The sequence below is a fragment of the Oncorhynchus mykiss genome, chromosome 10 (assembly GCF_057628025.1).
Source record: "Oncorhynchus mykiss isolate SJ-2025 chromosome 10, ASM5762802v1, whole genome shotgun sequence".
Lineage (NCBI taxonomy): Eukaryota > Metazoa > Chordata > Actinopteri > Salmoniformes > Salmonidae > Oncorhynchus > Oncorhynchus mykiss.
The window spans coordinates 36,947,039-37,013,887 of record NC_143031.1 but is presented as its reverse complement, the minus strand read 5'-3'; the positions used below and the strand labels follow the sequence as shown (position 1 = coordinate 37,013,887).

The 66,849-nt window shown below is 42.0% G+C and overlaps 4 protein-coding genes and 1 long non-coding RNA gene across 10 annotated transcripts; 3 read left to right on the top strand and 2 right to left on the bottom strand.

Moving 5' to 3' along the window:
• The first annotated feature begins 24,501 nt into the window (after positions 1-24,501).
• nfkbib (nuclear factor of kappa light polypeptide gene enhancer in B-cells inhibitor, beta) lies at positions 24,502-28,220 on the top strand. The gene is made up of 6 exons (XM_021618304.3): positions 24,502-25,450; positions 25,540-25,657; positions 25,897-26,098; positions 26,239-26,327; positions 26,502-26,732; positions 26,921-28,220. The coding sequence occupies exons 1-6, from the start codon at positions 24,957-24,959 to the stop codon at positions 26,960-26,962; spliced, it is 1,176 nt and encodes a 391-aa protein (XP_021473979.2). The 5' UTR covers positions 24,502-24,956; the 3' UTR covers positions 26,963-28,220.
• A 153-nt stretch (positions 28,221-28,373) lies between these two features.
• LOC110533788 (uncharacterized) lies at positions 28,374-31,233 on the bottom strand. The gene is made up of 3 exons (XR_002475041.3): positions 31,087-31,233; positions 30,166-30,708; positions 28,374-30,058 (listed from the first exon to the last, which is right to left on the bottom strand). It is a non-coding gene; the product is annotated as an uncharacterized LOC110533788 (long non-coding RNA).
• LOC110533786 (uncharacterized) lies at positions 30,900-37,617 on the top strand. 5 transcript variants are annotated; one of them, XM_090186525.1, is made up of 3 exons: positions 30,900-31,064; positions 31,576-32,255; positions 32,534-37,617. In XM_090186525.1, exons 2-3 carry the CDS (start codon positions 31,591-31,593, stop codon positions 33,315-33,317), a joined length of 1,449 nt encoding a protein of 482 aa, XP_090042651.1. In that variant the 5' UTR covers positions 30,900-31,064; positions 31,576-31,590; the 3' UTR covers positions 33,318-37,617. The 5 variants fall into 5 exon arrangements, with proteins under 5 accessions (XP_090042651.1, XP_090042652.1, XP_021473976.1 ...); XM_090186526.1 differs by having other exon boundaries at positions 30,946-31,064; positions 31,741-32,255; positions 32,435-37,617; XM_021618301.3 differs by having other exon boundaries at positions 30,950-31,064; positions 32,435-37,617.
• On the bottom strand, positions 37,283-42,121 carry LOC110533785 (E3 ubiquitin-protein ligase TRIM16). The gene is made up of 7 exons (XM_021618298.3): positions 41,441-42,121; positions 41,210-41,305; positions 39,101-39,334; positions 38,743-38,899; positions 38,586-38,642; positions 38,422-38,475; positions 37,283-38,335 (listed from the first exon to the last, which is right to left on the bottom strand). Exons 1-7 carry the CDS (start codon positions 41,999-42,001, stop codon positions 37,785-37,787), a joined length of 1,710 nt encoding a protein of 569 aa, XP_021473973.1. The 5' UTR covers positions 42,002-42,121; the 3' UTR covers positions 37,283-37,784.
• Positions 42,122-42,123: 2 nt separating this feature from the next.
• On the top strand, positions 42,124-49,643 carry tppp2 (tubulin polymerization-promoting protein family member 2). Of its 2 annotated transcripts, none has more exons than XM_021618296.3 (4): positions 42,124-45,252; positions 47,684-47,880; positions 47,997-48,150; positions 48,323-49,643. In XM_021618296.3, the coding sequence occupies exons 2-4, from the start codon at positions 47,690-47,692 to the stop codon at positions 48,512-48,514; spliced, it is 537 nt and encodes a 178-aa protein (XP_021473971.1). In that variant the 5' UTR covers positions 42,124-45,252; positions 47,684-47,689; the 3' UTR covers positions 48,515-49,643. The 2 variants fall into 2 exon arrangements, with proteins under 2 accessions (XP_021473971.1, XP_021473972.1); XM_021618297.3 differs by having other exon boundaries at positions 45,115-45,252; positions 47,689-47,880.
• The last annotated feature ends 17,206 nt before the right edge of the window (positions 49,644-66,849 follow it).

Here is a 66,849-nt window from a genome sequence, read left to right as displayed (position 1 = left end):
AAACAGTGACAGTGCTGAGTAAAAACAGTGACAGTGCTGAATAAAAACAGTGACAGTGCTGAATAAAAACAGTGACAGTGCTGAATAAAAATGTAAACATGAACTCACTCATAAAAACAGCAGCTCGTTGCTGTATTCTTTGACAGTCTCTCTTTGGTCACGGTTTTAAAAGTTATGAATCTCACCTAGACTAGTATCAAACTTTGCTGTGGGTTTGTGGAAGCTGTAAATTGAGTTTACAGTGAGTTGAGCTATCCAATTGGCCAGCGCAGTAGGAGCATTTGATTTAGCTTTCCTGGTCCGCCAGGTAGGCGGAGTTTATCACTTCAGACAAATGAAATGGTTCAAAATGGGAACACTTTGCCTGCAGGGCTACTGAATCAACTGCACCTACCGCCAACAGTGCAAGACGAATAGAAAAAAGAGACATCGAAGTGCAAGGCTTTATCGTTGGCTTTTCTACAGAAATGTTTGGTGACCGACTAGGAATGCCTTGAAGATTGACCAGTGGATCTCGGTTGACCGGTTGGTGTGCGCTGCTCTATAGAGTGGAAAATGTCTCCACTGCACTCCCTCTGCTTTGCAGTCTATCTCATGTAATACACAGTGACAGCTTAACATTCCAGCTGTTTTTAGCTGCACAAAGATTCAAAACCTGCTTTACATCAATTATTAAAGAAACAAAAATGATCACATCTCTCTCAGAGGCTATGTTACACTATTGTGTAGAGTCTGAGTTTCTACTCATGAATCCTTGATATTTCACCGGTTCAGTCTGGATATGAAAGTTAAGCTCCTGACCTGAATGGTCTGAGCATTTCACTGTTAGTCTACACCTGTTGTTTACGAAGCATGTGACAATTCAAATGTTATATGATTTGATTCAGGATAAGAGACTCAAACATTATGCAGTCAGTTCTTCTATTGAGTGTATTGTACTGTAACACAACAGAGTGGGTTTAACCCAGACATGACTCCCTCGTCTCACACCCACTCCAGCTGACACACATGTGCCTACATGCACGCACACACAAACGCGCATCCACATGCACGCACACATACTGAGTCCTAGTACACTTGCCTGGCTTCGACGACTCCTCAACATCACGATTATCATTAATTTGGGTAGGAGAGAGGAAGTAGACAGAAACGAATACAACTAATGAGAATTTCACCCAAAATACAAAGCCTCTTACCGTCAAAACAATATCAATATCTATGTATAATCTATGGAAATCTTAACCCTACCTCTGATATGACATTACGATGGGAAATCAGAGCAACAGTGATCATAGATCTAATGGCGTTGGTGTTAAGAGTGGTCCAGAGAGAGTGGGTGGGGTGTGGAACCTTTTAGTGAGATTAAACCTTCACGACTTATTTATTCACATCAAGGCTGTGTTATGAACCCATTGACATGTGGCCAGGAGGAAAATAGGAGTGTGTGCAGGTGCTGAAAACCAACATATCATTATCATGTCAACGACACCCGCTGACAAGCAAGCACAACCTCAGCACACACAAGTCACAAGTCATCCAACTCCTAATCAAAAGAGTCGGTTGTCACAGAAGAGTTGAGATTGATTTTGTTAGCAGGCTGGTTGCCAGGCCGGTTGCTGTGGTGATGGAGAGAGGACAGTAACGATGTTAAGCACCACAGAGATTACTGTATCAGTATCAGTACTCAGAATGCAGCACTGCCTCCTCATTCCCCTCTTCATAAAACTATAGTCGACCATCAAATAAATCATTGTGTTGCCCTTTAAAGGGACTTTTATCCACACTACTAGAGTTGGGCGATATTTGGGGAGACCTATTCCACAATAGGCTATTTCAAGTAACGCAGATATCCAATATTATCGTTTTGCACTGTTAATTCTCTAGAGTCTAAGATGTTGGGAAGCAAGGTTTGGAAGTATCTGTCCTATATCTAGGATAGCAGCGGAGAGTCAGTTACAGTAGGAGCACATATAGTACCAGTCAAAAGTTTGGACACTCCTACTCGTTCAAGGGTTTTTCTTTATTTTGACCATGTTCTACATTGCAGAATAATAGCGAAGACATCAAAACTATTAAATAACACATATGGAATTATGTAGTAACCTAAAGAGTGTTAAACAAATCAAAATATATTTTATATTTGAGATTCTTAAAAGTAGCTAACCTTTGCCTTGATGACAGCTTTGCACACTCTTGGTATTCTCTCAATCAGCTTCATGAGGTAAGTTACCTTGAATGGATTTTAATTAACAGGTGTACCTTGTTAAAAGTTCATTTGTGGAATTTCTTTCATTCTTAATGCCTTTGAGCCAATCAGTTGTGTTGTGACAAGGTAGGGGTGGTATACAGAGCATATCCCTATTTGGTAAAAGACCAAGTCCATATTATGGCAAGATCAGCTCAAATAAGCAAAGAGAAACGACAGTCCATCACTACTTTAAAACATGAAGGTCAATCAATATGGAAAATGTCAAGAACTTTGAAAGTTTCTTCAAGTGCAGTCGCAAAAACCATCAAGCGCTATGATGAAACTGGCGGTCATGAGGACCGCCACAGCAAAGGAAGACCCAGAGTTCCCTCTGCTGCAGAGGATATGTTCATTAGAGCTGAGCTAACTGCACCTCAGGTTGCAGCCCAAATAACACAGAGTTCAAGTAACAGACACATCTCAACATCAACTGTTCAGAGGAGACTGCGTGAATCAAGCCTTCATGGTCGAATTGCTGCAAAGAAAACACTACTGAAAGACACCAATAAGAAGAAGAGACTTGCTGGGGTCAAGAAAAACAAGCAATGGACATTAGACAGGTGGAAATGTCCTTCGGTCTGACGAGTCCAAATTTGAGATTTTTTTGATCCAACCGCCGTGTCTTTGTGAGACGCGGAGTACGTGAACGGATGATCTCTGCATGTGTGGTTCCCACTGTGAAGCAAAGAGGAGGAGGTGTGATGGTGTGGGAGTGCTTTGCTGGTGACACTGTCAGTGATTTATTTTGAATTCAAGGCATACTTAACCAGCATGGCTACCACAGCATTCTGCAGTGATACGCCATCCCATCTGGTTCGTGCTTAGTGGGACAATCATTTGTCTTTCAACAGGACAATGACCCAACACACCTCCAGGCTGTGTAAGGGCTATTTGACAAAGAAGGAGAGTGATGGAGTGCTGCATCAGATGACCTGGCCTCCACAATCACCCGACCTCAACCCAATTGAAATGGTTTGGGATAAGTTGGACCGCAGAGTGAAGGAAAAGCAGCCAACAAGTGCTCAGCATATTTGGGAACTCCTTCAAGACTGTTGGAAAAGCATTCCTCGTGAAGCTGTTTTAAAGAATGTCAAGAGTGTGCAAAGCTGTCATCAAGACATGGCTACTTTGAAAAATCTCAAATCTCAAATATATTTAGATTTGTTTGACACTTTTTTGGTTACTACATGGTTCCATGTGTGTTATTTCATAGTTTTGATGTCTTCACTATTATTCTACAATGTAGAAAATAGTAAAAAAAATAAGAAAACCCTTTGATTGAGTAGGTGTGTCCAAACTTTCGACTGCTATTGTATATATATATATATATATATATATATATATATTCATTGCACATATTTAACCCCTTTTTTTGGGAAGGCACAAAACTACCTTCATACTTCATACTTTTTTAAAAACCGGTACCGGTTACCTTCAGATGAGTCCCACGAGAGACTCTCACCTTTCCATAGAGCGGTCATAGTAGTTTGTAGGTCAAACAGTTCAGATGCTACATAAGTTTTCCAGAGAAGCCTGATTTTTGGTCTCATGGTCTGACTAACACCTCTCTAGCTCTGTCACCTTTCAGATGCGGAAGTGTGGCACTGGTGATGTGGTGGATTGAGACGCATCCAATGCAAAGAAAATACAGATCTCTATATTAAACTGACTTAATGGGGAGTTTTTGTTATTTAACTTAGATTGATGCACCAGTAATTATTTATAAATAATTTCACACTGTGTGTCACGACTTCCGCCGAAGTCGCCCCCTCTCCTTGTTCGGGCGGTGTTCGGAGGTCGACGTCACCGACCTTCTAGCCATCACTGATCCATTTTTCATTTTCCAATGGTTTTGTCTTGTCTTCCATCACACCTGGTTCCATCCCATCAATGACATGTTGTGTATTTAACCCTCTCTTTCTTTTGATTGTTTGTTGTATGTATTGGTGCTAGTTATCATTCTGGTGTGCGATGGGTTTTGTACCCACTTTCATTATTTTTGTACATGTTGGTTTTCTGAGTTTGTGAGCACTTATTAAACAACTCTGTTTATACCAAGTTCGTTCTCCTGCGCCTAACTTCCCTGCCACCAGCACGCACCCATTACACTGGGCTGTTTTTTTGGTTTATTTATGACATTAAAGTCATTATACTCTTATGGCAAAAAATAAGCCCTAGTTAATTAATTTTGACATATTGATACAGCCGAACAGATAAAACTGCACAGTTTTGATTTGTAAAGTTAAAGTCAAGTATTGTCTTGCACATCACAATATCTTCCACATATCGCTGATTCTCGATATTATAATATATCGGCCCAACCCTAATTGCTACCACTCAAAACATGCCTCTAGCTTTCTCCCTATTTAGATACAATGCTGTCTCGGAGCTCTATGGACAATTCCTTCGACCTCATGGCTTGGTTTTTGCTCTGACATGCACTCTCAACTGTGGGACTTTATATAGACAGGTGTGTGCCTTTCCAAATCATGTCCAATCAATTGAATTAACCACAGGTGGACTAAAATCAAGTTGTAGAAACATCTCAAACATCTCAAACATCACAAGGATGATCAATTTCGAGTCTCATAGCAAAGGGTCTGAATACTTATGTAGATAAGGTATTTCTGTTTTAAATTTTTTATAAATTTGCAAACATTTCTAGAAAACAGTTTTTGCTTTGTCGTTATGGGGTATTGTGTGTAGATTGATTAGGATTTGTTTTATTTAAACCATTTTAGAATAAGACTGTAACTTAACAAAATGTGGAAATAGTCAAGGAGTCTGAATACATTCCGAATGCACTGTACATACCAGGGTTAGACAGTGTCTTCATAAATCTTCACCAAGTCTTCTGCACTAGTAACCAAATGGACTGAATGAACAATTGGAACAGTTGGTTCCCATGTTGTTTACGTGTTCCCTTTTTGTTCTAATTCATGAATATCTATATTGAACCAAGGTCTATGACATCCTCTCTGCCTGTCACTGGTTTATATCACTCTAGCTAATTCCCTGAACCAGTGGAATACAGCTGTATGAATGACTGCCTATGGTAAGGGATGAGCCTCCACAATGTACAGATGCTGATTGCATTCAAAACAGGACAGCGCCAAAACACACACACACACACACACACACACACACACACACACACACACACACACACACACACACACACACACACACACAAATACATACATAACAAACACATAACAGTGTACCTTAGACATCCATATTACTACTAGCTTATTCATGCATTGAAGCATGTAAGTCAATTATTTCTCCCAGTGTGCAGCCAGTCACAGGAGCGAGCGGTTTGGGCTCTGTGTGTTTATGCAACTGAAATGAAGGGAGGTAAATCAAATGAGGGAAATGACAGGGAAGCCACCTCAGCCAGGGAGATGAAAACTTTGATTCAAAAATGTTCATGAGGTAGCTTTTGACTTTCATCAATCAGAAGATCAATAAAGGGAGAGCAGATGACAATTGTGTAATGTATTTTCTGTGACTGTAATCTAGGAATACTTCACAGTCTATGGAATAACTAATTAAATCACTTTCACCCATTGTTATCCCTTCTGGGTAAGGGTGCTATCGTGTTACAAAGAGACAGGCTTTGGGGTCTCGATTTTCCAGTTCAAGTTTAAGTGTCAGGACAATCTAATCATATTTTTACACTCATGAAATTACAGTACAAAATTAACATGAGTGTCTGGGGTATTGGCAGGAAATGGGATACCTAGTCAGTTGCACACCGTAACGCATTCAACCGAAATGTCTCTGAATCAGAGAGGTGCGGTGGGCTGCCATAATCCATGTCCATGTCATTGGCACCCGGGGAGCAGTTGTTGTGAGGGTAAACTGCCTTGCTCAAGGGCAGAACAGCTGATTTTTTCACCTTGCCGCCTCACAGATTCAAACAAGCAACCTTCGGTCCCAAGCCAACACTCTTGGCACTAGTGATCCCTTGAGGGGAGGAGCAGAAGTAAAGTGGGAGGAGGCAAGAACAAACACATCAGAAGAGGAGAGGAAACAAAGCAGCAGAGCAGACGGTCTGTTTAACTGCTCATGTTGCCTCCACATGAGAAGCAGCAGCTCAGCCCAGAGAGAGTAGGCTATAGGTCAGTCTGTGTCTTACATTACATTACTACAGGTCAGTCTGTGTCTTACACTACATTACTACAGGTCAATCTGTGTCTTACACTATATTACTACAGGTCAGTCTGTGTCTTACACTACATTACTACAGGTCAGTCTGTGTCTTACACTACATTACTACAGGTCAGTCTGTGTCTTACACTACATTACTACAGGTCAGTCTGTGTCTTACACTACATTACCACAGGTCAGTCTGTGTCATACACTCATTACATTACTTGCTACAGGTCAGTCGGTGTCTTACACTACATTACTACAGGTCAGTCTGTGTCTTACACTACATTAACACAGGTCAGTCTGTGTCATACACTCATTACATTACTTTCTACAGGTCAGCCATAGAGTCCGTAATGTTGCACACTATAGATCTACAATCAAATGGCATTTGGCATCAGTGGAGGGTCCTCAGAGAAGGAAGGGGAGGAAAATCCTCCTCAGTGAATTTCATTTTATTTTTAAATAGTGAAACGTTAAAAATGTATCCTTTTGGGGGAAGCTATACTAAATATATTCCCATGTCACCAAATAATTGATTAAAATACATTGTTTTGCAATTAAGGTCTACAATAGCGTGAAAAGCACTCTGTAGGATAACATCATGATGTAGCCGGAGGACAGCTAGTTTCCATCCTCCTCTGCGTACATTGACTTCAAAACAAAACTTAGGTGGCTCATAGTTCTCACCACAGTCCATAGACTTACAGAGTAATTCTGACTTCCGGAGGACATCCTCCAACCTATCAGAGCTCTTGTAGCATGAACTGACATGTTGTCCACCCAATCAAAGCATCAGAGAATGAATATAGTACTGAAAGCATAAGCTACATCTAGCTAGCACTGTGGTGCATAAAGTATGGTGAGTAGTTGGCTCAAAGAGCAAGACAATAGTTGAACAGTTTTGAACATATTCATTTCTTTAAAAATGAAGGATGAGCAAGAGAGAGAAAAAGAGAGAGAAAGAGAGAGCTAGCTAGTATATATATATCTTTACTTTCACTTTCACTTAGATAGTGAATGCAGCTACTCAAACACCCGGCTCAAACAGAGAGGGATGCTAGGTTAGCTAGCTGGCTATGGTATCCAACACTAGAATTCTTCCAAGTCAAGGTAAGCTTTTATTTATTTTTATTTATTGCCACCGGGACCCGCTGGTGTAACTGCTAAACTGCTTGCTGACTTTACAGTGTACTGCATGATTGTAGTGGGTTTGTAACATGTTAGTTCTAGGAGCTATGCTGACTATGACGTTAGCTATTATGGTGACAACGATGTAGGTTGGGTGTAGCCGTTAGTGGTTATAATATGAAGGTTTGGCTTGGAAAGGTTTTTTCTGGTCACAGACAGCTGATTTTTTGTGCACTAAAGTCCACATGCGAAGGGGAAAGGTGAGAGGAGGAAAGCACGTAGTTGCGAGAAGGAATTATGTGATCATCCTGTTTGTGCATGGCTGCTATGAAAGTGAACTGTGTTTGCATGTGTACAAGACCTTGGGACTAAACACCTCCCTCTGCAACTCCATCTGCTACGCTGATCCTCAACATGGGGGCCACTCAGGGGTGCATGCTTAGTCCCTCCTGTATTCCCTGTTCACCCACGACTGCGTGGCCAAGCACTACTCCAACAGCATCATTAAGTTTGCTGACGACACAACGTGGTAGGCCTGATCACCGACAACAATGAGACAGCCTATAAGGAGGAGGTCAGAGACCTGGCAGTGTAGTGCCAGGACAAGAACCTCTCCCTCAAAGTGAGCAAGACAAAGGAGCTGTTCATGGACTACAGGAAAAGGAGGGCTGAACATGCCCCCATTAACATCCTCAGGGTTGTAAGTGGAGCGGATCGAGAGCTTCAAGTTCCTTGATGTCCACATCACCAACAAACTATCATGGTCCAAACACTCCAAGCGAGTCTTGAAAAGGGCACGACAATGCTTATTCCCTCTCAGGAGAAAATATTTGGCATGGGTCCCCAGATCCTCAAAAGGTTCTACAGCTGCACCATCAAGAGCATCCTGACCGGTTGCATCACCGCCTGGTATGGCAACTGCTCGGCATCCGACCATAAGGCACTATAGAGGGTAATGTGTACGGCCCAGTACATCACTAGGGCCAAGCTTCCTGCCATCGAGGACCTCTATACTAGGCGGTGTCAGAGGAAGGGCCCAATTTTTTTTAAAGACTTCAGCCACCCAAGTCATAAACTGTTCTTTCTGCTACCGCACGGCAACTGGTACCCGAGTACCAAGTCTAGATCCAAAAGGCTCCTTTAACAGCTTCTACCGAAAGCCATAAGACTGCAAATAGTTAAATGGCTACCCGGACTATTTGCATTGACCGTTCCCCCCTTTTTTTTTTACGTTGCTGCTACTCGCTGTTTATTATCTACGCATAGTCACTTTACCCCTACCTACATGTACATATTGCCTCAATTACCTCGACTAACCTGCACATTGAATTGGTACCGGTACCCCCTGTATATAGCCTCGTTATTGTTATTTTATCTTGTTACTTTTATTCTTTAGTTTATTTTGGAAATATTTTATTAACTCTTATTTTTCTTAAAACTGCATTGTTTGGTTAAGGGCTTGTAAGTAAGGATTTCACGGTATGTGATAAATAATATTGAATTTGATATTCATTCCTCTGTTTGTGTTGAAAAATAATCTTAAACGGAAGCAAACGGGGATAAACATACCTGAATTTGTCCAACAGAAACTCTTGTTCACAACTGTTGGACTAATGATTACAACCATTGGGCTCCCGAGTGGCGTAGCAGTCCAAGGCACTGGATCTCAGTGCTTGAGGCCTCACAACAGACACCCTGGTTCGAATCCAGGCTGTATCACAACTGGCTGTGATTGGGAGTTCCATAGGGCAGCGTACAATTGGCCCAGCGGTGTCCGGTGTAGGCTGTCATTGTAAATAAGAGTTAAATAAAGGTTTCACTGTTACTTTTTTAAACAGCTAGATGCAGGAAAGAGTGTTCACGGCGGTATTGAATGTGTCACTGTCACCAAATTTTCTCTCGAACCTGTGCACCTACTTTGTAAACTTTCATTCATAGGCTAGGTTGTAGCAACCTCGTGATGGGTATAGGGAAAATTCAAGTATCATGTAGTAGCCTAAACCTATTGATGTTACATTGAACTGGGTGAATGGAATATGAATGACAGTCATCTAATGTGCTGTGATAGAAATAAGGCCATAATCATTAAAAAAATGATCATCCTCCCTCATAGGGCTGTGGCGGGCACGAAATTTCTTCAGCCGGTGATTGTCAAGCAAATAACTGTCGGTCTTACGGTAATTTACCGTTAATTAACATAAACACATTTAGCATCTCCTGGCTTCCACATATAGCCTACAAGCCACTGATGCAGACCTTTGGAACATCTACATTTTAAAAAGTCTAATAAATACGTGTAATATAGCCTAAACTTACACAATAAATCCCTTATTTATTTTAGACGGGTCTAAAGAAGCATGATATGAAAAAAATGTAGTCTATTTCAGAAGAACAGAATAACATACTCTGCTACACTAGTTCATTTAGCAGACAAGATTTGCTTAGAATTCCGTGACATTATTTTATAGTATGAAGAATACAAATGAACAAAGCTGAATAAAATAGAAAGGATATTTTCTCTAAAAGATTTGAGGGAGGGAGCACATGGGGCTATTCTTTGTTGAGCGGTTAACAAAGGAATAGGTACTCCTATATGCTTAATTTAGAGTTGTTAATGTAACTAAAAAAATCAGCTTGAAAGGCATGAGCAGGGGAAAAAATAATAAAATTTAAGGGTTTAAGGGCTTGTAAGTAAGCATTCCACTGTAAGGTCTACACCTGTTGTATTTGGTGCATGTGACAAATGAAATTTGATTTGATTTGTTTGAGTCAATGCCATTCCATGGGTTATTTCAGGAGGCATGTCTTATTAGGGGCGTGGCTTTCACATTGTTATTTTTAATCACTGGTAGAGTAAATGCCTTTCCTGTACATCACGATAAGTTGGTGCATTGCCATTTCAATTTTCATAAAAAAATCAACACATTACATATTTTAATGTAACATTAATAACATAATTATTTACATATTGTAACAAAGTGGTAACTATCCCAACATTGGGATTTGCATAGGCTTTTAAGGAACTCTTACATATTTGTAAACTTCATTAAAGCTACTAAACTGTCAGTGTTCCACCTTAACATATACTGGCTGTATTTCTGTATTCTGAAAGTTATATATCTTGAAAACTTGATTGCTGACAAACAAAACATTTTGGGACTATCAACAATGAACTAATGAAACAAATAACAAAATATACTTTTTGGATGGAATTTTCCTTTAACAATATAACAGAACAGATGAACCAGAATGACATTTACTCTCATGGTTAGCCAAAAATAACAATCTGAAAGCCACGCCCCTACTTAGCCACACTCCCAGTCTTCTGTTCTGAACTGCTGGGTCATATCTCAGTAACTCAGCATTAATAACCCAGCCTCAACAACCAAACCATTCTCTTTTTAAAGAAAACAACCCAACTGCTGTAAGTGATCCAACGCCTGCAACCCAGCAGCTGGGTCATCAAAACAACCCAGCATGTTTTGGGGTGTATCCAACTATAAGGATATTGGGAAGCCATTTTACGTGACTTGTACATGGAATATGAAATCTGATTTACAGTGAACGGAATACATAAAACAAAAACACACACCATCTTGCCTTGCAAAGTCTCCATTATGAAACAGGCTGGCGCACGGCATGCTGTCTGATAGAATATGCATGGGCAGGCGATGGAGAAATAAAACTGAGGAACCATATGTTGGCTTCAGCTCAGATGATTTCCACTGGGGTGGATTACTTAGTGGAGACCTTTATTAGCTCCAAGAGGCCATAGGAGGGCACACACACCACCACCACCACCACCACCACCACCACCACCATTGTCCACAATCAACAGAAATGAATACTGACTCACTGTTCACTGCTCCATACAGTCTTTCCTGCTGCACTGATACAGATTACAATGTTTCAAAGTCTTCATTAGGTTTAGTGCTGACCGCAGATACCTGTGTACATGGAATACATACAGTACATGCAATGTAGCCCACATTTCATCAGTGCTTTGTACAAGAGTACAGGTGTGATGGCATTGACTGATTGCAGAATTCCATTCCTGTTAGGAAATTAAATGTATGCCATAACTTCTTAAAGAAAATAAGCATTGTATGTTTTCACACAACTGAGTGCACCATACCATGTACATCACACCATGACTTACCATTTTTTTTATAGACCGTTTACGAGGACTAATAAGTCACAAATAACAGACAATACAATATTCAAAACCAAACATACCAAGACAAAACAACTAAAGATACTCACAGGTTGTTTAATTACCAGGGTTGGGGTAAACACAAGACAGGACAGGAAGGAACAGGACAAGACAGGACCGGACCGGACTAAACAAGACTGGTGGATAAGCTGCTGGTTAGCATAGGGCTGTGAACTAGGTAGGAGGTGCCATACTTGACGTTGTCTGGGGTTTCTGAGGGCAATGTTGGGTTAAAGTCCTTCAGTTTGTTAGCTGAAGGTAGATCTCTCCAAGGAGGCCAGGTTCAGACAGTAGGTTAAGCCAGTGTATGGTTGAAACATTCAATCTGCTTTTCCAGTTTACCCTAATCACTTTTTTTTTTACAGATTGGGAAATATAAGGCACGTCTTAAGTGGTTTTAGATAGGAATCTTCTATTTCAATCCAGGAAGGTGAGTTTGCACTCGGATAATTGAGACATTTGGCTATGGTGGTAATTTGAAAGGTCAAATAATATTTTAGAAATCTGGTGCTCCTAATCAACCTCTGAGTTCACCGTGTTGCAATTTAGAAAGTTTAATCCTGGCCTTTTCCTGTCTCGAATAAAAATCTTGAGATAGAATGGTTAATGGTATCAAACCATTTCTGTGGTTCCAATGCTAATTTAACCATGATCATCTTATCTAATCATCGGTTTTAGGGTGTGGTCCTAATAAAGTGATATTTTATAACATCCCCCACCCCCACCCCCACCCCCACGGTGTCCGTATTCTATTATCCCATTAAGTGGACATCCTTATGTCAGAGAGAATGTAGAAAGAGTGATGGTCATGGTTGTCATTCATATTTTAGAGTAGACCATGAAGTGTTATTATTAGCCAAGATGTGTGACATTTTAAATTAGTAACGTTTGATATCTGAAATGGTACTTCTTCACAAGAGGATCAGTCAGCTTTCGCTCAACTTGGAGGATAATTGGACTATAAAGTCAGCCAAAGATTGCATACGAAACATTAAAATCTAGTGAGAGAATGAGAGAGAGGGAGATTGAGAGAAAAATAAAATGAAAGACAGAAAAGAAAACTGTATTGTCAGGTTTAGAAGGAAGGAGGGTTGGATGGAGATGGCCAGGGCAAAGGAGAAGCTGGTGGAGACACAAGGCTGGTGTTTGAGGGGCAAGAGAGAGAGTGAGAGAAGAAGGCAGGGAGGGGGGGGGGGAGTGAAAGAGGCAGAGAGAGAGGAAGAGAAGAAGGCAGGGAGAGGGAGAGAGAGAGGGAGTGTTGCAGTGAATGGCAGAGAGTGCCAGGGGTGTGCTTTGACATTCATCACAGTGATGGTCTGGAGAAGAAGGGTTAATCTTTGTCACATTGCCCCGACATCTCTGACATCACTACATGACTTCACGTCACAGGGAATCCAGGACAAACATGGAGGAGCTGCACATGCTAACTGCACATCTGTATACCACCATCCGTGTGTTCATTAGTGGCTTCAATGACACAAAACATACAGTTAGACAGGTCAGTGCCCCTTAATACAGCCATTGATGGTCAGCTCATAAAATGAAGACATCCGGCTTTAAAAATGCATTGATTGCTACACCCCCCCCCCCCCCCCCCCCCCCCCCCCACACACACCCCACCCCACACAGACACACATCATTCTCTTGCCATTCTAACACAAACACTCATACATACTATACACCCCCCCAACACACACACACACACACACACACCTTCTTCCTTAATGAGTCTAGTTTTAATGACTCTAGTTAATTAGGTGAACATAATCTTCTGGTGAAAGCCCAATACAGCCTTTACAGCGAATAAATAAATTGCCCGTGTATTTAATACTGACTGGCTATGTGCAGCCTACACAGAACAGTCTCCCTTATTACTTTGTGCTTAGAGATTGACTACTAGCTTGATGATCAGAGCAGTCATGGCTCGTTTCTGCTGATTCTTCGTTTTTCAAAACTGCTTGGGTCTGCATTCTATTATCGAATGATACACTGGTACCCTTATGTATTAAAGATGTGAACACCATTTTCCTGTCACCATATGCCAACAGCTATACAGAGCTTGGATTAACCGTTGAATTCCTGGACTGCCTCCTATTCCTATTATGACATGTGGAAGACATCTATCTCAGTGCCTTGACAATATTGTAGAGTCCATGGATTATATTTCTACACCCTTGACCCAGGTCTACTCTCTGATCCGTGTGTCTAGCAGATGCAGAGAGCTGCACACCCCCCCAGACAGTCCATCTCCCAGGGCTATGATTTAGAGCCAGAGGAAAGAGCCATTGGCAGGTTTAAAACACTCTGTTACCAGGCCAGCTCCCCAAGTAAACAGATAACACAGCTTGGCAGCTATTCAATAAGACTCCTACAACACTACAGCTGTAATTCTCATAGACACCCCCCCCCCCCCCCCCCCCCAAAAAAAATATTCTGTTTTACAGGCACCGTCCTGATTCCCCAAATAATCTGTTGTCTCCCTTCCTCCGTGCTTGATTTAAGGAACATCTGGAGAGTTGTTTTTTTGCAGGTACCGTTGTCACGTTGGTATGAAGAGATTCAGGAGACAGGCGCAGGAATGTGTAATATATATTTTTTTATTATACCCAAAATTACGGCGTACCGTGTAAAAGCATGGGGACGAAGACCGAACAAACACTACACAAAACACAGGGTTGAAACCCTCGCGAATACATACACACACGCACAATGATTAACACACAGGACGAGACCCGTAATCATCTGCGCAATCCACAATGGCACGACAGCCAAAACACACAGCACAGGTACTCAAACGCACATAGTAACAATAATCGACAAGACCTTGGAAACCAAAGGGCACATATATACAAATACTAATCAGTGGGAATAGTGGACAGGTGTGCGTGATGAAAGTTCCGGAGGGATCCGTGACAACCGCCATAATTCCCTAAATAACCTGCTGTCTCCCATCCTCCATGCCTGATTTAAGGAACATCTGGAGAGTTATTTTCATGTCTTCTAGTGCCTAAATGAATCAAAACACAGAAGGCCTGAGCAGCGGAGAGTCAGTTACAGTAGGAGCACATATAGTACCAGTCAAAAGTTTGGACACACCAATTCATTCAAGGGTTTTTCTTTATTTTTACTATTTTCTACATTGTAGAATAATGGTGAAGACATCAAAACTATGAAACAACACATATGGAATCATGTAGTAACCAAAAATGTTTTTAAACAAATCAAAATATATTTGAGATTTTTCAAAGTAGCTAACCTTTGCCTTGATGACAGCTTTGCACACTCTTGGCATTCTCTCAACCAGCTTCATGAGGTAGTTACCTGGAATGAATTTCAATTAACAGATGTGCCTTCTTAAAAGTTCATTTGTGAAATTTCTTTCCTTCTTAATGCATTTGAGCCAATCATATTTGGTAAAAGTCCAAGTCCATATTATGGCAAGAACAGCTCAATTAAGCAAAGAGAAACGACAGTCCATCATTACTTTAAGACACAAAGGTCAGTCAATGCGGAAAATGTCAAGAACTTTGAAGGTGCTGTCGCAAAAGCCACCAAGCATTATGATGAAACTTGGTCTCATGAGGACCGCCACAGGAAAGGAAGACCCAGAGTTCCCTCTGCTGCAGAGGATAAGTTCATTAGAGTTACTAGCCTCAGAAATTGCAGCCCAAATAAATGCTTCACCGAGTTCAAGTAACAGACACATCTCAACATCAACTGTTCAGAAGAGACTGTGTGAATCAGGCCTTCATGGTCGAATTGCTGCAAAGAAACCACTACTACAAGACACCAATAATAAGAAGAGACTTGCTTGGGCCAAGAAACATGAGCAATGGACATTAGATCGGTGGAAATCTGTCCTTTGGTCTGATTAGTCAAAATTTCAGATTTTTGGTTTCAACCGCCGTGTCTTTGTGAGACGCAGAGTAGGTGAACGAATGATCTCCGCATTGTGTGGTTCCCACCGTGAAGCACGGAGGAGGAGTTGTGATGGTTTGGGGGTGCTTTGCTGATGACACTGTCTGTGATTTATTTAGAATTCAAGGCACACTTAACTAGCTAACTACCACAGCATTATGTAGCAATACGCCATCCCATCTGGTTTGCACTTTTTAAAATGTATTTATTTGACCTTTATTTAACCAGATAGGCTAGTTGAGAACAAGTTCTCAATTGCAACTGCGACCTGGCCAAGATAAAGCAAAGTAGTTCGACACATACAACAACACAGAGTTACACATGGAATAAACAAACATACGATCAATAATACAGTAGAAAATCTATATACAGCATGTGCAAATGAGGTAGGATAAGAGAGGTAAGGCAATAAATAGGCCATGGTGGCGAAGTAATTACAATATAGCAATTAAACACACTGGAATGGTAGGATGTGCAGAAGATGAATGTGCAAGTAGAGATACCAGGGTGCAAAGGAGCAAGATAAATAAATTAATAAATACAGCATGGGGATGAGGTAGATTGTATGGGCTATTTACAGATGAACTATGCACAGGTGTAGTGATCTGTGAGCTGCTCTGACAGCATAGTGTGACTATCATTTGTTTTCAACAGGACAACGACCCAACACACCTCCAGGCTGTGTAAGGGCTATTTGACCAAGATGGAGAGCGATGGAGTGCTGCATCAGCTGACCTGGCGTCCACAATCCCCTGACCTCAACCTAATTGAGATGGTTTGGGATGAGTTGGACCGCAGAGGAAAAGCCACCATTAAGTGCTCAGCATATGTGGGAACTCCTTTAAGACATTCCAGGTGAAGCTGTTTGAGAGAATGCCAAGAGTGTGCAAAGCTGTCATCAAGGCAATGGGTGGCTACTTTGAAGAATCTCAAATATAAAATATATTTTAATTTGTGTAAGACTTTTTTGGTTACTACATGATTCCATATGTGTTATTTCATAGCTCATAGTTTTTATCTTCACTATTATTCTACAATGTAGAAGGAAAAACCCTTGAATGAGTAGATGTGTCCAAAGTCTGTTCGTACATCTGTTAAGATAGGCAGAAAGCTTACTTAACCTCACAATTTCTCCTCTAAGATCATCCAATGACTGTATATGAGATCACCACTCTGACCTGGGAAAGGGAATTTGAGTTGGGATGGAGAAGGGGTGAATGGACGAGGGGATTCCTGTGCTGCTGCCAGCATTGAAGAATGTCCACAGAAGAGCGCAGGTCAGCACTTTTCAGAGAGCTGCTGCAGACCCGGCACCAGAATAAAGTGACTTAGGGGGGCAGTTGAAATCGATGAAGGGACACAATTTTGGGGAGGGGTTCTTGCATTGGAATTATATTGAATTCTGCGTATATACCACAATAAACATAAAGTTCAAATGCTGAGACTCTGAGACCATTGAATGGTTGCTTTTGAAGTGACAGGTTGACACGAAATCTGTAGCCTATCTCTGCTGCGCTGCATCAACACATTGGACAGCGTCCTACACACTAAAGCACATGGAAACTATGTGTTTGATGCAATTGATACCATTCCACCCATTCAGCTTCAGCCATTACCACAAGCCCGTCCTCACCAAATAAGGTGACACCAACCTCCTGTGCAAACAGCCTATCTGAATGCAGCCGTACACACAACTGTCTTACCAAAATAACGCAAACTAAATGCTGAAAGTAGTAGCCTAGTTAGTCATGCATGCAAACAAAAACACTGAACAACAGTTTGGCTTAGAATACCGACACAACTGCGAATGTGAACAAATGAATGTGAACAGAACAAAACAGTGGCACCAAGTAGGCCTAGTAAACACAATATCAGATGGATAAAGGCATGACACAATCTATATTTACGCTAGTTACATTAACAGTAACCAAACAGTTGGAGATGGAAATAACCAAAACATATCCTACAACCTCCTACAGTGAGATGCAGCCATGCACAGGCCTGCTTCAAACATGGACAATCAAGCCGCTCATGGCTTCAGTAACTTCTGTGGATCAAATTCGACCCACGTAATAATTTAAGCAACGCCAGCCTACCATGAACACGTTTCTAATACGTACAGTTCCATTTACAACAACTCAAACCAATAGGCTACCAAGAAAACAATAGTAGAATGTATCTATTTCAATGATGAAACATACCCATATGTAGCTTTACCCAGGGGCGTCATTTTGGTTCTTACATTGGAATTATATTGAATTCTATTTATATCATTCTATACCACAATAAACATAAACGTTTAAATGCAGAGACCATTGAGTGCTTTTGACAAAGAAGTGACAGGTTGGTTCGAAATCTCCGCTGCACTCTATCAGCACCATGGACAGCGCCCTACACACTACGCTTCCACCAAATCGGTTTTGCTTAGATCCAGCGGTGGTTTCCCCTTTTTAACATCTAGAAAGTAATGGCTCTCTGGGTCAAGGGCACACAGGGCCTCCACCAGTTGGCTGTTGTGTTCTCTAAATCGTTCTGACATTTCAACAATGACAGCATCCAAGAACAGTCTTTTACACTCAGTTTCTTCTCCTCTGTCCTCCTGGCCTACTGTACTGTCCACCACATACTATAACTTCACAATACTGTCACAACTTTTCACATCCACTGACACCAGTAACCAGGTGTCCCCTTCTCCTTTGGCTTTGTTTGGGTACTTTGGCGAAGCCAATTCATGTTATCCATTGTTAGGTCCGAGCTAGCTAAATAGGCTAATAAAGCTAATGTTTTTTACAGCTAGCTAAGAAACTAACTAAACACTGTAGTGGTGAGGCGTGACGCATGTTGAGTGAAGCTGCTACAATGGTAAACTTGACTCCACCCTTATAAATCAATATCAAATATTAAAGACAGAGGCGTATCACGTTATTAATTTAGCATGCAACAGATGATACCTTTTTTTGTAAAAAATGTATGGAAACCCAAAGGAGTCAAACCTAAGCTTTCCATAGCCCCCCTACACACACCAGGCAGACTCTGCTAACCTGTCACTCTGCTTTTTTTAATATAGGGACATAAAACTAGAGGGGACACAAGTTTCCTTTTGCCACCTTGTGGATCCGGGCCCGAGCTGCTGTAGTGTAGAGTGGTGATCTCTCCACCTCCTCTGCCTCCTCCCACCCTCTTCCTCCCCCATCAGCCCAACATCCTGAGCCTCCCCTAGGAGTGCCTCCTCTCCCCTCCTCACATAGTGTACAGAGCAGGACCCCCAGACTGAGCTCAGCTCCCATGCGAATCATCCATATGTTCATCTGCAGCAGCAGATCTTTGGCACAGCCACATGCTACTCTGCTATGCTGAACTAAACCCCACCATCTCCATCATCCCTACACAGTACATACTTTTCCATGGGCCACCAGCTTGCCGAAATGGATGTACTTGGCCAGGTGTTTTACTAACCCCTCCCCTCCCATCTCTAACTCCATACCACCACACAAGCACATCCACCTTCCAAATCAATACATGGGATGGAGGCTGACCATGTTTTCTCTCTCTCTCTATTTCACTTCCGATGGATGGTGATACTGGAGGAGAGAGTGCGGTAAGGTATTATAATTAAGTGCCTCCCTCTCACACACGCATGCAAGCACGTGCACACACACACACACACACACACATACACACCTCACCTTCAAACAACCCTCTTAATTCTCTGACACTTAGTTATTCCTGTTCAGTTTCTTTGAATATCCTTTTCACGCAAAAGCACGACATGTCGTGTAGCCTCTTTCATCGCTCCATTTCCTTTTGACTTTTTTCAGAAATGTATTTTACTTCTCTGAAATGTTTTAGCCTCTCTTTGGAACGTCTCATACCATTATTTCATGCAGCGAATTAGTTGCTAATGAATCCTATAAAATAGAGCTTTGTTTGTCCTTGATAACCTTTGTTAATGATCATTTTGCTTACAGATGACAAAGAGGAAAACAAAAGATGGTTTTCGTATAGGTCTCTGGCGCCACCCCGTGTATCCTCATAAAATGCATATTTGACTTCAAGTGCTATTTTCTACTGCAAATTATCTTTGTTCGTTTAGTGATTATTACAGTTAATGTCATCAAACAAATTGATGGTGATATCAAGGATCAATACCATTTTGATAATTGTGCTCTTCAAAAGACAGACACCTAATGCAACATAAAGCAGGCTTTCTGAGCAAACCCAGCAATTGTTATGTAAAGTAAGTCATGTATTGATTGAGATGAATGATGCCCAAATTTGTATTAATAATGTATTATCTGCAGTGGAGAGGGGCAAAAGCTTTAATTTCCTCTGCGTGCACATCACTGATGATATGAAATGGTCCCTTCATACTGACAGCACATTGAAGAACGCAAAACAGAGCCTCTTCAACCTCAGGAGGCTGAAGAAATGTGTCCTGGCCCTTCACAAACTTCTACAGATGCACCATCAAGAGCATCCTGTCAGGCTGTATTACCTCATGTTACAGCAAGTGCACCGCCCGCAACCCGAGGGATCTCCAGAGAGTAGTGCGGTCAGCCCAACGCATCATCGGAGGCACATTGCCTGCCCTCTACAGCACCCGGTGTCACAGGAAGGCCAAGAAGATCATCAAGGACTTCAGCCACCAGAGCCACGGCCTGTTCACCCTACTACCGTCTAGAAGGTGGACCGAGAGCCTGATAAACAGCTTCTATCTCCAGACCATCAGTAGTGGTGCGTGGGTCAAATCCCTGGGGAAGCCAAGCCCTTTCATTCATGGGCAATGTTAGCTAGTTAACATTAGCCTTCTACATCTAGCTACATATTGAACTTCCATCCTCTCAGGCCAGGGGCACAACAATGTATGAATTAATGGTTGGATCAGAATCGCTGTTATAATCATTGGCCAGTACGGAGAATTAAGTAAAACCAGAAGTACAAATCCCTATCTCCATCCATGGCTAATTTAGGAAAGGCCCAACACAACGAGATGCAACAATTCAAGAGTTTTCTGTCAATGACATATGCTCTCAATGGGATTTGATAGGAGTGACGCCAAATCCAAACTGTCTCCCCTTGATTCTTTTTTTGGGTGCGCCAGAACCATTCACAGTTGAGCTCGCTTGGTTTAGCTCAACGCTGATTGGCACATTTGTTATACTTTTTCTGTCAACGGAGTTCAGATCGCTTCAGATAGATGGCATACACGTAGATAGACAGATGCTTTCTCCTGTGAGATACAGTGCCTTGCGAAAGTATTCGGCCCCCTTGAACTTTGCGACCTTTTGCCACATTTCAGGCTTCAAACATAAAGATATAAAACTGTATTTTTTTGTGAAGAATCAACAACAAGTGGGGCACAATCATGAAGTGGAACGACATTTATTGGATATTTCAAACTTTTTTAACAAATCAAAAACTGAAAAAGTGGGCGTGCAAAATTATTCAGCCCCCTTAAGTTAATACTTTGTAGCGCCACCTTTTGCTGCGATTACAGCTGTAAGTCGCTTGGGGTATGTCTCTATCAGTTTTGCACATCGAGAGACTGAATTTTTTTCCCCATTCCTCCTTGCAAAACAGCTCGAGCTCAGTGAGGTTGGATGGAGAGCATTTGTGAACAGCAGTTTTCAGTTCTTTCCACAGATTCTCGATTGGATTCAGGTCTGGACTTTGACTTGGCCATTCTAACACCTGGATATGTTTATTTTTGAACCATTCCATTGTAGATTTTGCTTTATGTTTTGGATCATTGTCTTGTTGGAAGACAAATCTCCGTCCCAGTCTCAGGTCTTTTGCAGACTCCATCAGGTTTTCTTCCAGAATGGTCCTGTATTTGGCTCCATCCATCTTCCCATCAATTTTAACCATCTTCCCTGTCCCTGCTGAAGAAAAGCAAGCCCAAACCATGATGCTGCCACCACCATGTTTGACAGTGGGGATGGTGTGTTCAGCTGTGTTGCTTTTACGCCAAACATAACGTTTTGCATTGTTGCCAAAAAGTTCAATTTTGGTTTCATCTGACCAGAGCACCTTCTTCCACATGTTTGGTGTGTCTCCCAGGTGGCTTGTGGCAAACTTTAAACAACACTTTTTATGGATATCTTTAAGAAATGGCTTTCTTCTTGCCACTCTTCCACAAAGGCCAGATTTGTGCAATATACGACTGATTGTTGTCCTATGGACAGAGTCTCCCACCTCAGCTATAGATCTCTGCAGTTCATCCAGCCTCTTGGCTGCATCTCTGATCAGTCTTCTCCTTGTATGAGCTGAAAGTTTAGAGGGACGGCCAGGTCTTGGTAGATTTGCAGTGGTCTGATACTCCTTCCATTTCAATATTATCGCTTGCACAGTGCTCCTTGGGATGTTTAAAGCTTGGGAAATCTTTTTGTATCCAAATCCGGCTTTAAACTTCTTCACAACAGTATCTCGGACCTGCCTGGTGTGTTCCTTGTTCTTCATGATGCTCTCTGCGCTTTTAACGGACCTCTGAGACTATCACAGTGCAGGTGCATTTATACGGAGACTTGATTACACACAGGTGGATTGTATTTATCATCATTAGTCATTTAGGTCAACATTGGATCATTCAGAGATCCTCACTGAACTTCTGGAGAGAGTTTGCTGCACTGAAAGTAAAGGGGCTGAATAATTTTGCACGCCCAATTTTTCAGTTTTTGATTTGTTAAAAAAGTTTGAAATATCCAATAAATGTCGTTCCACTTCATGATTGTGTCCCACTTGTTGTTGATTCTTCACAAAAAAATACAGTTTTATATCTTTATGTTTGAAGCCTGAAATGTGGCAAAAGGTCGCAAAGTTCAAGGGGGCCGAATACTTTCGCAAGGCACTGTACATTCAGCCTCTTGCGAATTGAAGGAAAATTATGAAACACAGAGACCAAAGACATATTATTTAGTTTTTTAATTGAGACATTTTTGGTGGAAGTCTGGCTTCTCTTGGAATGTAGGAGAATATAATACAATATATCTGGTAAAAGATAATACAAAGAAAAAAAACAACCGTTCTTTTGTATTATTTTTGTACCGCCATCTTTGAAATGCAAGTGAAAGGCCACAATGTATTGTTTCAGCCCAGGTAAAATATACATTTTGGCCACTAGATGGCAGCAGTGTATGTGCAAAGTTTTAGAGTGATCCAATGAACCATTGCATTTCTGTTTTTTGTTTTTTTAAATCAACACTGCCCAAATATGCCTAACTTGTTTATTAATAACTTTTTATGTAAAAAATTGTGCACTCTCCTCAAACAATAGCATGGTATTATTTCACTGTAATTGCTACTGTAAATTGGACAGTGCAGTTAGATCAACAAGAATTTAAGCTTTCTGCCAATATCAGACATGTGTATATCCTGGGAAATGTTATTGTTACTTACAACCTCATGCTAATCGCATTAGCCTGCGTTAGCTCAACCGTCCCATGGAAGGGACACCGATTCCGAAGAAGTTTTAAATAGTACCCGCAAAACACCTGTCTCAACGTCAACAGTGAAGAGACGACTCCGGGATGCTGGCCTTCTAGGCAGAGTTCCTCTGTCCAGTGTCTGTGTTCTTTTGCCCATCTTAATCTTTTCTTTTTATTGGCCATTCCGAGATATGGCTTTTTCTTTGCAACTCTGCCTAGAAAGCCAGCATCCCGGAGTCACCTCTTCACTGTTGACGTTGAGACTGGTGTTTTGCTGGTAATATTTAATGAAGCTGCCAGCTGAGGACTTGTGAGGCGTCTGTTTCTCAAACTAGACACTCTAATGTACTTGTCCTCTTGCTCAGTTGTGCACCAGGGCCTCCCACTCCTCGTTCTATTCTGGTTAGAGACAGTTTGCGCTGTTCTGTGAAGGGAGTAGTACACAGCGTTGTACGAGATCTTTAGTTTCTTGGCAATTTCTCGCATGGAATAGCCTTCATTTCTCAGAACAAGAATAGACTGACGAGTTTCAGAAGAAAGTTATTTGTTTCTGGCTATTTTGAGCCTGTAATTGAACCCACAAATGCTGATGCTCCAGATACTCAACTAGTCTGAAGAATGCCAGTTTTATTGCTTCTTTAGTCAGAACAACGGTTTTCAGCTGTGCTAACATAATTGCAAAAGGGTTTTCTAATTATCAATTAGCCTTTTAAAATTATAAGCTTGGATTAGATAACACAACGTGCCATTGGAACACAGGAGTGATGGTTGCTGATAATGGGCCTCTGTACGCATATGTAGATATTCCATAAAAAATCTGCCATTTCCAGCTACAATAGTCAATGGGGCGGCAGGGTAGCCTAGTGGTTAGAGCGTTGGCCTAGTAACCGAAAGGTGGCAAGTTCATATCCCCGAGCTGACATGGTACAAATCTGTCATTCTGCCCCTGAACAGGCAGTTAACCCACTGTCATTGAAAATAAGAATTTGTTCTTAACTGACTTGCCTAGTTAAATAAAGGTAAATAAGTTGACAACATTAACAAAAAGTATTTTTTTTTATATAACACAGTATTTCTGATCAATTTGATGTTATTTTAATGGACAAAAAATGTGTTTTTCTTTCAAAAACGAGGACATTTCTAAGTGATATTTATATTCCAGACTCTGGTCCAGAAGCAAAGTGACATAGCTCACTAATATATCTACTGCTGTTCATATAATTCTTAGTGTGCGTTGTGTTTTTTAAATGTTTATTATTATTTGTGTACTTGTTTGACATTTTACTGTATTGTTAGGAGCTAGGAACATAAGCATGTCGCCGCACCCGCTGTAACATCTGCTAAACTGTGAACGCGACCAATAAACGTTGATTTGATCTCACTATAACAGCAGTACAGTCAAATATGTTTTTCTCATTGTTCTGTCCGTGGTACCGTAATAAAGGACCTATCCGATATGCAATTTCACGCATGCGCACAGGACCTACTCCTTCTAACAGACTTGGCTGGAGAGGCTTGGGAATTCCCCAGGACATCTCCTTTCGCGAGACGACTTGACCTGTAAACAATTTAGCACGGTAACGTTAATATTTATTTTACTCCGTGAAAAACCATCAAAGATGAACTTTGATGATATCAGTTAGAGCTTAGATGCAGCGCCCTGTACTGTTTTCGTAGACTTGGTCCTCTAGCACCTTTAGCGTGCTAGCTAGCTAACTAACTGCTTGGACATCAGTTACCAGCTTGAAAGCACAGCTAGCCTGCTACATTGCTTTCGCAAACTGGTTACTAGAATCAATCGATTTTAACCAGCTGTTGCAAAATAGTCTTATAAAAAACGAATAGCTAGCTAGCAACAGTATTCGTGATGGCTGGTATTCAGCCCAGGTGCGATTTTGGAAAGCAGCATGCACGGCCTATGCTTGGCTTCGGGCTTGACAAACACGAAACTCTGGGTACTTCTGCACCGGATGATTGGTGCGACAGTGGGCTAGAATGTCTGAGTGGAACAGCGCTGAGCCTGGATGACTCCTTCAGCAATGAGACATCCAAAACCTGGGGGCCCAGGTCCCCTCCTCACACGGCCTCCTACCCCTCACTGGATGACACTGACAAGCACCCTATGGACTTTAGTTCACTGGGTGGTGGAGAGAGGTTGGACTCGGCTATAGGGGACTCAATTACAGATGAGACGGTGGGGAGTATATCACAGGGGCTGGGGACCATGCACCTGAATGAACCAGTTATCAGTTACACAGTCGACGACCGTGGGAGGCAAGCAGCACCGAGCCTGGAGGAGGAAAGACAAAGGAGAGACGAGATGCTCAACACACTGAACTTTGTGTCTGAGGATGGAGACACGTGAGTAGGCTCTCGTTACTATTCACATGATGAACAGCAGTTTGTTGGCTATTTGTCATTGTTATCTCAAACATCTCCTTTGTTCATAGGGCTCTTCACTTGGCTCTTATCCACGAACACTGGGCCTTCGTACAATACTTACTGGGGGTGATCGCTCTGGACAGGAGCTGGGTGCCTTACCTGGACATCCAGAACCACTTGGGACAGGTAAGCACAGGGACACACTGCTCTTCTGAGCTGAGATCAGCCACACCAGCATAGGGAGGTTTCCCAATGGGGGGGTTTATTAACATGTAATTAACATGTCCACTTTCATTTTATTGGTCTCCTCACTCTTCATTTGGCCCTCTCAAATCTCCTACTTTGGGGACTTTTTGTCTCTATTGTGTTTTCCTCTATTTTCAATGTCCACTTCTTTTCTTCCTCCTCCTTACTTCCTCTGTCAGACTGCCCTCCACCTGGCTGTCATAGTGGACCAGTCCCAGTGTGTGCGGGGGCTGCTGTGGGGCGGTGCGAGTGCTGAGCTCCAGGAGAGAGGAGGGAACACACCACTGCACTTGGCTGTCAGGGAGCTGAGGCAGGACTGTGTACGAGAGATCACCTCCAACTGCCAGAACACCGACTATCTATACGTCACCAACTACTCGGGTACACAGATCGCCCAGACGACGTGTAGCCTGTCGTTGTACCGTTAGAAACTTTACATACCGTAACTTTATCATCCCTGTTTTACCTTTTAGGTTTCTCTATTTGTAATGTCACCTTCCCTCTCTCTGTCCCTCCTTTAGGGGTGAGTGCACTGCATTTGGCAGTACAGAGGGGCAAGGAGGACATAATCAGCATGCTGATTGAGGCAGGAGCTGATGTTAACCAGAGGGTGAGTAGACTGATATAGACAGGGTGGGTCCTCCATGCCTGCTGGGTTCCAACATGCCTCAGCACTTCATTCAATAAAGTCATTAAAGGTCCCCTCACCTGCTGAGCAAGATAATTACACTTAAAGGTTATGATGATCCACTCACTGCCTCTCTCTCCCTTTCTGCACACCCAGGACCCAGGCTCAGGCCGTTCCCCTCTCCATTGGGCCGTGGAGTCCCAGAGCCCCAGGGTGGTGCAGTTGCTGCTGCAGAGGGGAGCCAATGTAGACCAGCCCTCCTATGCAGGCCACACAGCCCTCTACTGCTCCCTGCACAGGCCCAACAAGGAGGTACAGGCCCTGCTCAAGGCTGGAGGGGCCTCTGACGCACAGGCCCAGGACGAAGAGGAGAGGGAGAGTGAAGAGGTGAGGGTGGTCTGGGGGAGTTAGTTGGCACTGCAGATATGAACTTCTTTATTTGTCTGTCATAGATCTATTGACATTTCAGAAGTCACAGTGTCCATCATGGCTGTAAGTGTTACTATTGGGTTTATATGACTCCATGACACTGGAGTCATATTAACTCTGCTGTTCTCTGCGTTTGCCTCCTGTAGGAGTTTGATGACGTTGTTATCAATGGACAACGAGTGCACTAACCATGAACATGGAACCTGAGCCACATGGAGTCATGGCGCTGCTGTTGGGCTAAGCGATTGATGTGCATCATGTGCATTTGTGTGTGTGTGGTTCGTGTATGTATGTGTGCCTGTAAATTGTATATAGCAAGGCTGCAGAGTAGGTAAAGTTCTCAACCCAGTCCGGACTTAAGTCATTCGATTTAATTGATCAGTTCCTGTGTCAATTTAGTTCCTTTACATTGTGCAGGGGGTAAGCTAATGTTAGTTGGGTCACATGGTTTTAGTGTTTGTCTGGAGCTTGCCAAGACTAGTGTTGCCTACCTTACGCATGGGAGAATGATCCAAACAAAAGCTGTGTTCTGTCAAACTATTTGCCAGTTTCACCACTACAGATTCCAACTTTAAAGCTGGAGTCCTTCATGTTGAAACTGCCACACCCGTTTGCGATATGACAACAAAGAAGTTACTGCAAACAATGAACTGTGTTTTTCTCTCGAACATGATTGGACGCGAGATAGAACAGCAGTGTATATAGTGCATTTATTTTTACCATGAGACCCAACGCTCCTCGGCTCTGCTTCGTCAACAAAACAAAAACAGCCGTGGCGCAGTTTCCCCTACTGCGGATTCTATCTTTAAGGCTATAGATGAGAGATGTGGGTTTGGGACTAAAGCAGTTAGAAGGATCTGATATGTTACCATTATTAACAAGGCAGGGTTAGGGGAAGATGTGAATGTATATAAGGTAGAGAGAGGTTTATGCATGCCAAGGTAAGTAGTTAACAAGGGATGGGAGGAGAAAAGAGAGGGGCAAACTCAACACATTGCTAAATCATCTTTGCCTCAAGTTGAAATAAATGATCGTTTAACGGCATTTGGGAACCTTTGCAAGTCTATATGAGTTGAGATTTTTTGACCTATCACATGGGTAGAGGGTAATGTGATGTGACAATTTCAATAATGAATCAGTTCCTGACTATGAGTGCTCTAACCAGGGCCTGACGACTATCCCTGGAATACCCTGGAGTGATGTCATTCAGTTCATTTGATGTATAGTTCACAAATTAAAGACAGAGCTACAAAAAGCAGACACGGAGACCCGCCAGAACAAGGGTTTAATCTGGTGTATATTCGCTTTCTGTATTTTTGACTTATTTTTGTATTCTTTTGAAAAAGGATTGACTGGTGATTTGACAGGCTAGGATGCCTCTGTATTTGCTCGTCAGCAGGAGCATGATGTCTACATGATTATTGTAATAAAAATGTATAGAGTATTGTTTATTTTCCCTGAACACTCATCAGTATGGATTCTGTATCAAAGTTGTAGCCAAGCTTTACTTCCATGCACAGCTTCGATACAGATACAGTTACAGCATCCGGGAGCCGAGGCTCCATAATTATACTGAATAAAAATATTAATGCCAAATGCAACAATTTCAAAGATTTTACTGAGTTACAGTTCATATAAGGAAATAAGTCAATTGAAATAAGTCTCTTATGGTAGAGAAATTAACATAAAATTATCTTACAACAGCTCTGGTGGACATTCCTACAGTCAACATGCCAATTGCAGGCTACCTCAACTTGAGACATGTGGCATTGTGTTGTGGGACAAAACTGCACATTTTAGAGTGGCCTTTTATTGTCCCCAGCACAAGGGGGACAATGATAATAATAATGATGATCAATAATGATGATCATGAATAATCATGATGTAATGATCATGCTGTTTAATATCTGAGGGGTGCGGGGACTGCCTTAATCGACATCCATGGCACCCGGGGAACAGAATAGCTCAGGGATTTGATCCAGCAACCTTTGGGTTACTGGCCCAAAGCTCTAACCACTAGGCTACCTGCCGCCCGTTACAATCATAGTACCTACACCCATTGGTCACACTTGCCAGGGACTCAGTCTGTAGATCCAAAATAGTCTTTGTGCTTCTTTAAATGTTCATCATGGGGAAACTGGTGTAGTAACTTAAATGTTGCTAGATTAATGTGGATAATAAATGATGTCCACTAAAGTAGGCTGATGTTAAATGTTTATTGTTGAACATATGGAGTAATTTAGTTAGCTGGTTTGGGACTAAAGCAGTTGAAAGGATCTGAGATGTAAGCATTATTAACAAGGCAGGGTTAGGGGAAGATGCCCTTCCGCTGTCCCACATCCAAGGGAGCATGCTTTCATTGTGCACCGTCCTCAGATGCCTCAGCATCTTGTCATTGAGGTTAAAGCTCTTTCCACAGCGGGTACAGAGGAAGGGCTTTGCCTGGGAGTGAAGAAGCTTGTGTTTTGTCAGGTTGTGGCTGTGATGGAAGCCCTCCCACACACACTGCAGCGGAATGGCCTTTTTCTGTGTAGATGTTGCTGCCCTTTCAGCTGAAAACAGACGTCCCCGCAGTCTATACATGTATAAGTGGTCTCACCTGTGTGGGTCCTCGTAAGATTTCTGATTACACTTGTCCCTGAACTGCTTTCCACACTCAGGGCAGCCCACAACCGTATTATTGATTCTGGGGTGGTGGGTCAGGCATGTCTGAGAAGTAAAGGTTTGGTCACAGTCAGTGGAATTTAGGGAAGGCACTGCAACTGTGTTTACTGACAAAGTCAGCCTGTTTGTAGTTCTTACCACAGTCAGGACAGCAGTGGCTTGGTCTATGGGAGGGATCTTTTGTTTTTACGTTTCAGGTAGGAGAGGGTCTCTCTCAGCGGTGTTAGGGCTGGACGAGGAGATGATGGGCAGATACACATCTCTTGGCCCTCCCAGAGACAGGCATCTGATTTGCTATGTTTCTTAGCTGACCCCTCTCAACCTTCTCAGTATTTCTAGCCATGTCAATAGACTGTCCCATCTCAGAGGCTGACCCGATCTCAACCTTTACTTCAGACTGGCTATTGTATTTTATCTCCTCCTTAACCCAGTCCTCATGTTCAGCAAAATCATCTTCCCCATCAAGTCTCCTATCCTCACTGTAAATGTCATCAGATGTCTGGCATCTATATTGAAACTAAAGTACAGGCAGACTCGACACATCTATCCTCTTCAGAAACAACCCTGGGCACAGTCCTGTGACTTTAATCTTCTCACAGTTAACTTTAGGTTCTGCATGTCTGAAAATAAATTGAAATAGACATATCAACAAATGCATTCCAATAAACCCACAATATTTGTAGGCAACATATGAGTAAGAAATACTCAAAACATGATCTGTCCATACCCTGCTGTTTCTTCTCTCTGTTGGTCTACAGAGTACCCCTCTCCATCAGAGTGGTTGTCCATCTCACTACTCTACTCCCCAGGTGTGTTGTTCAGGTACTCCTTAGCCATGCAGATAGTTTCCTCCATCTCCTGGGGGAACTGTTTCAGCACTCAGTCTCCAACGTCTTTGGGGAGAAGGGATACAGAACTCTGCAGGGCCACACACCTCACCACATCCACAGCTGTCCTCCTCGGAGACAGTAATGGGCAGCACTCTCCAGCCCTTTCCCCAGCTCCCTGGGCGGTCTCTCTGGGTCGTACCTTATAGAGCTGAAGCCCTGCTGCTGTAGTCTCTGTTCTGCCCTGACTGGGCTCAGGCTTGATCCTCCACTTCCTCCAGCTTCACATTGGGCTCCATTCTCCTGAGCACCTCCTTCTCCAGTAACTGTACCATAGAGTCTGGATCTCTCCCTGTACAGTCAGGGCTTGTAGCTGCTGTCTGTGCACTGCTAGTAGGTCTGTAAATAACCGCACCACTTCCATGGTTCCACTCTTGGAGTCTCTATGATTATAAACATTTGGTAATGATTGTGCCACTGGGCAATGACGATAACTTGGATGTAACTTTATAATACATTCTGTGAAAATACAATGTTGATAGCCACCTAAGCCTTGATTGGCTATGTTTCTAACACGTGATCTAAGAGGTTGTGAAAGTTTAAAAGGCTGTACATCTGGCTAGCTAACTCATTTAAATGTATCTCTGGATGAGGGATAACGTTAGCTAACTGGCCTAGCTAACCGGCCTAGCTAACCAGCTAACGTTAGCGCAGTTCAGTAGGCTAGCTAAGTTAACGCTAGCTGACCAGACAGGCTATAGACAACTTTCACCGACTATCAAGCTGACCAAAACCACAGGTAGAAAAATAACGTTACTGACCGTAAAGCTAAGGCTTCTTTTGGTATTTTACTCGTATTGTATTTCGTGCAAGTTAGTCTACAGTTAGCTAGATAACGTTACGTAAACAGTTTTATATTGTTTCCGGGGTACCATTTGATTGTGACGACGCCTGTGTGGTGTAACATTGTAAACATTCCTCACGTCTATTGTTGTCAAAATATTATTTGTAGCTAGCTAGCTAGCTACTGAAACGTCCACGGCGAGTAGTTAACAATCACAGGTAAATTCTATTACTTTGAGTTATGTTCTATTCTGTGTAATATATTTTCAGATAATATCATTTTGCTGTCGTTTAAAAAAAAATAAAATACGTTTAAATCTCCCACTTAACGTTGTCCACCTTGCTAACTAGTTATGTTGCCGTGAAGCTACTGGAAATTTGACTCTAATAATTAGCTAGCAATGATTTTGGGGTAATATATGCCTTTGTGATCCAGTAGTCCATTTATTTGACTGCTCTCACCATAGGCACCTGCAATCAATATGAATGTAGTTGAGTTCCTGGTGTCCCTGCTGGATGTGCATAAACAACAGCTGAAAGCACTGACCAGACAGGGGGAGATCCAGGAAAAGGTCCTCAGCCAGCTGGTCAAGGATGGTTTAACCAAAACCCTTGACCGGTCTTCACCGCAGGATGAAGAGGAACAGAGAAGGCCTGGGATGACAACAGGGAGAGATAAAGACCCAGAGGACTGGGTTGCTAGGCTGGCTGGGCTGCTGCAAGAGGAGACACAGAAGAAGAGTCAACCGATCAGACCCCAGGGGTTGACTAATGCCTCCCAGACCAGGGTACAGGGACAGATGTGGACTGTGGAGGACAAGAGCAGGCAGGACTTCCTGTCCCTGAGGTACGACACCCAGAAGGGAGCCAGAGAGCTGGGGCAGAGGCTTGACTCAGCTGCTAAGCACTGGCTTAGGCCTGACCTAAGGACTGCTGCACAAGTAGAACAGTGTGTTGCCATGGAGCAGTTTCTGTCCCTATTGCCAAAGGAGGCTGGTGCCTGGGTGCAGAAGCAGCAGCCCAGGGATATGGAGGAAGCAATCAGCATGGCTGAGCAGCGGCTTGGGTCTGGGGTCTTCACCGTCTCCTCGCCTGCCCCTACACAGACTGACACAGCACAGAGCTCAACAGAGGCACATGAACAAGGGTAGGTCAATGTGTGGCTGCTATTGATCTTATCGTATCTTCAGTTATTCTATCATCCTCAGTGTTTTACATTTTTAAATGTTTAGTCACATTCATATCACAACAACGATTCACTATGATTAACCTTTATCTCTTGAAATGTAAGTGCCCTTGATTGTATTTCATTTTTTTAATTTAAAGGAGTGTCAAGATGCAGAGCACCAGTGATCAGCCAGATGCTTTGACCAAGTCATTTCTCAACCAGCTGGAGACAGTTAAACTGGAGTCTGTCCATTTCAGCCTGGAGATTCCTGACGTGGGGATGACCAGCTATCAGGAGGAGCAGGACGAGCATAAGAGGGTCCCAGAGGAAGGGTCCATCTTTGTGTGTAAGCAGGAAGTGGAAGATCCTGACTGGCATCAGGAGAGTGCTCCTCCAGAGCCCATCCAAATGTCTGTGAGAACAACAGAACATGAAAGCATGTCTGTGGACACACCTTACATCTTCCTTCCCAGAAACAACCCTCTCTCCTCCACCATGTACACGCATCCAACACCCACAGTGTCCAGTCAGATCCCCTCCCCACAGTCACCCCCACCCCTAGCTCCTGATGCCTATCATCCACATGTCCAGGACAGCCCAGTGATAGACGGACTGCGGAGTAATGCTTCTAGTGACGAGACTGAGCTTACTGCCAGGTACACAAGGCTAATCTCTGAAGATGGACAGTTGACCTGGGGGACCCTCTCGGGTGTTCCTTCACCCTCCTTCCACACTCGCCAGCCATCACCCTCGCCCTCCCATCAGTGCCCAGACTGTGGCTGCTGCTTCGCCCAGCAGAGGAACCTGGAGGAGCACAGGAACATTCACACGGGAGCGAGGCCCTTCGTCTGTGGGGTGTGTGGGAAGGCCTTCTGCCACCGCCGCACCCTCAACAAACACACACGCATCCACTCCTGGGAGAGACCCTTTCAATGTACTGACTGTGGACAGACCTTCAAACTCAAAGACACCATGAAGAGGCACCAGGTTTCCCACAGCAAGCCAGGGCCAGGGGCACGTCACCTCTCTCACTCACGCTGATACTCTAACTATCAGCACTTCACCTGGCTGGGAGGAGGCCTCATGAGAATTGACACACAACAATGACTTGAAGTAGGACTGGTCAGGTGGCTTTCTCTGTAAATGTCCTACGTAGGCAGATGTATTTGTGAGAACTACCAGTGTTTTCTGTTGGCGTGTTCCATAAACAGAGGACACTGCTTTGGGTTTCACAGGTGAACTGGTTGGTGGAACATCGCTCCCATGTTTCCATGTAAACAAGCTCAAATTACTTGTTCTTTATTTATAATTTTTTTGTAGATGCCCTTGATCCAAGATATAGGTATTTCATGCATTTTGATATTGTGATAGTTAATCTTTAATTATTTGTTTGTGATCATGGTAGTACTTATTTTCAGAACAGAGATCAGAAAACATTGTGTGACAGTGTACTGTATTTATTTTTAGAATCAATATGTTTTATGCATGATGTATGTACAGTACCAGTCAAAAGCTTGGACACCTTCATTCAAGGGTTTTTCTTTATTTGACTATTTTCTACATAGTAGCATAATAGAAGACATAAAATCTATGAAATAACACATGGAATCATGTAGTAACTAAAAGTGTTAAGTAAATCAAAATATATTTTAGATAAGTAGCCACCCTTTGCCTTGATGACAGCTTTGCACACACTTGGTATTCTCTCAACCTGGAATGCTTTTCCAACAGTCTTGAAGGAGTTCCCACATATGCTGAGCACTTGTTGGCTGCTTTTCCTTTATTCTGCAGTCCAACTCATCCCAAACCATCTGAATTGGGTTGAGGTTGGGTGATTGTGGAGGCCAGATCATCTGATGCAGCATTCCTTCACTCTCCTCCTTGGTCAAATAGCCCTTACACAGCCTGGAGGTGTGTTGGGTCATTGTCCTGTTGAAAACAAATGATAGTCCAACTAAGAGCAAACTAGATGGGATGGCGTAACGCTGCGGAATACTTTGGTAGCCATGCTGGTTAAGTGTGCCTTCATTTCAAAATAAATCACAGTGTCACCAACAAAGCACCATCACACCTCCTCTGTTCTTCACAGTGGGAACCACACATGCGGAGATCATTGGTTCACCTACTCTGCATCTCACAAAGACAGCGGTTGGGGTAAAAAAATGTAACATTTGGACTCGTCAGACCAAAGGACAGATTTCCACCCGCCTAATGTCCATTGTCGTGTTTCTCGGCCCAAGCAAGTCTCTTCTTATTATTGGTGTCCTTTAGTAGTAGTTTCTTTGCAGCAATTCGACCATGAAGGCCTGATTTTCATGCAGTTTCCTCTGAAAAGTTGATGTTGAGATGTCTGTTACTTGAACTCAAAGCAGTTATTTGGGTTGCAATTTCTGAGGTTGGTAACTCTAATGAACTTATCCTCTGCAGCAGAGGGAACTCTGGGTCTTCCTTTCCTGTGGCGGTCCTCATGAGATCGTTTCATCATAGCGCTTGATGTTTTTTTTTGACTACACTTGAAGACACTTTCAAAGTTCTTGAAATTTTCCGTATTGACTGACCTTCATGTCTTAAAGTAATGGTGGACTGTTGTTTCTCTTTGCTTATTTGAGCTGTTCTTGCCATAATATGGACTTGGTCTTTTACCAAATAGGACTGTATTCTGTATACCACCCCTACCCTGTAACACAACTGATTGGCTCAAACACAATAAGATTGAAAGAAATTCCACAAAATAACTTCTTTGGGATAGGGGGCAGCATTTTCACTTTTGGATGAATAGCGTGCCCAGAGTAAACTGCCTCCTACTCAGTCCCAGATGCTAATATATGCATATTATTATTAGTATTGGATAGAAAACACTGAAGTTTCTAAAACTGTTTGAATGATGTCTGTGAGTATAACATAACTAATATGGCAGGCAAAAACCTGAGAAAAAATCCAAACAGGAAGTGGGAAATCTGTTTGTAGTTTTTGATCTCAGCCCCTATCGAATACACAATGGGATATGGGTTATTTTCCACTAGATGTCAACAGTCTTTAGAACGTTGTTTCAGGCTTCTACAGTGAAGGGAGGCCGGATGAGAGCTGTTTGACTAAGGGGTCTGCCAGCAGCCTCGTTCTCAGTCACACGCATTTCACATGAGAGGTAGCTCTCGTTCTATTGCTTTTCTACAGACAATGGAATTCTCCGGTTGGAACATTATTGAACATTTATGATAAAAACATCCTAAAGATTGATTCTATACTTAGTTTGACAAGTTTTAGCGCAGTGCACGCTAACCAGGTCGCCAGGTGTACCGTGTTTCCTCCGACACATTAGTGCGGCTGGCTTCCGGGTTGGATGCGCGCTGTGTTAAGAAGCAGTGCGGCCTGGTTGGGTTGTGTTTCGGAGGACGCATGGCTTTTCAACCTTCGTCTCTCTCCAGCCCATATGGGAGTTGTAGCAATGAGACAAGATGGTAACTACTAACAATTGGATACCACAAAATTGGGGAGAAAAGGGGGTAATTTTTTTTTTTTTTAAATGGTGCCTAATACTTGTATGTTTGAGAAATTTGATTTATGGGATTTTTGTTGATTTGTATTTGCCGCCCTGCAATTTCATTGGCTGTTGGCGAGGAACCCCAGTCCTAGACGGGTTAACTTTAAACCAGGCACACCTGTTAACTGAAATGCATTCCAGGTGACTACCTCATGAAGCTGGTTGAGAGAATGTCAAGAGTGTGCAAAGCTGTCAAGGCAAAGGGTGGCTACTTTGAAGAATCTCAAATATAAAGTATATTTTGATTTGTTTAACTCTTTTGGTTACTACATGATTCCATGTGTTATTTCATAGTTTTGATGTCTTCACTATTATTCTACAATGTAGAAAATAGTACAAATAAAGAAAAACCCTTGAATTAGTCAGTGTTCAAACTTTTGACTGGTTACTGTAAGTATTCAGACCCTTTACTTTGCTGAAGCGCCTTTGGCAGCGATTGTAGCCTTGAGTCTTCTTTGGCATGACGCTATAAGCTTGGCACACCTTTATTTGGGGAGTTTCTCCCATTCTTCTCTGCAGATCCTCTCAAGCTCTTTCAGAGACTTGTTCCTGAAGCCACTCCTGCGTTGTCTTGGCTGTGTGCTTAGGGTCGTTGTCCTGTTGGAAGGTGAACACTCGCCCCAGTCTAAGGTCCTGAGCGCTCTGGAGCAGGTTTTCATCAAGGATCTCTCTGTACTTTGCTCCGTTCATCTTTCCCTCAATCTTGACTAGTCTCCCAGTCCCTGCCGCTGAAAAGCATCCCCGCAGCATGATGATGCTGCCACCACGCTTCACCTTCGGGATGGTGCCAGGTTTCCTCCATACGTGACACTTGGCATTCAGGCCAAAGACTTCAATCTTGGTTTCATCAGACAAGAGAATCTTGTTTCTCATGGTCTGAGAATACTTTAGGTGCCTTTTGGCAAACTCCAAGCGGGCTGTTGTATGCTTTTTACGAAGGGGTGGCTTCCGTCTGGCCGACTCTACCATAAGGGCCTGATTGTTGGAATGCTGCAGAGATGGTTGTCCTTCAAGAAGGTTCTCCCATATCCACAGAGGAACTCTGGAGCTCTGTCAGTGACCATCAGGTTCTTGGTCACCTCCCTGACCTTTCTCCCCCGATTGCTCAGTTTGGCCAGCCAGTCAGCTAACTCTAGGAAGAGTCTTGTTGATTCCAAACTTCTTTCATTTAAAAATGATGGAGGCCACTGGGTTCTTGGGGACCTTCAATGCTGCAGTAATTTTTTGGTACTCTTGCCCAGACATTTACCTTCAACACAATCCAGTCTCGGAGCTCTACAGACATTTCCTTCGACCACATGGCTTGGTTTTTGCTCTGACATGCACTGTCAACTGTGGGACCTTAAATAGACAGGTGTGTGCCTTTCCAAACCATGTCCAATCAATTGAATTTAACACAGGTGGACTCCAATCAAGTTGTAGAAACATCTAAAAAATGATCAATGGAAACAGGATGCACCTGAGCTCAATTTCTTTCTTTTTTTATTTGTATTAAATTTGCAAAAATGTCAACCTGTTTTCACTTTGTCATTATAGGGTATTGTGTGTAGAATGAAGAGATTTTTAAAAATCCATTTTAGAATAAGGCTATATTGTAACAAGATGTGGAAAAAAGGGGAGGAGTCTGAATACTTTCCGAATACACTGTATACACATTTGTATCAGATACTGTAGCTGGAGGATGTTCATATTTATTTACTTGCACAGTTTGTAAAGAGAACCATTGATATATTTCCAATTTAGGAATGATCTTTGACTAAGATTACATGTCACAGTAATAAAGTCAAAGGAATGATTTGATTATAGTTTCTGTTTTTATCATTTGCAATATCCTTAACTCTTCACTCATACAGTTTTATATTTTATTGAAATGTGTTAAATTTAAATGTTTCGTAATGTGTGCAACATTAGCAATGTGTAGTTTACATAGTCGTATTTTCACTGAGTAGATGCCCTTCAGTCTGTTATCACTGTGCTCGGTAAGGTTGGAGGTTCTCCTTTAGTTGGCAGAGGGACACGGAAGAACCCACTCCAAAGCCTGCATACAGGGGCTCAGAGAACTGGGCCTTGAATTTGTGGATCAGCTCCATGGCCTCTGACACAGAGTAGAAGGCCACCGTGTTGGCAGTGTAGTCCAAGTACACTCCAACCCGTGTGGCCCGCGGGGCCTCTGGCAGGTCTTTGTCCATCTTGTTGTGCCATGCGGAGTAGCCCGAGTCAGAGCAGAGCAGACTCCAGGACTTGTCGTTGTAGCCCAGCAGACTGTGAGAGTTCTTACTCTTGCGGCTGATGCTCTTATAGGCCACTCCGATTGAGAACTCCCCGCTCCACTCTGCTTCCCAGTAGTACCTGAACCCACCTAGTGACTCCCTGCATAGAACCTGGGAGAAGCCATCGAATCGCTCGGGGTGGTCCGGGTAAAACTGGACTGTTTTCTTCCGCATCACTTTGTGGTTCCCTTCAAACAGAACCAGTTCTTTGTAGGCTGTGTTGGGGTCAAAGGTGAGCGGACAGGAATCTGATGGAAAAGTAATATTTATTGGCGTTATCAGAAAATGATATGATTGAGTTGGTATGAAGAACAGACAAGAACAGACCACTCACATCTCAGGAAGTCTGCCCTAGTTTTGGGTTCCTGAAAATCTGCCCTGGAGGGTGCTGTATTAGTGCCAGAACAAATGATGGATTATATCATCAGAGATAGTCAGATTGAACAAATTATAATTTTTCACAGATAATAAACCAGTGTAAACTTCATAAATATATACCTTTGAATTGTTTGTCTCCACCTCTTGGTGAAAGTATGTAAACAGGGGTATCACTTACTGTAAATGTAAAATTACAGTTGGTTATCACAATGTAATGCTATATTCTTGCTGTACAAAGGCTGTGTTATAGGCGTCTAAGTCGCATTAATATACTAACCTAGCTTGGAGATTTTGCTCAGCTCCTTCTTACAGATGTCATCTAGATGCTCCTTCATGTCGGTGGCAGTCTTCGTGATCTCTCCGAAGGAGAACTGGGGGTTGATTAGTACTTTGGGCACCATGGGCTCAGGAGGAACACACAGCGTGGGGAAATTCTACGTAGTGCAGAAGTAAGAAATGAAATACTGTTTCAGTGAGTCATTTTTTATTAAATAGACACAAGGAGAATAACATATTTGAATTGAATAGACTTGCTTTTCATTGTAATGCCAATGCTAGAGTCATAATATTTTGTTAAATATTGTACTGATCCTTGTTCCGACAGCCGTGTGTCCCCCCTCCCTCTAGTCCACTACCTGTAGGAAGTGGATGTTATCCTCTGTGTCCAGGATCTGGCGCAGCTCAACATCTTTGCGCTGCAGCTCCAGGATCTCCTGCTCCAGCCGCTCCACGTATCCCTCAGCCTGTGACATGGCCACCTGCATGTTGGCCTTAGTCAGCTGGCTCACCTCAGCGTGCCATCGCTCCACTGCCTGCAACATCTCACTGAAGATCTTATCACTGTCCGATATCACCCGCTGGGCATTACTCTGACGTTAGGGGAGGGAGATACTGTATATTACACAAATATCATTGTGTTGTTTTATATGTATGTATATATATATATATATATATACAGTGCCTTGCGAAAGTATTCGGCCCCCTTGAACTTTGCGACCTTTTGCCACATTTCAGGCTTCAAACATAAAGATATAAAACTGTATTTTTTTGTGAAGAATCAACAACAAGTGGGACACAATCATGAAGTGGAACGACATTTATTGGATATTTCAAACTTTTTTAACAAATCAAAAACTGAAAAATTGGGCGTGCAAAATTATTCAGCCCCTTTACTTTCAGTGCAGCAAACTCTCTCCAGAAGTTCAGTGAGGATCTCTGAATGATCCAATGTTGGCCTAAATGACTAATGATGATAAATACAATCCACCTGTGTGCAATCAAATCTCCGTATAAATGCACCTGCACTGTGATAGTCTCAGAGGTCCGTTAAAAGCGCAGAGAGCATCATGAAGAACAAGGAACACACCAGGCAGGTCCGAGATACTGTTGTGAAGAAGTTTAAAGCCGGATTTGGATACAAAAAGATTTCCCAAGCTTTAAACATCCCAAGGAGCACTGTGCAAGCGATAATATTGAAATGGAAGGAGTATCAGACCACTGCAAATTTACCAAGACCTGGCCGTCCCTCTAAACTTTCAGCTCATACAAGGAGAAGACTGATCAGAGATGCAGCCAAGAGGCCCATGATCACTCTGGATGAACTGCAGAGATCTACAGCTGAGGTGGGAGACTCTGTCCATAGGACAACAATCAGTCGTATATTGCACAAATCTGGCCTTTATGGAAAAGTGTCAAGAAGAAAGCCATTTCTTAAAGATATCCATAAAAAGTGTTGTTTAAAGTTTGTCACAAGCCACCTGGGAGACACACCAAACATGTGGAAGAAGGTGCTCTGGTCAGATGAAACCAAAATTGAACTTTTTGTCAACAATACAAAACGTTATGTTTGGCGTAAAAGCAACACAGCTGAACACACCATCCCCACTGTCAAACATGGTGGTGGCAGCATCATGGTTTGGGCCTGCTTTTCTTCAGCAGGGACAGGGAAGATGGTTAAAATTGATGGGAAGATGGATGGAGCCAAATACAGGACCATTCTGGAAGAAAACCTGATGGAGTCTGCAAAAGACCTGGGACGGAGATTTGTCTTCCAACAAGACAATGATCCAAAACATAAAGCAAAATCTACAATGGAATGGTTCAAAAATAAACATATCCAGGTGTTAGAATGGCCAAGTCAAAGTCCAGACCTGAATCCAATCGAGAATCTGTGGAAAGAACTGAAAACTGCTGTTCACAAATGCTCTCCATCCAACCTCACTGAGCTTGAGCTGTTTTGCAAGGAGGAATGGGAAAAAATTTCAGCCTCTCGATGTGCAAAACTGATAGAGACATACCCCAAGTGACTTACAGCTGTAATCGCAGCAAAAGGTGGCGCTACAAAGTATTAACTTAAGGGGGCTGAATAATTTTGCACGCCCAATTTTTCAGTTTTTGATTTGTTAAAAAAGTTTGAAATATCCAATAAATGTCGTTCCACTTCATGATTGTGTCCCACTTGTTGTTGATTCTTCACAAAAAAATACAGTTTTATATCTTTATGTTTGAAGCCTGAAATGTGGCAAAAGGTCGCAAAGTTCAAGGGGGCCGAATACTTTCGCAAGGCACTATATATAAAATTAAAAACAAAACATTGCTAACTCACATTGTTTTAATTCATATACTATATCATAGTAATGATTTTGTGCCTCTAAGACAAAAGTTTATGATCAACCAAATATACCATTAATGAAGGGATGTAGTCTCATAAAAAGTACCATATTGACCTAGGAAATGGACCTAACCTTGAGAACGTTAACATTGTGTCTCAACTCCTGCAGTTCCTTCATCTGCTCCTGAATGATGTGCTGGACCTCAGACTGGGTCACTGCCAGGTTTTTCTGTTGAAGAAGAGGAAGAGGAACCACAAGACCCTTTTGTCTTTAGAAGTTTCAAATGAGTTTCAGCCATAGCATTGCAGTTGTCATGTACTGGTAGAGCGGTGAGGGTAGGTATGTGTGTAAGAGCAGTCTTGCCTGTTTCTCAGCGCGCTCCTCCTCAGCAGAGATGATGTTGTGGCTGCGGTGCTCCCGGACTGTACACAGCACACAGATACACATCTGGTCCGAGCGACAGAAGAGCTCCAGGCCCTTCTGGTGCTGCGGACAGATTTTCCTGTCCAGGTGACCCGTCTCATCCACCAGCTTGTGCCTCTTGAAGGTGGCCGACTCGTAGTGAGGCTTGACGTGTGTCTCGCAGTAGTAGGCCAGGCACATCAGGCAGGACTTGACAGCCTTGCTGCGGCGGCCTACACAGAAGTCACACAGTGAATCCCTCTGGAGGTAGGGGAAGGGCTGCAGCTCGAGCTCATGGGTCACGTTGGGCACATTGCGTCTCAGCACGGGGCGAGGGCTGAAAGTGGCCCGGCACTGTGGGCAGCTGTACACCCCCAGGTGGTCGTACTGGTCCCAGTAGATCTTGATGCACTCCAGACAGTAGGTGTCTCCACAGGAGATGGTGACGGGGTCTCGCAGCATGTCTGCACACAGAAGACATGTGTAGCCATCTGGAGGCAGGGGGAAGTTAGACTCAGCCATGGTCCTGCTGGGTCAGACTGTCTGAGACAGGGAAATAACCTGTTAGGAGAAAAGAACTGACTGATCACAGAATGATTCTCCACTGACCTGTGTTTAAAGAGAGTAAAGCCAGAGCCCAGTCCCCCTCCACAGGTATTTAAAGGTGAGGCTGTGTTTTAGTGTAAACAGAGAATACATGAAAAGACACTCAGATGTTTTTGTTGACACAACAGCAGTGAGAGTTTAATGGTGGCCGACAACGTCCACGGTCAAAACAGTCTGTCCTGCTTCTTCTCTGTAAAATAAATCTAGGACCTCTCCTCTGGGACCCCCAGATGTTTCCCAATGTTGTTGTAGCCCTGAACTAACTCACCTGATTCACCTAGTTAAGGGCTTGATGATTAATTAGTTGACAATTTGAATCAGGTGTGCTAGTTGTGTAATAGTTAAAATACATGGACCGTCTGGGAGTCCCTGCGGAGAGGTTTGAGAACCCTAAATCTAGGACACAGCACCATCATGTTTATACGTACACAACACAGTTACAGTAAACATAGCCTAAAGGACAAGGTCAAATCTCTGCCTGTCCCATCTGGGTCAACATGCCCTCTGAATCACACAGTTTAATAATCTACAGTTGAAGTCGGAAGTTTACATACACCTTAGCCAAATACATTTAAACTCAGTTTTTCACAATTCCTGAGATTTAATCCTAATAAAAATTCCCTGATTTAGTTCAGTTAGTATCACCACTTTATTTTAAGAATGTGAAATGTCAGAACAATAGTAGAGAGTGATTTATTTCAGCTTTTATTTCTTTCATCACATTCCCAGTGGGTCAGAAGTTTAGATACACTCAATTAGTATTTGGTAGCATTGCCTTCAAATTGTTTAACCTGGGTCAAACATTTCGGGTAGCCTTCCACAAGCTTCCCACAATAAGTTGGGTGAATTTTGTCCCATTCCTCCTGACAGAACTAGTGTAACTGAGTCAGGTTTGTAGGCATCCTTGCTCGCACACACTTTTTCAGTTCTGCCCACACATTTTCTATAGGATTGAGGTCAGGGCTTTGTAATGGCCACTCCAATACCTTGACTTTGTTGACCTTAAGCCATTTGGCCACAAGTTTGGAAGTATGATTGGGGTCATTGTTCATTTGAAAGACCTATTTGCAACCAAGTTTTAACTGATGTCTTGAGATGTTGCTTCAATATATCCACATAATTTTCCTCCCTCATGGTGCCATCTATTTTGTGAAGTGCACCAGTCACTCCTGCAGCAAAGCACCCCACAACATGATTCTGCCACCCCCATGCTTCACGGTTGGGATGGTGTTCGTCAGCTTGCAAGGCTCCACTTTTTCCTCCAAACATAATGATGGTCATTATGGCCAAACAGTTCTATTTTTATTTCATCAGACCAGAGGATATTTCTCCAAAAAGTACGAACTTTGTCCCCATGTGCAGTTGCAAACCGTAGTCTGGCTTTTTTATGGCGGTTTTGGAGCAGTTGCTTCTTCCTTGCTGAGTGGCCTTTCAGGTTATGTTGATATAGGACTCGTTTTACTGTGGATATAGATACTTTTGTACCTGTTTCCTCCAGCATCTTCACAAGGTCCTTTGCTGTTGTTATGGGATTGATTTGCACTTTTCACACCAAAGTACGTTCATCTCTAGGAGACAGAACGTGTCTCCTTCCTGAGCGGTATGACGGCTGCGAGGTCCCATGGTCTTTGTACTTGTGTACTATTGTTTGTACAGATGAACGTGGTACCTTCAGGCGTTTGGAAATTGCTCCCAAGGAGGAACCAGACTTGTGGAGGTCTACAATTATTTTTCTGGGGTCTTGGCTGATTTCTTTTCATTTTCCCATGATGTCTAGCAAAGAGGCACTGAGTTTGAAGGTAGGCTTGAAATACATCCACAGGTACACCTCCAATTGACTCAAATTCTATCAATTAGCCTATCAGAAGCTTCTAAAGCCATGACATAATTTTCTGTCGTTTTTCAAGCTGTTTAAAGGCACAGTCAATTTAGTGTATGTAAACTTCTGACCCACTGGAATTGTGATACAGTGAATTATAAGTGAAATAATCTGTCTGTAAATTTTTTGGGGACAAATTACAAAGTAGATGTCCTAACCGATTTACTAAAACTATAGTTTGTTAACAAGAAATTTGTGGAGTGGTTGAAAAACGAGTGTTAATGACTCCAACCTAAGTGTATGTAAACTTCCGACTTCAACTGTATGTGTATCTTGTAAACAGAACATTATTCTAGATAATTCCCACTCTCTAGAACGGAACAGAACATTATCCACATGATATTTGTGGTGCCAGTACCAGATTAGCCACTAGAGGGTGGGGTTTCATCCTACATCCTTTCTCATGAAAGGAATGGGTTTCACTGTTCAATTATAATGACCACGTGTTAAAGATGTGTCGAACATGGGGTGAGGGTTATGATTGAGTCAGTGTTAAAAAAAACTAATATGCTTCATAGACAGAGCGAAAGGCAGTGAATAGTAACAAATAAACAGAATTGCTGCGTATGGATTTGTGTATCATGTTAGTTTAAATAAGGTCCTGACTGGCGCAGGGGTCAAAGACACTGTATCTCAGTGTAAGAGGCATCACTGCAGTACCTGGTTTGAATCCAGGCTGCATCACGTCCGGCCGTGATTGGGAGTCCCATCGGGCGGCGCACAATTAATTAGTCCAGCGTCGTCCAGGGTAGTCGTTGTAAATAAGAATTTGTTCTCAACTGACTTGCCTAGTTGAATAAAGGTTAAATAAATAAATACAAGTATTAGATGTTTACTGTTCATGTACAGATTAGTGCTATCCTCATTTTATAGGCTGTTCTTCATGTTTGTCAAAACAAGGGCCCTCTTTGTTGCTCTGGACAGGCAGACAGCGAACAGACAGAGGACAGGGCGTGGTTGCACCAGTTGTGAGCCAAATCATAAAGGACAGAGAGGGGAGGGGGAAGGAGCCCGGGAGGGGGAGAAAGGGAGGGGGTAAGGTTGAGAGAAAGAGGGAGTGAACGAGCAAACGCATGCGCCCAAGAGTGACAGGCAGCATATGATGTCATGGCTTGTGCTGGTCTGTGCTCTCTCTCTCTCCCCACCCTCTGTTCTTCATCTCCCTCCCCTCTCTCTCCACCTCTCTCATCATTGTGAAGGTGGTGTGAGTGGCAGGGCTAGGAGGAGGACACACAGCATTAGCACGGGCATCCCCAGCATCATCACTCAGCATCCCTTCACCTAAAAGGTAAACATGTCTATATTTATAGTTATTCTGTACCGAGTCTATGGACCAGAAATGAAGAGGTTCAAACACAATGCATGACAGAAAATCATAGAAATGAGAAGCCATTTGTTTGACATCATTTAATGTGCTCACTGTCCTCTTTTCGGTTTACTTCTTTTTTGTGCTTTCAGGCATCTTTACTAGACTCCGTTGTCATACTTCATTTGAAATTAACATACGTGTAGACATACATACACTGAGTGTACAAAACATTAGGAACACCTGCTCTTTCCATGACATCAACTGACCAGGTGAATCCAGGCGAAAGCTATTGTCCCTTATTGATGTCACTTGTTAAATCGACTTTAATCAGTCTAGATGAAGGGGTGGAAACAGGTTAAAGAAGGATTTTTAAGCCTTGAGACAATTGAGACATGGATTGTGTGTATGTGTGTCATTCAGAGGGTGAATGGGCAAGATTAAAGAGTTAAGTGCCTTTGAATGGGGTATGGTAGTAGGTGCCAGGTGCACCGGTTTGAGTGTGTCAAGAACTGCAACGCTGCTGGGTTTTTCACACTCAACAGTTTCCTGTGTGTATCAAGAATGGTCCACCCCCCCAAAGGACTTCCAGCCAACTTGACACAATTGTGGGAAGCATTGGAGTCAACATGGGCCAGCATCCCGTTGGAACGCTTTCGACACCTTGTAGAGTCCATGCCCTGATGAATTCAGGGCTGTTCTGAGGGCAGAAGAATGTGTTCTTAATGATTTGTACACTCAGTGTATATTATATGTTATGGGGCTATATTGCATAATGTTTGTGTTTAACTTGTGGAATGTTCCTGTACTGTAAAAAATGACTTCAAGATAATAATAATAATATTTCTTTACATTTTGAATATCAAATGCTCCATGGCCCAGTCTTGGATAAAATACATGAACTTGTTAGCCATCATGAATGGACAAGACCCATTATAAAACAGAGAGAGTGAGCAGTCTGGTGGTCTCATTTAGTGAAAATAATTGAGATATTTTCCGCAACAACAGGCTGATCTCCAGGAATGATACATCATGGAACGTTATTTAATTAAGTAGCTGCCAGAGAGTAGCTGAAACAACAGTAACAGTTCAAGATGGGTGTGTGTGTGGATATGGGTGTGTGTGTGTGGATATGGGTGTGTTTGTGTGGATATGGGTGTGGGTGTGTGTGTGTGTGTGTGTGTGGGTGGGTGGGTGGGTGTGTGTGTGTGGATATGGGTGTGTGTGTGTTCACCATAAGTCAGCGACCACAGCAGCCATTTCTTGGTGGGGCAGGGAATCAATCCAGCTAATGGATTTATTACAAACAAGTGAGCATGTGAGTAATGCCCAGAAGACATGGTGTGCTGAATGTCTTGCCTTAACGACCAAATCTCTCCCAATAGTTAATACCTCATTTCCTGTTCGTGGACACACCGCGTCCTCCCAATGTTCTTTCAATATTATGGCAGGGAACCTGGTCTTTGTGTGAGAAACAACAACCCTCTCAACTGTATGCCTTTCTCATACATCCCATCCTTAATGTTGTACCTCTCCCTCTCATCATCTCTCTCTCTCATCATCCGCTTCTATCTCTCTCTCATCACCCCCCTCTCTCATCACCCCCCCCCTCTCTCTCTCTCTCATCATCCCCCCTCTCCCTCATCATCTCTCTCTCTCATCATCCGCTTCTATCTTTCTCTCATCACCCCCCTCTCTCATCACCCCCCCTCTCTCTCTCTCTCCCTCTCTCTCTCTCTCATCATCACCCCTATCCCTCATCATCTCTACCCCTCTCTTTCTCATCATCTGCCTCTCTCTCTCTCTCTCTCTCTCTTTCTCATCATCCGCCTCTCTCTTTCTCTCTCATATCATCCCCCTCTCTCTCATCACCCCCCCTCTCTCTCACCCCCCTCTCTCTCATCATCCGCTTCTATCTCTCTCTCATCACCCCCCTCTCTCATCACCCCCCCCCCTCTCTCTCTCTCATCATCCCCCCTCTCCCTCATCATCTCTCTCTCTCATCATCCGCTTCTATCTTTCTCTCATCACCCCCCTCTCTCATCACCCCCCCCTCTCTCTCTCTCCCTCTCTCTCTCTCTCATCATCACCCCTATCCCTCATCATCTCTACCCCTCTCTTTCTCATCATCTGCCTCTCTCTCTCTCTCTCTCTCTCTCTCTCTCTCTCTTTCTCATCATCCGCCTCTCTCTTTCTCTCTCATATCATCCCCCTCTCTCTCATCACCCCCCTCTCTCTCACCCCCCTCTCTCTCATCATCTCTCTTGCTCTCATCATCCACCTCTCTCATCATCCCCCCTCTCTCATCATCCCTCTCGCTCTCTCATCCTCTCTCTCTCTCTCTCATCCCTTTTTCATCCCTCTCTCATCCTTCTCTTGCATCATCCCTCTCTCTCCCTCCCTCTCTGTATAGGACAGAATGGCAGAGGGCTCAGTATCAGAAGCAGAGGTAGAGACGGCCTTCAAGAAGTTTGCCATTCATGGGGACACCAAGGCTACTGGGAAGGAGATGAACGGCAAGAACTTTGCCAAACTCTGCAAGGACTGCCGGGTTATCGACGGCAAGAACGTCACTGCCACCGACGTGGACATCGTCTTCACTAAAGTCAAGTGAGAAACTCCGTACAGTTTCAAATCTCCACACTGAAAGATCCACAGTCATCTTTCTAGTGAGAGGGAAAACGAGAGGGAAAACGACCACAACATTTTGTGTCTATGTATTTTAGGGCGAAGACAGCTCGTGTGATCACCTTTGAGCAATTCAGCCAGGCCCTGTCAGAGTTGGCCCCGAAACGTTTCAAAGGGAAGGGCCAGGAGGAGACGCTGCAGCAGCTCTATGGCCTCATAGCAGGGAAGGAGCCCTCCAACGCGGGCGTCACCGTGAGTGTCTACCTGTCAGCAGCACACTGCCTGATAATGCTGGTCCCAGAGAGAGCAAGAGTGTGTGTGTGTGTGCGCTGTGTGTTTGCATATGTGTAAGGGGTGGGTAAGTTCTTGCTTTGTATGCTCATCTCTCATTCTCTCTTTCCTTCTCTCTTTTTCCTGCTCATAGAAAGTGGCCAAGGCAGCGGCGGTGGACAGACTGACAGACACCACCAAATTCACGGGGGCACACAAGGAGCGTTTTGACGAGACTGGCAAAGGGAAGGGCAAGGCTGGGCGAGAGGAGATCCCAGATGCCAGTGGCTATGTGGGGGCCTACAAGGGCAAGGGCACCTATGAGGATAAGGTCAAGGAAGCATAGGCAGGATAAAGGAAACAGAGTGAGAGCTACTCAGACCCTACCATTTACCCCAAAGGCACCCTAAATACTGGACTTTCAATTAGAACTGAGAACTGAACAGGTACAGGAGGATGGACTGTTCAGTCACTGGATACCATAGTATCAGGGGAGGCCGCAATTGTCAACAATAATTTCTTCTTAACGGACTTGCCTAGTTAAATAAAGGTTACATTTAAAAATGATAAATATATCCTCAGAGTTACAGGGTGGGGTTGGGGTGGTAGGATGGAGAGGGCAGGTGTAACGCTTCCAGTGGGGAGTAAACCTGAATATGAAACATTACCTGTATTAGTTGATAAAGAATAATGATTTCGTAGGGAGAAAATGTACTTAAATAATCTATATACTCCCCCTTCGTAAATGCTCCAGCCCAACCCCTGACCCCATCCCTCCCAGCTTTACTAAACACCTCAGTCAGCACACTTATTACTACAGGAAGTAACTCAGCTCCCTACTACTACAGAAAGTAACTCAGCTCCCTACTACTACAGAAAGTAACTCAGCTTCCTACTACTACAGGAAGTAACTCAGCTCCCTACTACTACAGGAAGTAACTCAGCTCCCTACTACTACAGGAAGTAACTCAGCTTCCTACTACTACAGGAAGTAACTCAGCTTTCTACTACTATACACATTGTGCCTTATCATTGAGGTTGCTTCTAACACTAATGCCCTGGTATTATGCACTTCCTTCACCCACATCCTTCTCAACTGATGTACATAGCTTAATCTGCTCTGCTATAATAACTGTATATTGGAAATGTAAATGGATGAATTAATAAATACATTATTAGATGAAGTAATAGATTAATGAATGGTGAATACATTCAAATATATATCAACTGTATCTGGACATTATAGTCCTTTGCTTGTGCTGTAGATTGGACACATGGAATAAGAGACAGATGAGTCCTCTCCTCCTCTGAGAAGATGAGAACACTGTCTGTTGGAGGACTGGGAGCCTCCTGACTGCACTGCATTGTTGTTCTGTCCTTCCTGATCACTGTCCAGTCTAGCTGTGTCTCCCTCTGTTCTGAAGAGCTGGAAAATACTATGTAAACTCTAAAATAAATCACTGAGCAGCAAATCAGACCATGTGAAATAGTTATTTTTTTTCTCTCTGTCACACACACACACACACACACACACACACACACACACACACACACACACACACACACACACACACACACACACACACACACACACACAAATCTCTATCAATTCATGTCAAAGTCACAGGGATTAGTACTATTCCTTTGGGTACTGCACACCCCAAAACACAGTATCTGTCCCTAATATCTTTACAAAGCCAGTCTGCTTCCTCTGTTATTAAGTCCCATACTGGTGCAACAAGGCAACAAAGTGAATGAGGACCTCCCCAAGACATAGTCACCCCCTGTCTATCTGAGACCTGTGCTGAGCTGAAAGATGTGAGGTGAGACACATGGAATGGTGTTTATGGTAGTTGACTGTCCTCTGTAGTATGTTGCTATGGGTGGAACATCCCTCTGGAGTAGGTGATGAATGATGCTCTGCTTGCATGTGACATTCTATGTCATGTTCAGTGGGAGAGTGCTTTGGTGAATGTTCAGATCAGTTCAGCATAGTTCAATCCACTACTGTGTTATGAATGTACTTAAAAATAAATGCCTTGTGTGTGAGGGTGTGTCTGTGTCGTGTTCTGTCTTCTCTCCCCGGTATCGTGCTGCTGTGTGTTTTGTAGACAGGATCTACTCCTGGAACAGCCCGGGACAACACTGTGAGAGACAAAGAACAAAGAGGAAGTGTCTATACTGTATATAAGTGTTTATAATAGTAATGGTTTGAATCTCAATGAGGATGTGTGTTAGTGTGTACAGAGTGTTAGTATGTTAGTGTGTACAGATTGTTAGTGTGTTAGTGTGTACAGTGTGTTAGTGTGTACAGTGTGTTAGTGTGTACAGAGTGTTAGTGTGTACAGAGTGTTAGTGTGTACAGATTGTTAGTGTTTACAGAGTGTTAGTATGTTAGTATGTTAGTGTGTACAGATTGTTAGTGTGTTAGTGTGTACAGATTGTTAGTGTGTACAGAGTGTTGGTATGTCAGTGTGTACAGAGTGTTCATGTGTACAGAGTGTTAGTGTGTACAGATTGTTAGTGTGTTAGTGTATACAGATTGTTAGTGTGTACAGATTGTTATAGTGTATATAGAGTGTTAGTGTGTTAGTGTGTACAGATTTTTGGTGTGTTAGTGTGTACAGATTGTAGGTATGTTAGTGTGTACAGAATGTTAGTGTGTACAGATTGTTAGTGTGTACAGATTGTTAGTGTGTACAGATTGTTAGTGTGTTAGTGTGTACAGATTGTTAGTGTGTTAGTGTGTACAGAGTGTTAGTGTGTTAGTGTGTACAGAGTGTTAGTGTGTAGAGATTGTTAGTGTGTACAGATTGTTAGTGTGTACAGATTGTTAGTGTGTTAGTGTGTACAGATTGTTAGTGTGTTAGTGTGTCCAGAGTGTTAGTGTGTACAGAGTGTTAGTGTGTACAGATTGTTAGTGTGTACAGATTGTTAGTGTGTTAGTGTGTACAGAGTGTTAGTGTGTACAGATTGTTAGTGTGTACAGATTGTTAGTGTGTTAGTGTGTGCAGATTGTTAGTGTGTACAGAGTGTTAGTGTGTTAGTGTGTACAGAGTGTTAGTGTGTTAGTGTGTACAGAGTGTTAGTGTGTACAAATTGTTAGTGTGGACAGATTGTTAGTGTGTTAGTGTGTACAGATTGTTAGTGTGTACAGAGTGTTAGTGTGTACAGAGTGTTAGTGTGTACAGAGTGTTAGTGTGTACAGATTGTTAGTGTGTACAGATTGTTAGTGTGTTAGTGTGTACAGAGTGTTAGTGTGTACAGATTGTTAGTGTGTACAGATTGTTAGTGTGTTAGTGTGTACAGATTGTTAGTGTGTTAGTGTGCACAGAGTGTTAGTGTGTACAGAGTGTTAGTGTGTACAGAGTGTTAGTGTGTACCGAGTGTTTGTGTGTACAGATTGTTAGTGTGTTAGTGTTTACAGATTGTTAGTGTGTTAGGGTGTACAGAGTGTTAGTGTGTACAGAGTGTTAGTGTGTTAGTTTGCACAGAGTGTTAGTGTGTACAGAGTGTTAGTGTGTACAGATTGTTAGTGTGTACAGATTGTTAGTGTGTTAGTGTGCACAGAGTGTTAGTGTGTACAGATTGTTAGTGTGTACAGATTGTTAGTGTGTTAGTGTGCACAGAGTGTTAGTGTGTACAGAGTGTTAGTGTGTACAGAGTGTTAGTGTGTACCGAGTGTTAGTGTGTACAGAGTGTTCATGTTTACAGATTGTTAGTGTGTTAGTGTGTACAGAGTGTTAGTGTGTACAGAGTGTTAGTGTGTTAGTTTGTACAGATTGTTAGTGTGTACAGATTGTTAGTGTGTACAGATTGTTAGTGTGTTAGTGTGTACAAAGTGTTAGTGTGTACAGAGTGTTAGTGTGTACAGAGTGTTAGTGTGTACCGAGTGTTTGTGTGTACAGATTGTTAGTGTGTTAGTGTTTACAGATTGTTAGTGTGTTAGGGTGTACAGAGTGTTAGTGTGTACAGAGTGTTAGTGTGTTACTTTGCACAGAGTGTTAGTGTGTACAGAGTGTTAGTGTGTACAGATTGTTAGTGTGTACAGATTGTTAGTGTGTTAGTGTGCACAGTGTTAGTGTGTACAGATTGTTAGTGTGTACAGATTGTTAGTGTGTTAGTGTGCACAGAGTGTTAGTGTGTACAGAGTGTTAGTGTGTACAGAGTGTTAGTGTGTACCGAGTGTTAGTGTGTACAGAGTGTTCATGTGTACAGATTGTTAGTGTGTTAGTGTGTACAGAGTGTTAGTGTGTACAGAGTGTTAGTGTGTTAGTTTGTACAGATTGTTAGTGTGTACAGATTGTTAGTGTGTACAGATTGTTAGTGTGTTAGTGTGTACAAAGTGTTAGTGTGTACAGAGTGTTAGTGTGTACAGATTGTTAGTGTGTACGGATTGTTAGTGTGTTAATGTGTACAGAGTGTTAGTGTGTACAGATTGTTAGTGTGTACAGATTGTTAGTCTGTTAGTGTGTACAGATTGTTCGTGTGTACAGAGTGTTAGTGTGTACAGAGTGTCAGTGTGTAGAGATTGTTAGTGTGTTAGTATGTAGAGATTGTTAGTGTGTACAGATTGTTAGTGTGTTAGTGTGTACAGATTGTTAGTGTGTTAGTGTGTACAGATTGTTAGTGTGTTAGTGTGTACAGAGTGTTAGTGTGTTAGTGTGTACAGAGTGTTAGTGTGTACAGAGTGTTAGTGTGTACAGAGTGTTAGTGTGTAGAGATTGTTAGTGTGTTAGTATGTAGAGATTGTTAGTGTGTACAGATTGTTAGTGTGTTAGTGTGTACAGATTGTTAGTGTGTTAGTGTGTACAGATTGTTAGTGTGTTAGTGTGTACAGAGTGTTAGTGTGTTAGTGTGTACAGAGTGTTAGTGTGTACAGAGTGTTAGTGTGTACAGAGTGTTAGTGTGTACCGAGTGTTAGTGTGTACAGAGTGTTCGTGTGTACAGATTGTTAGTGTGTTAGTGCGTACAGATTGTTAGTGTGTTAGTTTGTACAGGGTGTTAGTGTGTACAGAGTGTTAGTGTGTTAGTGTGTACAGAGTGTTAGTGTGTAGAGATTGTTAGTGTGTTAGTGTGTACAGATTGTTAGTGTGTTAGTGTGTACAGAGTGTTAGTGTGTACAGATTGTTAGTGTGTACAGATTGTTAGTGTGTTAGTGTGCACAGAGTGTTAGTGTGTACACATTGTTAGTGTGTACAGATTGTTAGTGTGTTAGTGTGCACAGAGTGTTAGTGTGTACAGAGTGTTAGTGTGCACAGAGTGTTAGTGTGTTCAGAGTGTTCGTGTGTACAGATTGTTAGTGTGTTAGTGTGTACAGATTGTTAGTGTGTTAGTGTGTACAGAGTGTTAGTATGTACAGAGTGTTAGTGTGTTAGTGTGTACAGATTGTTAGTGTGTACAGATTGTTAGTGTGTACAGATTGTTAGTGTGTTAGTGTGTACAGATTGTTAGTGTGTTAGTGTATACAGAGTGTTAGTGTGTACAGATTGTTAGTGTGTACAGATTGTTAGTGTGTTAGTGTGTACAGATTGTTAGTGTGTACAGTGTTAGTGTGTACAGATTGTTAGTGTGTTAGTGTGTACAGATTGTTAGTGTGTTAGTGTGCACAGAGTGTTAGTGTGTACAGTGTGTTAGCGTGTACCGAGTGTTAGTGTGTACAGAGTGTTCGTGTGTACAGATTGTTAGTGTGTTAGTGTGTACAGATTGTTAGTGTGTTAGTGTGTACAGAGTGTTAGTGTGTACATAGTGTTAGTGTGTTAGTGTGTAGAGAGTGTTAGTGTGTACAGATTGTTAGTGTGTTAGTGAGTACAGATTTTTAGTGTGTAAGTGTGTACAGAGTGTTAGTGTGTACAGATTGTTAGTTAGTACAGATTGTTAGTGTATTAGTGTGTACAGAGTGTTAGTGTGTTCAGAGTGTTAGTGTGTACAGAGTGTTAGTGTGTACAGAGTGTTAGTGTGTACCGAGTGTTAGTGTGTACAGAGTGTTAGTGTGTACAGATTGTTAGTGTGTACAGAGTGTTAGTGTGTACAGAGTGTTAGTGTGTACAGATTGTTAGTGTGTACTGATTGTTAGTGTGTTAGTGTGTACAGTGTTAGTGTGTACAGATTGTTACTGTGTTAGTGTGTACAGATTGTTAGTGTGTTAGTGTGCACAGAGTGTTAGTGTGTACAGAGTGTTAGTGTGTACAGAGTGTTAGTGTGTACCGAGTGTTAGTGTGTACAGAGTGTTCGTGTGTACAGAGTGTTCGTGTGTACAGATTGTTAGTGTGTTAGTGTGTACAGATTGTTAGTGTGTTAGTGTGTACAGAGTGTTAGTGTGTACATGGTGTTAGTGTGTTAGTGTGTACAGAGTGCTAGTGTGAACAGATTGTTAGTGTGTACAGATTGTTAGTGTGTTAGTGTGTACAGAGTGTTAGTGTGTACATAATGTTAGTGTGTTAGTGTGTACAGAGTGTTAGTGTGTACAGATTGTTAGTGTGTTAGTGAGTACAGATTTTTAGTGTGTTAGTGTGTACAGAGTGTTAGTGTGTACAGATTGTTAGTGTGTACAGATTGTCAGTGTGTTAGTGTGTACAGAGTGTTAGTGTATACAGAGTGTTAGTGTGTACAGAGTGTTAGTGTGTACCGAGTGTTAGTGTGTACCGAGTGTTAGTGTGTACAGAGTGTTCGTGTGTACAGAGTGTTAGTGTGTTAGTGTGTACAGAGTGTTAGTGTGTACAGAGTGTTAGTGTGTTAGTGTGTACAGATTATTAGTGTGTACAGATTGTTAGTGTGTACAGATTGTTAGTCTGTTAGTGTGTACAGATTGTTAGAGTGTTAGTGTGTACAGAGTGTTAGTGTGTTAGTGTGCACAGAGTGTTAGTGTGTACAGAGTGTTAGTGTGTACAGCGTGTTAGCGTGTACCGAGTGTTAGCGTGTACAGAGTGTTCGTGTGTACAGATTGTTAGTGTATTAGTGTGTACAGAGTGTTAGTGTGTACAGATTGTTAGTGTGTACAGATTGTTAGTGTGTACAGAGTGTTAGTGTGTACAGAGTGTTAGTGTGTACAGATTGTTAGTGTGTACTGATTGTTAGTGTGTTAGTGTGTACAGTGTTAGTGTGTACAGATTGTTACTGTGTTAGTGTGTACAGATTGTTAGTGTGTTAGTTTGTACAGAGTGTTAGTGTGTACAGAGTGTTAGTGTGTACAGAGTGTTCGTGTGTACAGAGTGTTCGTGTGTACAGATTGTTAGTGTGTTAGTGTGTACAGATTGTTAGTGTGTTAGTGTGTACAGAGTGTTAGTGTGTACATGGTGTTAGTGTGTTAGTGTGTACAGAGTGTTAGTGTGAACAGATTGTTAGTGTGTTAGTGTGTACAGATTGTTAGTGTGTTAGTGTGTACAGAGTGTTAGTGTGTACAGATTGTTAGTGTGTTAGTGTGTACAGAGTGTTAGTGTGTACAGAGTGTTAGTGTGTACAGATTGTTAGTGTGTACTGATTGTTAGTGTGTTAGTGTGTACAGTGTTAGTGTGTACAGATTGTTACTGTGTTAGTGTGTACAGATTGTTAGTGTGTTAGTGTGCACAGAGTGTTAGTGTGTACAGAGTGTTAGTGTGTACAGAGTGTTAGTGTGTACCGAGTGTTAGTGTGTACAGAGTGTTAGTGTGTTAGTGTGTACAGATTGTTAGTGTGTACATGGTGTTAGTGTGTTAGTGTGTACAGAGTGTTAGTGTGAACAGATTGTTAGTGTGTTAGTGTGTACAGATTGTTAGTGTGTTAGTGTGTACAGAGTGTTGGTGTGTACAGATTGTTAGTGTGTACAGATTGTTAGTGTGTTAGTGTGTACAGAGTGTTAGTGTGTACCGAGTGTTAGTGTGTACAGAGTGTTCGTGTGTACAGAGTGTTCGTGTGTACAGATTGTTAGTGTGTTAGTGTGTACAGATTGTTAGTGTGTTAGTGTGTACAGAGTGTTAGTGTGTACAGATTGTTAGTGTGTACAGATTGTTAGTGTGTTAGTGTGCACAGAGTGTTAGTGTGTACAGAGTGTTAGTGTGTACAGAGTGTTAGTGTGTACCGAGTGTTAGTGTGTACAGAGTGTTCATGTGTACAGATTGTTAGTGTGTTAGTGTGTACAGAGTGTTAGTGTGTACAGAGTGTTAGTGTGTTAGTTTGTACAGATTGTTAGTGTGTACAGATTGTTAGTGTGTACAGATTGTTAGTGTGTTAGTGTGTACAAAGTGTTAGTGTGTACAGAGTGTTAGTGTGTACAGATTGTTAGTGTGTACGGATTGTTAGTGTGTTAATGTGTACAGAGTGTTAGTGTGTACAGATTGTTAGTGTGTACAGATTGTTAGTCTGTTAGTGTGTACAGATTGTTCGTGTGTACAGAGTGTTAGTGTGTACAGAGTGTCAGTGTGTAGAGATTGTTAGTGTGTTAGTATGTAGAGATTGTTAGTGTGTACAGATTGTTAGTGTGTTAGTGTGTACAGATTGTTAGTGTGTTAGTGTGTACAGATTGTTAGTGTGTTAGTGTGTACAGAGTGTTAGTGTGTTAGTGTGTACAGAGTGTTAGTGTGTACAGAGTGTTAGTGTGTACAGAGTGTTAGTGTGTAGAGATTGTTAGTGTGTTAGTATGTAGAGATTGTTAGTGTGTACAGATTGTTAGTGTGTTAGTGTGTACAGATTGTTAGTGTGTTAGTGTGTACAGATTGTTAGTGTGTTAGTGTGTACAGAGTGTTAGTGTGTTAGTGTGTACAGAGTGTTAGTGTGTACAGAGTGTTAGTGTGTACAGAGTGTTAGTGTGTTAGTGCGTACAGATTGTTAGTGTGTTAGTTTGTACAGGGTGTTAGTGTGTACAGAGTGTTAGTGTGTTAGTGTGTACAGAGTGTTAGTGTGTAGAGATTGTTAGTGTGTTAGTGTGTACAGATTGTTAGTGTGTTAGTGTGTACAGAGTGTTAGTGTGTACAGATTGTTAGTGTGTACAGATTGTTAGTGTGTTAGTGTGCACAGAGTGTTAGTGTGTACACATTGTTAGTGTGTACAGATTGTTAGTGTGTTAGTGTGCACAGAGTGTTAGTGTGTACAGAGTGTTAGTGTGCACAGAGTGTTAGTGTGTTCAGAGTGTTCGTGTGTACAGATTGTTAGTGTGTTAGTGTGTACAGATTGTTAGTGTGTTAGTGTGTACAGAGTGTTAGTATGTACAGAGTGTTAGTGTGTTAGTGTGTACAGATTGTTAGTGTGTACAGATTGTTAGTGTGTACAGATTGTTAGTGTGTTAGTGTGTACAGATTGTTAGTGTGTTAGTGTATACAGAGTGTTAGTGTGTACAGATTGTTAGTGTGTACAGATTGTTAGTGTGTTAGTGTGTACAGATTGTTAGTGTGTACAGTGTTAGTGTGTACAGATTGTTACTGTGTTAGTGTGTACAGATTGTTAGTGTGTTAGTGTGCACAGAGTGTTAGTGTGTTCAGAGTGTTCGTGTGTACAGATTGTTAGTGTGTTAGTGTGTACAGATTGTTAGTGTGTTAGTGTGTACAGAGTGTTAGTGTGTACAGAGTGTTAGTGTGTTAGTTTGTACAGATTGTTAGTGTGTACAGATTGTTAGTGTGTACAGATTGTTAGTGTGTTAGTGTGTACAAAGTGTTAGTGTGTACAGAGTGTTAGTGTGTACAGATTGTTAGTGTGTACGGATTGTTAGTGTGTTAATGTGTACAGAGTGTTAGTGTGTACAGATTGTTAGTGTGTACAGATTGTTAGTCTGTTAGTGTGTACAGATTGTTCGTGTGTACAGAGTGTTAGTGTGTACAGAGTGTCAGTGTGTAGAGATTGTTAGTGTGTTAGTATGTAGAGATTGTTAGTGTGTACAGATTGTTAGTGTGTTAGTGTGTACAGATTGTTAGTGTGTTAGTGTGTACAGATTGTTAGTGTGTTAGTGTGTACAGAGTGTTAGTGTGTTAGTGTGTACAGAGTGTTAGTGTGTACAGAGTGTTAGTGTGTACAGAGTGTTAGTGTGTAGAGATTGTTAGTGTGTTAGTATGTAGAGATTGTTAGTGTGTACAGATTGTTAGTGTGTTAGTGTGTACAGATTGTTAGTGTGTTAGTGTGTACAGATTGTTAGTGTGTTAGTGTGTACAGAGTGTTAGTGTGTTAGTGTGTACAGAGTGTTAGTGTGTACAGAGTGTTAGTGTGTACAGAGTGTTAGTGTGTTAGTGCGTACAGATTGTTAGTGTGTTAGTTTGTACAGGGTGTTAGTGTGTACAGAGTGTTAGTGTGTTAGTGTGTACAGAGTGTTAGTGTGTAGAGATTGTTAGTGTGTTAGTGTGTACAGATTGTTAGTGTGTTAGTGTGTACAGAGTGTTAGTGTGTACAGATTGTTAGTGTGTACAGATTGTTAGTGTGTTAGTGTGCACAGAGTGTTAGTGTGTACACATTGTTAGTGTGTACAGATTGTTAGTGTGTTAGTGTGCACAGAGTGTTAGTGTGTACAGAGTGTTAGTGTGCACAGAGTGTTAGTGTGTTCAGAGTGTTCGTGTGTACAGATTGTTAGTGTGTTAGTGTGTACAGATTGTTAGTGTGTTAGTGTGTACAGAGTGTTAGTATGTACAGAGTGTTAGTGTGTTAGTGTGTACAGATTGTTAGTGTGTACAGATTGTTAGTGTGTACAGATTGTTAGTGTGTTAGTGTGTACAGATTGTTAGTGTGTTAGTGTATACAGAGTGTTAGTGTGTACAGATTGTTAGTGTGTACAGATTGTTAGTGTGTTAGTGTGTACAGATTGTTAGTGTGTACAGTGTTAGTGTGTACAGATTGTTACTGTGTTAGTGTGTACAGATTGTTAGTGTGTTAGTGTGCACAGAGTGTTAGTGTGTTAGTGTGTACAGATTATTAGTGTGTACAGATTGTTAGTGTGTACAGATTGTTAGTCTGTTAGTGTGTACAGATTGTTAGAGTGTTAGTGTGTACAGAGTGTTAGTGTGTTAGTGTGCACAGAGTGTTAGTGTGTACAGAGTGTTAGTGTGTACAGCGTGTTAGCGTGTACCGAGTGTTAGCGTGTACAGAGTGTTCGTGTGTACAGATTGTTAGTGTATTAGTGTGTACAGAGTGTTAGTGTGTACAGAGTGTTAGTGTGTACAGATTGTTAGTGTGTACAGATTGTTAGTGTGTACAGAGTGTTAGTGTGTACAGAGTGTTAGTGTGTACAGATTGTTAGTGTGTACTGATTGTTAGTGTGTTAGTGTGTACAGTGTTAGTGTGTACAGATTGTTACTGTGTTAGTGTGTACAGATTGTTAGTGTGTTAGTTTGTACAGAGTGTTAGTGTGTACAGAGTGTTAGTGTGTACAGAGTGTTCGTGTGTACAGAGTGTTCGTGTGTACAGATTGTTAGTGTGTTAGTGTGTACAGATTGTTAGTGTGTTAGTGTGTACAGAGTGTTAGTGTGTACATGGTGTTAGTGTGTTAGTGTGTACAGAGTGTTAGTGTGAACAGATTGTTAGTGTGTTAGTGTGTACAGATTGTTAGTGTGTTAGTGTGTACAGAGTGTTAGTGTGTACAGATTGTTAGTGTGTTAGTGTGTACAGAGTGTTAGTGTGTACAGAGTGTTAGTGTGTACAGATTGTTAGTGTGTACTGATTGTTAGTGTGTTAGTGTGTACAGTGTTAGTGTGTACAGATTGTTACTGTGTTAGTGTGTACAGATTGTTAGTGTGTTAGTGTGCACAGAGTGTTAGTGTGTACAGAGTGTTAGTGTGTACAGAGTGTTAGTGTGTACCGAGTGTTAGTGTGTACAGAGTGTTAGTGTGTTAGTGTGTACAGATTGTTAGTGTGTACATGGTGTTAGTGTGTTAGTGTGTACAGAGTGTTAGTGTGAACAGATTGTTAGTGTGTTAGTGTGTACAGATTGTTAGTGTGTTAGTGTGTACAGAGTGTTGGTGTGTACAGATTGTTAGTGTGTACAGATTGTTAGTGTGTTAGTGTGTACAGAGTGTTAGTGTGTAACGAGTGTTAGTGTGTACAGAGTGTTCGTGTGTACAGAGTGTTCGTGTGTACAGATTGTTAGTGTGTTAGTGTGTACAGATTGTTAGTGTGTTAGTGTGTACAGAGTGTTAGTGTGTACAGATTGTTAGTGTGTACAGATTGTTAGTGTGTTAGTGTGCACAGAGTGTTAGTGTGTACAGAGTGTTAGTGTGTACAGAGTGTTAGTGTGTACCGAGTGTTAGTGTGTACAGAGTGTTCATGTGTACAGATTGTTAGTGTGTTAGTGTGTACAGAGTGTTAGTGTGTACAGAGTGTTAGTGTGTTAGTTTGTACAGATTGTTAGTGTGTACAGATTGTTAGTGTGTACAGATTGTTAGTGTGTTAGTGTGTACAAAGTGTTAGTGTGTACAGAGTGTTAGTGTGTACAGATTGTTAGTGTGTACGGATTGTTAGTGTGTTAATGTGTACAGAGTGTTAGTGTGTACAGATTGTTAGTGTGTACAGATTGTTAGTCTGTTAGTGTGTACAGATTGTTCGTGTGTACAGAGTGTTAGTGTGTACAGAGTGTCAGTGTGTAGAGATTGTTAGTGTGTTAGTATGTAGAGATTGTTAGTGTGTACAGATTGTTAGTGTGTTAGTGTGTACAGATTGTTAGTGTGTTAGTGTGTACAGATTGTTAGTGTGTTAGTGTGTACAGAGTGTTAGTGTGTTAGTGTGTACAGAGTGTTAGTGTGTACAGAGTGTTAGTGTGTACAGAGTGTTAGTGTGTAGAGATTGTTAGTGTGTTAGTATGTAGAGATTGTTAGTGTGTACAGATTGTTAGTGTGTTAGTGTGTACAGATTGTTAGTGTGTTAGTGTGTACAGATTGTTAGTGTGTTAGTGTGTACAGAGTGTTAGTGTGTTAGTGTGTACAGAGTGTTAGTGTGTACAGAGTGTTAGTGTGTACAGAGTGTTAGTGTGTTAGTGCGTACAGATTGTTAGTGTGTTAGTTTGTACAGGGTGTTAGTGTGTACAGAGTGTTAGTGTGTTAGTGTGTACAGAGTGTTAGTGTGTAGAGATTGTTAGTGTGTTAGTGTGTACAGATTGTTAGTGTGTTAGTGTGTACAGAGTGTTAGTGTGTACAGATTGTTAGTGTGTACAGATTGTTAGTGTGTTAGTGTGCACAGAGTGTTAGTGTGTACACATTGTTAGTGTGTACAGATTGTTAGTGTGTTAGTGTGCACAGAGTGTTAGTGTGTACAGAGTGTTAGTGTGCACAGAGTGTTAGTGTGTTCAGAGTGTTCGTGTGTACAGATTGTTAGTGTGTTAGTGTGTACAGATTGTTAGTGTGTTAGTGTGTACAGAGTGTTAGTATGTACAGAGTGTTAGTGTGTTAGTGTGTACAGATTGTTAGTGTGTACAGATTGTTAGTGTGTACAGATTGTTAGTGTGTTAGTGTGTACAGATTGTTAGTGTGTTAGTGTATACAGAGTGTTAGTGTGTACAGATTGTTAGTGTGTACAGATTGTTAGTGTGTTAGTGTGTACAGATTGTTAGTGTGTACAGTGTTAGTGTGTACAGATTGTTACTGTGTTAGTGTGTACAGATTGTTAGTGTGTTAGTGTGCACAGAGTGTTAGTGTGTACAGTGTGTTAGCGTGTACCGAGTGTTAGTGTGTACAGAGTGTTCGTGTGTACAGATTGTTAGTGTGTTAGTGTGTACAGATTGTTAGTGTGTTAGTGTGTACAGAGTGTTAGTGTGTACATAGTGTTAGTGTGTTAGTGTGTAGAGAGTGTTAGTGTGTACAGATTGTTAGTGTGTTAGTGAGTACAGATTTTTAGTGTGTAAGTGTGTACAGAGTGTTAGTGTGTACAGATTGTTAGTTAGTACTGATTGTTAGTGTATTAGTGTGTACAGAGTGTTAGTGTGTTCAGAGTGTTAGTGTGTACAGAGTGTTAGTGTGTACAGAGTGTTAGTGTGTACCGAGTGTTAGTGTGTACAGAGTGTTAGTGTGTACAGATTGTTAGTGTGTACAGAGTGTTAGTGTGTACAGAGTGTTAGTGTGTACAGATTGTTAGTGTGTACTGATTGTTAGTGTGTTAGTGTGTACAGTGTTAGTGTGTACAGATTGTTACTGTGTTAGTGTGTACAGATTGTTAGTGTGTTAGTGTGCACAGAGTGTTAGTGTGTACAGAGTGTTAGTGTGTACAGAGTGTTAGTGTGTACCGAGTGTTAGTGTGTACAGAGTGTTCGTGTGTACAGAGTGTTCGTGTGTACAGATTGTTAGTGTGTTAGTGTGTACAGATTGTTAGTGTGTTAGTGTGTACAGAGTGTTAGTGTGTACATGGTGTTAGTGTGTTAGTGTGTACAGAGTGCTAGTGTGAACAGATTGTTAGTGTGTACAGATTGTTAGTGTGTTAGTGTGTACAGAGTGTTAGTGTGTACATAATGTTAGTGTGTTAGTGTGTACAGAGTGTTAGTGTGTACAGATTGTTAGTGTGTTAGTGAGTACAGATTTTTAGTGTGTTAGTGTGTACAGAGTGTTAGTGTGTACAGATTGTTAGTGTGTACAGATTGTCAGTGTGTTAGTGTGTACAGAGTGTTAGTGTATACAGAGTGTTAGTGTGTACAGAGTGTTAGTGTGTACCGAGTGTTAGTGTGTACCGAGTGTTAGTGTGTACAGAGTGTTCGTGTGTACAGAGTGTTAGTGTGTTAGTGTGTACAGAGTGTTAGTGTGTACAGAGTGTTAGTGTGTTAGTGTGTACAGATTATTAGTGTGTACAGATTGTTAGTGTGTACAGATTGTTAGTCTGTTAGTGTGTACAGATTGTTAGAGTGTTAGTGTGTACAGAGTGTTAGTGTGTTAGTGTGCACAGAGTGTTAGTGTGTACAGAGTGTTAGTGTGTACAGCGTGTTAGCGTGTACCGAGTGTTAGCGTGTACAGAGTGTTCGTGTGTACAGATTGTTAGTGTATTAGTGTGTACAGAGTGTTAGTGTGTTCAGAGTGTTAGTGTGTACAGATTGTTAGTGTGTACAGATTGTTAGTGTGTACAGAGTGTTAGTGTGTACAGAGTGTTAGTGTGTACAGATTGTTAGTGTGTACTGATTGTTAGTGTGTTAGTGTGTACAGTGTTAGTGTGTACAGATTGTTACTGTGTTAGTGTGTACAGATTGTTAGTGTGTTAGTTTGTACAGAGTGTTAGTGTGTACAGAGTGTTCGTGTGTACAGAGTGTTCGTGTGTACAGATTGTTAGTGTGTTAGTGTGTACAGATTGTTAGTGTGTTAGTGTGTACAGAGTGTTAGTGTGTACATGGTGTTAGTGTGTTAGTGTGTACAGAGTGTTAGTGTGAACAGATTGTTAGTGTGTTAGTGTGTACAGATTGTTAGTGTGTTAGTGTGTACAGAGTGTTAGTGTGTACAGATTGTTAGTGTGTTAGTGTGTACAGATTGTTAGTGTGTACAGAGTGTTAGTGTGTACAGATTGTTAGTGTGTACTGATTGTTAGTGTGTTAGTGTGTACAGTGTTAGTGTGTACAGATTGTTACTGTGTTAGTGTGTACAGATTGTTAGTGTGTTAGTGTGCACAGAGTGTTAGTGTGTACAGAGTGTTAGTGTGTACAGAGTGTTAGTGTGTACCGAGTGTTAGTGTGTACAGAGTGTTAGTGTGTTAGTGTGTACAGATTGTTAGTGTGTACATGGTGTTAGTGTGTTAGTCTGTACAGAGTGTTAGTGTGAACAGATTGTTAGTGTGTTAGTGTGTACAGATTGTTAGTGTGTTAGTGTGTACAGAGTGTTGGTGTGTACAGATTGTTAGTGTGTACAGATTGTTAGTGTGTTAGTGTGTACAGAGTGTTAGTGTGTACCGAGTGTTAGTGTGTACAGAGTGTTCGTGAGTACAGAGTGTTCGTGTGTACAGATTGTTAGTGTGTTAGTGTGTACAGATTGTTAGTGTGTTAGTGTGTACAGAGTGTTAGTGTGTACATGGTGTTAGTGTGTTAGTGTGTACAGAGTGCTAGTGTGAACAGATTGTTAGTGTGTTAGTGTGTACAGAGTGTTAGTGTGTACAGATTGTTAGTGTGTACAGATTGTTAGTGTGTTAGTGTGTACAGAGTGTTAGTGTGTACATATACTGTTAGTGTGTTAGTGTGTACAGAGTGTTAGTGTGTACAGATTGTTAGTGTGTTAGTGAGTACAGATTTTTAGTGTGTTAGTGTGTACAGAGTGTTAGTGTGTACAGATTGTTAGTGTGTACAGATTGTTAGTGTGTTAGTGTGTACAGAGTGTTAGTGTGTACATAATGTTAGTGTGTTAGTGTGTACAGATTGTTAGTGTGTACAGATTGTCAGTGTGTTAGTGTGTACAGAGTGTTAGTGTATACAGAGTGTTAGTGTGTACAGAGTGTTAGTGTGTACCGAGTGTTAGTGTGTACAGAGTGTTCGTGTGTACAGAGTGTTAGTGTGTTAGTGTGTACAGAGTGTTAGTGTGTACAGAGTGTTAGTGTGTTAGTGTGTACAGATTATTAGTGTGTACAGATTGTTAGTGTGTACAGATTGTTAGTCTGTTAGTGTGTACAGATTGTTAGTGTGTTAGTGTGTACAGAGTGTTAGTGTGTTAGTGTGCACAGAGTGTTAGTGTGTACAGAGTGTTAGTGTGTACAGCGTGTTAGCGTGTACCGAGTGTTAGCGTGTACAGAGTGTTCGTGTGTACAGATTGTTAGTGTATTAGTGTGTACAGAGTGTTAGTGTGTACAGAGTGTTAGTGTGTACAGATTGTTAGTGTGTACAGATTGTTAGTGTGTACAGAGTGTTAGTGTGTACAGAGTGTTAGTGTGTACAGATTGTTAGTGTGTACTGATTGTTAGTGTGTTAGTGTGTACAGTGTTAGTGTGTACAGATTGTTACTGTGTTAGTGTGTACAGATTGTTAGTGTGTTAGTTTGTACAGAGTGTTAGTGTGTACAGAGTGTTAGTGTGTACAGAGTGTTCGTGTGTACAGAGTGTTCGTGTGTACAGATTGTTAGTGTGTTAGTGTGTACAGATTGTTAGTGTGTTAGTGTGTACAGAGTGTTAGTGTGTACATGGTGTTAGTGTGTTAGTGTGTACAGAGTGTTAGTGTGAACAGATTGTTAGTGTGTTAGTGTGTACAGAGTGTTAGTGTGTACAGAGTGTTAGTGTGTACAGATTGTTAGTGTGTACAGATTGTTAGTGTGTACAGAGTGTTAGTGTGTACAGAGTGTTAGTGTGTACAGATTGTTAGTGTGTACTGATTGTTAGTGTGTTAGTGTGTACAGTGTTAGTGTGTACAGATTGTTACTGTGTTAGTGTGTACAGATTGTTAGTGTGTTAGTTTGTACAGAGTGTTAGTGTGTACAGAGTGTTAGTGTGTACAGAGTGTTCGTGTGTACAGAGTGTTCGTGTGTACAGATTGTTAGTGTGTTAGTGTGTACAGATTGTTAGTGTGTTAGTGTGTACAGAGTGTTAGTGTGTACATGGTGTTAGTGTGTTAGTGTGTACAGAGTGTTAGTGTGAACAGATTGTTAGTGTGTTAGTGTGTACAGATTGTTAGTGTGTTAGTGTGTACAGAGTGTTAGTGTGTACAGATTGTTAGTGTGTTAGTGTGTACAGAGTGTTAGTGTGTACAGAGTGTTAGTGTGTACAGATTGTTAGTGTGTACTGATTGTTAGTGTGTTAGTGTGTACAGTGTTAGTGTGTACAGATTGTTACTGTGTTAGTGTGTACAGATTGTTAGTGTGTTAGTGTGCACAGAGTGTTAGTGTGTACAGAGTGTTAGTGTGTACAGAGTGTTAGTGTGTACCGAGTGTTAGTGTGTACAGAGTGTTAGTGTGTTAGTGTGTACAGATTGTTAGTGTGTACATGGTGTTAGTGTGTTAGTGTGTACAGAGTGTTAGTGTGAACAGATTGATAGTGTGTTAGTGTGTACAGATTGTTAGTGTGTTAGTGTGTACAGAGTGTTGGTGTGTACAGATTGTTAGTGTGTACAGATTGTTAGTGTGTTAGTGTGTACAGAGTGTTAGTGTGTACATAGTGTTAGTGTGTTAGTGTGTACAGAGTGTTAGTGTGTACAGATTGTTAGTGTGTTAGTGAGTACAGATTTTTAGTGTGTTAGTGTGTACAGAGTGTTAGTGTGTACAGATTGTTAGTGTGTACAGATTGTTAGTGTGTTAGTGTGTACAGAGTGTTAGTGTGTACAGAGTGTTAGTGTGTTAGTGTGTGCAGATTATTAGTGTGTACAGATTGTTAGTGTGTACAGATTGTTAGTCTGTTAGTGTGTACAGATTGTTAGTGTGTTAGTGTGTACAGAGTGTTAGTGTGTTAGTGTGCACAGAGTGTTAGTGTGTACAGAGTGTTAGTGTGTACAGCGTGTTAGCGTGTACCAAGTGTTAGTGTGTACAGAGTGTTCGTGTGTACAGATTGTTAATGTGTTAGTGTGTACAGATTGTTAGTGTGTTAGTGTGTACAGAGTGTTAGTGTGTACATAGTGTTAGTGTGTTAGTGTGTACAGAGTGTTAGTGTGTACAGATTGTTAGTGTGTTAGTGAGTACAGAGTTTTAGTGTGTTAGTGTGTACAGAGTGTTAGTGTGTACAGATTTTTAGTGTTTACAGATTGTTAGTGTGTTAGTGTGTACAGAGTGTTAGTGTGTACAGAGTGTTAGTGTGTACAGAGTGTTAGTGTGTACCGAGTGTTAGTGTGTACAGAGTGTTCGTGTGTACAGAGTGTTAGTGTGT

Coding starts and splice junctions, on each gene's coding strand:
- nfkbib (XM_021618304.3), top strand. CDS start 24,957: ATGGCTGGTATTCAGCCCAGGTGCGATTTTGGAAAGCAGCATGCACGG. Junction 25,451..25,539: donor GTGTCTGAGGATGGAGACAC/GTGAGTAGGCTC, acceptor CTTTGTTCATAG/GGCTCTTCACTTGGCTCTTA. Junction 26,733..26,920: donor AGGAGAGGGAGAGTGAAGAG/GTGAGGGTGGTC, acceptor TGCCTCCTGTAG/GAGTTTGATGACGTTGTTAT.
- LOC110533785 (XM_021618298.3), bottom strand. CDS start 42,001: ATGGCTGAGTCTAACTTCCCCCTGCCTCCAGATGGCTACACATGTCTT. Junction 38,900..39,100: donor ATAACATCCACTTCCTACAG/GTAGTGGACTAG, acceptor TGCACTACGTAG/AATTTCCCCACGCTGTGTGT. Junction 38,643..38,742: donor GAGCAAAATCTCCAAGCTAG/GTTAGTATATTA, acceptor TTACATTTACAG/TAAGTGATACCCCTGTTTAC.
- LOC110533786 (XM_021618301.3), top strand. CDS start 31,591: ATGAATGTAGTTGAGTTCCTGGTGTCCCTGCTGGATGTGCATAAACAA. Junction 32,256..32,434: donor ACAGAGGCACATGAACAAGG/GTAGGTCAATGT, acceptor TTTAATTTAAAG/GAGTGTCAAGATGCAGAGCA.
- tppp2 (XM_021618296.3), top strand. CDS start 47,690: ATGGCAGAGGGCTCAGTATCAGAAGCAGAGGTAGAGACGGCCTTCAAG. Junction 47,881..47,996: donor ATCGTCTTCACTAAAGTCAA/GTGAGAAACTCC, acceptor TATGTATTTTAG/GGCGAAGACAGCTCGTGTGA. Junction 48,151..48,322: donor CCTCCAACGCGGGCGTCACC/GTGAGTGTCTAC, acceptor TCCTGCTCATAG/AAAGTGGCCAAGGCAGCGGC.